This window comes from Aethalodelphis obliquidens, unplaced genomic scaffold (assembly GCF_003676395.1).
Source record: "Aethalodelphis obliquidens isolate GAN/ISIS:26980383/991018 unplaced genomic scaffold, ASM367639v1 scaffold102, whole genome shotgun sequence".
Classification (NCBI taxonomy): domain Eukaryota; kingdom Metazoa; phylum Chordata; class Mammalia; order Artiodactyla; family Delphinidae; genus Aethalodelphis; species Aethalodelphis obliquidens.
Genome location: NW_020838046.1, coordinates 2895179 through 2965072, shown reverse-complemented (window position 1 = coordinate 2965072; position 69894 = coordinate 2895179). Strand labels below are relative to the sequence as shown.

Genomic DNA, 69894 nt, shown 5'->3' with positions numbered 1-69894 from the left:
AGCAGCAACTAAGGAAGGGTTTGTCTTCTTTTGCCAAACTCCATGGCTCTGATCTTCATTCCAGCCTAGATCAAAATGTTCCTCTGTCCTAAATGGGAAAGAAACTTTTTGCCACCACCTCTTCCCAGCTATGCTGATGAATAAGCTGGTATATCCCTGCTGTGTCGTGACCACCACCTGCCTGCCATCAGGAGGGAGAAACCACTGCCCAGCATTCCAAATTCCTTGACCACAGTGGACAGTCATCACCTCATGCCCAAAGCAGTAATGTCCAGCAGCCCTCCACTGCCTTTGGGCTGGGCCCTAATCAACCCTAGCCTTGGTGTGCTCATGCTCTGACCCCAAACACATCCACTATCTCACATTCTCCACCAAAACACCTGACAGGCCCCAACCTCCTCCACCGGCCATATAATTTTAGTGTTTTAGATAACATTCAGAGGTTATCTACCCAGTTCAGCCCCACTTCTTGCAGACTGGAACACCAAAGCCCAGAGGAGCTGAGTGGCTCATCCAATGTGCACACAACCCCCTTGTGGCAGAGGCAGGTCAATGACAGCCCTCTGGATAGTGTGGTCAGTGCGTTTCAGTCCTGAGTTACATCTGTCCCCTTTCACACTCAAGTGTACCTTTTTTTTTTTGGCCGCGCAGCATGCAAGATCTTAGTTCCCCAACCAAGGATCAAACCTATACCCCCTGCAGTGGAAGCTCGGAGTCCTAACCACTGGACAACCAGGGAATTCCCTCAAGTGTCCCACTTTAGACCATACATGCATACATGACATAGAGTCACTGTATTAAGTGACATATAGTCACAATGTCTATTGTACCATGTTAGGTGCTGAGTAAGATGGAGTCAGGGAAGACCCCAAGGGTGACATTGGGCCAGCCCCACAATAAGTCAAATGAGCCTTGGGGAACTTGGGTGGTGGGATTAATTCAGACCTGGCTGGAGAGCTGGGGAACCAGAAAGGCCTTTGGTCAAAATTCCACATGAGCTGGGCCTCAAGCCACAGGCAGAAGTCTAACAGGTTAAGCAGGGGGGAAACTTGTGTCAAGAGTAGCACAAGTGAAAGCAAGTCTGTGGGCAGATGTTTGGTGGAGAGTGCCACATGCCAGGCCCTGAGAACACCAAGATCGGGCAGACACAGGCTTTGGCTAGAACTCATGCCAGATTTCAGAAAAGTGAAGCATGGGGACAGGAGGACTTGGAGGTGGGGGTCACGGGGGGCGGGGGCAGGAGAGGAACTGGGATTCCTGCTACCACCTCTCTAGCTTAAGGCCAGGGGCTGGTTCAGAGCTTCAGAGAGTATCCCCAGCTCAAATAACCTCCCAGAGCCCTCTTGATTGCATCCCTCTTTAGTTATCTATTTTTTTACTGTCCTGCATCACCCATTAGCTATGTGCACCCCCGTGCTCCTTACCTGGATGTCCCACCCACGGTATTATATTTTCTGGTCTTCCTAGCAAGCCCTACCACGGTGTTTTGCAATCTGAAAGATCCTGGTAAATATTTCTTAATAAACCACACATATTTTCGCCAGCCAGTGAAATGGTCCCCTGGTGTCCTTCGTTCAGGCTATGGCACAGGGTGGTAGTCTGGGGCTCAGGAGTGGTGGTAGGGAGAAGCCAGTGGGATTTCCCAAGAGGGGAAAATGGAAGGAGGGTGAGGAAGGGAAAGGGATAGGATACTAGCGAGGACAATAAAGAAGTGAGCTCTGAAGAGACAGGGCACACCACTGGCACAGAACGTCTGGTCTCAAATGACACCAGCCCCAGCAGACCTGGCCCAGCTTTCACACAGCTGATGGTTCCAGTGACATGCAGGGAGGCAAGAAGCCCCTGTCTGTGTCGGGACAGACAGGGTTCAACTCTGGAGTATGGACCCTAACCCGTACCCCACCATGCTCCCAGGCCCTGCTGCCCAGTGTCCAAGAGGTGAACCTCATAGTCCTGCAGGACTAACACAGTAAAGCCCACAGAGCTGGAGACCCAGATCTCACTTCGCCTGCTTTCTGGTGGTTGCTGCCCCCTGCCGACAGAGCAGGACCATGACAGCACTAGAAGCCCATCTCCCCTCCACGCACAAGGCAGAGTCAGGAAGACTTCCAAAATCATATCCAAAGAGGGAAACCCAGCCCTCAGCGGGGTCTTTATAAACAGCCTCCTTGTTTAGCACAAGATGGGACGAGGCCTCCTTTCATGAACTTCACTGCCTTCTGAAGCTTCAGAGAACTGCTAACATGCATCATTGTGGCTATCAACCTGGCATTGTGCTATGCACATGTAGATTTTCTCATCATACAGGTCATAAAATTGAAGCATAGAGAAACTTGGGAACTCCCCACTTGGAGACATAGAGTTCCTAGGACTGTGGATACAGATCTTATCTCCTAACTGCTGTACTAACAAAGTACAGATCTTCCTAGATTTACAATGGGGGTACATCCTGACAAACCCATTGTAAGTTGAAAATACCCTAAGTCAAAAATGCACTTAGGGGACTTCCCTGGTGGTCCAGTGGCTACAACTCCGTGCTCCCAATGCAGGGGGCCTGGGTTCAATCCCTGGTCACAGAACTAGATCCCACCTGCTGCAACTAAGAGTTCACATGCCGCAACTAAAGATCCTGCAAGCCGCAACAAAGATCCCGTGTGCCACAACTAAGACCCAGCGCGTCTAAATAAATATTTTTTTTAAATGCACTTAATACACCTAACCTACTGAACATCATAGCTTCGCCTAAACTACCTTAAATGTGCTCAGAACACTTACATTAACCTACTGTTGGGCAAAAACATCTAACACAAAGCTTGTTTTATAATAAAGTGTTGAATATCTCATAGTTTATTGAATACTGTACTGAAAACTGAAAAACAGAATGGCTGTATGAGTATAGAATGGTTCTAAGTGCATCAGTCGTTTACCCTCATGATCGTGTGGCTGACTGGGAGCTACAGCTTGCTGTCGCTGCTCAGCATCAGAGTATTGTACCTCATATCACTAGCCAAGGAAAAGATCAAAATTCAAAATGTGAAGTATGGTTTCTACTGAATGTGTACTGCTTTCTCATCATGGTAAAGTCAAAACATCAAGTCAAACTATCATAGGTCAGGGACAACCTATAATCTAGTATAGATTTGGATCGGCGCAGGGAGAAGGGAGATGCAAAAGCGTTTTCTGAGCATCTATTAGGTGCTGGGCGTGAGCTGGGTGCCAGGGAGACTGAGGCCCAGCTGCTCACTTGAGGGGGACATAGCTCAAAAGAAGTCATTACCACTAGGACATATGACATGGGGAGAAGAGACTCCACATCCCCCATAACTTGACCATCTCTTGCTTACTTTAAAATTCCTTGACCATCCTGTTATTTCTCAGCTCCCCTTCCCAGTAAAACTTCCTAAGAGCTGACTACACACACTCCCTCTACTTTCTCACCTCTAGCTCCTGTGAGGGGCTTCACTCAAGGGCTGAAGTGTTTAGACTCTAGAGTCCAACTGCCTCCATTATCTCCTACAAGGCTAAGGGCAGAATGGGCACCCCTACTATGCCTGTATTCTTACCTGGAAAAAAGCAACTGTGGTGCTACCTACCCCATAATATTGTTATGGGTACTAAATGGATCAATGCATATGCCTGGCATGTGAGATACACTGGGTGAGTGCAATCCACTATTGTTACGATAGGGCTAGGGGGCACATTTGCCATGGTTAGCCATTAGCGCCAACCCTCATGTTCTCTCTCCACTATTGCCTTTTCTGGTAGGTGATTCTGCATGGAGAAACTGGGTGGGCACAGCCTGCCCTTCTTTTCTAGGGTTCCTTTGCACCAGGAGCCTTACAGGTTCCACACTGCCACAGACTGGGTAGGGAAGTATGACCCTGGCGAATCATCTCAGAAAGGCCACTTACCCAAGGACACAGACCACACATACAGTCACAGCAGCTTTTCCAGTGATAAAGGAAGTATTTTGGCACCCATGTGCCTTATCACACTTTGCTTATTTCTCAATTAATAAGCCAGGTCAGGAAAGGCAGTCTCACACCTGGACAGTCTGGTCAAAGGGTACAAAGGCTCCTAATGGCCCATCTACCACCTGAGGTCACCAGGGTCACTCTTCTGCCCTCCTGTCCCTTCAACTCCTGGCCTTCACCTTGCCCCTTAAAGGTCTTCAGGACACCCTTTTCCCACCAGGTTTCCAGTGGGTCTCCCCCTCCTCCTCCCTGGCAGCACCTTCTCCATCCCTTAGCTGACTCCCTCCTCACCTGGCTATAAATATAGGTGCACCCCTGGTGAGGTTTGGTCGAGAGCCTTCACTCTCCACTTCCTCAGCTCCTGAAGTTCTCATCTCTTCCCCAACCTGATTCCACCAGATGTTTCACAGGCAGTGGGTCCAAATGTATTCAAACCCCTCCTGACCCACCAACAGGTCAAGCCCTGACTTGGGAGTCACCTTTTATCTATGTTAAATTTTAATTTCAGATAGATGACAAACAACTTAGTATCTAAGTATGTCCCTAACACTGCAGGGGCCAAAAACATCGTTTATCTGAAATTCAAGTTTAGCTGGGCATCCTGTATATTTGCTAAATCCCACAACGCCACTTGTCCCTCCCCTTTCTTCATGCTCACATCCAGGATTGGCACCATCATCTTGTCTGCACCACCAGTGGCTGACAACACCCACTCCACCCTGCAGAGCCCTCCTTGGTGGGGAAGCTGGAAGGGTAGGGGGTTGCAGGGCACCACCGACTTGGTGCGCGTTCACCCCAGCCCTGTGGCCATAAGCCTTCCCTCCTCTCATTGCCTGGGTTTGATCCATCTCAACCTTCACCTCCCAAGAGACCTCTGACTACCCCATCAAAAGAGCATCCCGCTTCACCCTGTTCCTTCCCACTCTCCATCCTCACCCCTTTCTCCTCTTCCCTCCTTGAAAGGGACAATAAACATTACTGTTACATAAACTATTTTATTTAAATAAAATCAGGGGCAGACCCTTTTCCCCCATACACACAGTCACATGCATGCACGCACGCACGCCCACGTCCTCCCCCTTCTTCCCTCCCCCCATGGCCACCTCAAACCTGGCAGTTCTCATCATGACCAAACTGCCTCAACCCTGGGACAGGGAGACACCTTCTATTCGAAGGCCTGCTCCTCCCCCAGTCAACGGCAGCAGCACACAGGCCTAGGCACAAGTTCTCCTGTCCAGAGTCCAGCTCTCAGCCCTCCTGGGGTGGGACAGGAGGATTGGTGCTCCCAAGGCACCTAGATCCAGTGTGGCTTCCCTACCTTTCCCCCGCCCCACGCAGCACAGGAGTACCACCAGACACCTGAAGCAGCTCCCTATAGAGGGCGGGTTCCCTCACCCCAGGCCAAACCTTCCCCATATCAGTGGAGGCTCTGCAGCCAAACCTGAGCACCCCCCAAGGGATCATGGACTAGGTACTGTTTGGTTTGGGGAAGAGCGAGGGAGAGCAATTGAGCACCAAGTTCCCCAACTCTACCCTGCAGGAGGATGCTGAGATTTGGTTCAGCATCCTCTACCCAGAAAAAGTAAATTAACCTAACTCCACAGCAGGAATGGCAAGGCCTTCAGCCATCAGGACCTCACTACATCTCCATCCCCCAACATGGACTCACTAGCACCTTGGCAATGTTAAGGACCCAGCCAAGCTGGGGAAACACCACACACACGGGAGTCTGTTTGGAGTTGGTGGTGCCCCCTTTATCAATGATGAGATTGGGTTTCACCTTCCCTGACACCAGTATCCCTCAAGTCCTGCTTTGAGGCACACATAGCAAAGTGGCTTAGGTCATGAGGAGGGAGCACTAAAGGGATGGGTGGTGTCTTCCAGAGTCACACAGTCCCACAGTGCATCTTACATGTTACACACAGGCAGGCTGGGACAGAGGACTGGGGCGCTGGGCTGCTAGGAGGGCTCGGCAGCATCCCTGCCACTCGGGACCACTCGGGAGATGGGTAGGTGGAAGGGGCACCCGTCCATTCACTCAAGCTTGGGGGGGCCAAGATGCCAGGACCCAGGTCCAGCACCCACCTTCTCTGATGGTGTCCCTGTGCCTTCTAGACAAATTTCCCTGAGGGGAAAAACCAGACAGATGGAAGAAGTCAAAAAGAGGGCAGCAAACAGTATCAGACTGTGAGGGGCCAGCAGGCGGAAGGGAGATGTGAGAGCCAAAGACAAGCCTTCTGAAAGGGTAAGGCAAAGAGAGCTGCCACCTGTCGGGGGCAGGGCAGGGTGAGGAAGACAGGACAGACTCAAGACACAGCCAACCTGACCTCTCTGGGGGAAGCGAGGGCCCGAGGAGAGGGAGCTAGGAGCCTGCAGGGCCCTCCATGGGCCAGTGGTGGTTAAGACTGCACCAGCCACCCTGAGCACAGGGCTACAGGCTGATACTGCGCTGGTGGCGGCCGCTACGACCCCCACTCCGGGGACCCAGCTCCTGGCCATCCAGACTGGCGTGGTCCGAGAGGCCCCGCAGGTGCTCCACGGAGTCGCACTTCTGCAGGTCTGAAGCCACAGTGCGCAGGCTCAGCAGGCTCAGCGTGTCCGTGTCGGGGGCAGGGCCAGGCCCCAGGCTGACACCCTCCTCCAGCCCCCCGCCCTCGGCCCCCTCGATGATCCCGCTGTCCCCATCCTCGCCACCATCAGGCCCGGCCTCGGCCCCCACTGGGGAAGAGCGCAGCTGGCCCGCGGGGTGAGGGAGCTGGCCCCGGCGCCGCGCATGAATCTGCTCGCTGATCTGCTCCAGGTTGCGCAGGGCGACTGAGTAGCGGGTCTTGGCCTGGGCTACCTGCTGCTCCAGCTCTGTCACCTTGGCCTTGTGCTCCTGCAGAGGGAGGGTCAGAGTCAGGTGACCCTCTGGGCAACTATCCGAGGCCCCTGGAGCTGCCAAGTCCTGTCAGGCCCCCTCAGCATTCTGCGCTGGGGTCTCCCGTCCCAGGCCCTCGGCTCTGCTCACCACCAACCACTAATCTGCAGTGCTCCACCCAGCCTCTCTCCACTCCTCCTCCTCCTGGGGTCCTCCTTCCCCAGCAACCTTCCCTGCTCCTGCCTGACCTTCCGGGGCCTTCCTCCCAGGTCTTCATTCCCACCCGCTCTTCCCCCTCTCCCCATTGTTCCCTTTCCCTATCTGGCCGATTCCTTTGCCCCATTCTCCCCGGTCTCCCCCAATTCTCACCTTTTCTCCTTCACCTCCCTTCTCTGCCAGCACTCACTTCCTAACCCCACCTCCCACTCCTGCGGGGTCATTCTGAGCACACTGGTTCCTCTGCACTGGCCTGGTGGATGGCCCAGAAAAGCAGATTGGTGTCCCCTCTACCTGCCCTCCCTTTCTATGCCTGCCCCCTCCCCCATCCTCCGTCCACTCACCCTCCCCCTCTCCCACTCAGCTACCTCCAGGATCTGGCTGAACTGGGCCTTGAGCTCGAAGTAGGGGCGGCTCTTGCCAATGGCCCGCCGGAGGGTCTTCTGCAGGGCCTGAACCCGAGCCTCAGCCTGCTGGCACAGCCGCGTCACCCGCTGGTGTTCCCGCTCACCACGAAGCCGCTCCTCCTCGGCCTCATTCACCTGGCCCAGGTGGGATGGAGGGCACACATCACTGAACTCGGTCCCACCCTCCTGCCCCTATAGCCTGCTCAGGCTGCCACTCCAAATGTTACCCTGGGGGAGATCCCCCACTGCAGAGCCTGGAGAGAGCATTGAGCTCCCAAGACACAAAAGAGAACAGTGAGTCCTTGTACCTGCCTATTGTTACCTGTACCAACCGCCTCTCAGGTTCGTTGCTACCAAGAGGTGCCGGGTTCCTCTGGACCACTTGTGAGCGTGTAGGGAATGTCCACCTGTGAGCACATCTGCCACAGCCATGGTCCTCAGAGAGCCCTCAGTGCTGGGGGCTAGGGCTGGGGGAAGGGAGGAGCCTCACTGTGGGGAGCCACAGCTCTGCACTGAGTTCTCCAGGTTTCTGTGCCTGAGCAGGTAGCAGGCAAGGGCTCCAGCCACCTCATCTACCAGGACCAAGGGGCTGACCCCGCCTACACACAGTTTCAACAACCCCTCCCTCGGTATCATGCTCTCCTCTGTGTGAGTTCCAGAGTGGAAGTGGAGCTCCTGCTCTGCGTGAGGCCATGGGCCTGGACTAAGGAGCACACAAAGAACCTCAAGACATGATTACTCCTCAGGAGCTGACACGTACTGCTACAGACTAAATGTTTCTACCCCCCCAAAATTCTTATGTTGAAATCCTAACCCTGAAGGTGGGCCCTCTGAGAGATGATTAGGTCAAGAGGTGGGAGCTCTCACAAATGGAATTAGTTTCCTTATAAAAGAGGCCTTGGAGAGCTCCCTAGCCCCTTCGGCCATGTGAGAACACAGTGAAAAGACAGCTGGCCATCTGGGAACCAGGAAGCAGGCCCGCTGCAGACACCAAATCTGCCTATGCCTTGATCTTGAACTTCCTAGCCTCCAGAACTGTGAAAAATAAACATCTGTTGTTTAAACCACCCAGTCTGTTATTTTATTGTAACAGCCCTAATAGACTAAGACACTTGCCCTTTACAAGGTGAAGGTGGCAGACTAGAGCTGATGCCAGGGGTCCTCCCACTCCCTGGTAGCCATAGAGTAGCTTGGAAATAATACACAAATCGTACTTCAAAAACCAAGGTACACTGGCAGAGCCCAAAAGCAAGAAAGGGAGAACATTCAGCAAATAGAAGCAAGGGGTCACAGCTAAACATAACAAAAGAGTGTTGAATCCAGAGCAATCGGCAGGAATGAACTATTTGGGTTAGTCCCACATCTGGAGGCAAAGGTTCAAGAAGAACCCAGAAAGACATTCTAAGTCAGAAGGAAGTGTATATGGGATACACTGGAGGCCAAACAGGGCAGAGAGCAAGGACCAGATTTTGCCTGAAACAGAATCAAAACGGAGGGAAGTCTGGAGTGCAGGAGAGAAAGGATTAAGGAAGGTGACAGGATGCAGGGAAAGGAAAGGAAGTACAGGAACTGGCAGGAGGGACCTACTGGCACTGCCTGGCTCACCTTGCAGGTGGCGTGGTTGAGCATCTCCTGCCACGTGGGGTCCAGCCGGTTCTTGTCAGCCATGACGCCCTGCTCAGCCACAAACACCATCTCCCGGGCAGCGTTGTGCATGCTCACAGCCCGCTCATACCGCAGTGCTGCCTTCTGTGTCTCCTGCTGGGCCTGGAGGGAAAGGACCATCAGGATAGGGAGCCTCAAAGGACCCCTGGCTGCCCATGGAGACCCGCCCTGGGCAAGGACAAGAGAAGGAGGAAGGCCCACTGCAATGTTGGCTTCACTTCCCAAACTGCACTAAGAATAAATGCTGAGGAAGTAAAATTCTATGAAGAATACGTTGCAAGGATATAGCTCAGAGAAGAAATATATGTAGAAAAAGAAGGATACTGCAGTGGAGGGTGAGTGTATAAATCCAGCGCTCTTGAAGGCTGCTGGCCTTCTGCCCTAGGGAGAACAAAGAAAAATCCACTACCTTTAGTGGGAAGGTGGTTAGTTGATGGTTGAGACCATCAACTCCAGTCCAGCAGGTAAACTGAATGAAATAACCAGACAAGTGCTTGGAGATATCATCACAACCATATTTACCAAACAAAAAACTGGAAACAAACCTAAGTTTTCAGTTACAGAGAACTGGTTAAACGAATAACAGTACATCTAATATAAAGAAATATTAAGAAGCCCTTAAAAATAATGGCAAGTATGGGTATTTCTTGACATGGAAACATGTCCTAATATAATAAAGGAATAAAAATTGTACATATGTGATCCCATATTGGCAGGATATATACAAAAACAATTTAAGGAATTATTTGTGCTATATTAATCACATTTTTTATTTTCTATGTTTTATGATGCTTTGATATCTTGGAGGCCTTGCTGGCTCTCCTAGGGCTGGCTAATTCCTACAGACACACTCCTAGGAATGTGAGCACACTCTTCATATGCAAATCAACCAATCCAAAGCCCATCTATCACACAGCAAGCCAGTATTTCCCCTGCCCTAAATCACTGAAGGGCCAGGACCAGAAAACTAGAGACCACCCCTATAGCCCAGAACCTGCCTCAATTATTCAAACTAGCCAATCTTAAATTGGCTCAAAGTTGCCTACCCTGCCCTACCCATTCCTTCCCATAAAAACCACAATAAAGGCTCTACAATAAAAGCTCTAAGCCAAGCTTTCCCCTCACATTTTCTGCCTCCTCACCCACTCAGGTACTTCCCCATGTAGCCCTGCATGATGTGGCAGGTCCTTTTCTCTTAGGAACTGTTAAGTCATAAATTCTTCTTTGAAGGCAGCTGTCTCTGTGTCTGTCACCTTACCATACTTGACTAAACAAATCCCAGGTACAAAAATCATGAAACATGCACATGGTTGGATTTGGGGAAATATCGGTTTTCTTCTCCTACCTTGTTTTATAGTTACAGGTTACAATTACAGCCTTCCAATAGTGAGCCCACATTATTTGTGCAAAGAAAAATTTAAAAAGAAGGAAATGGGTAATGGGGTGGAGGAGCAAACAACGAAAAGAGAGACATGAACCAAGGGGAACAGAAGAGGAAAAGAATGGTGATCTATCTCACACCCCATACAGAGACAGAAGAGTACAGGGCCAGGCTCTGCATGCGGCCCCTACCTCAGAATGTGGGTCATACCTCCTTAGCCAGCCGCCGAGCCTCATAGTAGGGCCGGGCCTTCTCGATGCAGCTCCCCAAGTGGGAGCCCTGCGTGTTGAGCTTCCTTGCTGACTCCTGCAGGATCCTCCGGTAGGTGGTCCTGGCTTCCTGGCAAAAGGATAGGGACATGGGCAGAGGGAGGCATGCGTGTGGGTCCCAGCCCCTCTTGTTTTCCATACATGCCTCTTCCCCTGCCACTGTACTGAAAGAGGAGGGAAAATGATGAAAACACCTTTGGAACCAGCCCAGGAGTGTGTGGAAAAGGAGCAACACTCACATCCAGCTGCAGCTCCACCTGGTTGATCTCCTCACTGGCCTGGTTCAGATGCTCCAGCTCCTCCTGCCAGAGAGGGGCAGAAAGTTAGAGCAGTGGAAGTAAGCAGCCTCACATGAACCAGGCAGGGCAGGAGCACAGTACACAGAGGGAAAGCCCAGCCAACTAGGGAAGTGAAGAAATGCAGCAGGAGGTCATTGTCAAATGCCTCCTGTCAGAGACAGAGTAATATATAGCCTCCTGTAATCCTCACAATTCCACCTCTAAACTCCCATTTTAAAGATGAGAAAATTGAGGTTCAGAGTATGGAAAACTCCTATGCACACAGCAAAGTGGCAACAAGCCTGTGCTCTCTCCATCAGACTGCACCACCTCCTCCTCGTACTCCAGCCAGAAGGAGTCTCCTTCAGGGCTAACGGTCTCTGTCCCAGAGAGAACACACCCGCTGGGCCATTCACTCAGCATACTTTTACTACACACTTATCACAGTTCAGCACCATGAGACCTGAGGATTCAGAACACAAAGAGGTGGCAGCTCCGGCCCAATAAGTAAGCAACAGGCCCTCAGTGGCGTGAGGAGCCACGTGAGGGGTGGGCATGGTAGGGGCTGGGAATCAAAAGGAGAGCAGGTGCCCAGGGAAGGCAGATTATTGGGAGAGAAGCCAGAGGAGCTGTGGCACAGGGACAGGATACTAGGGCTTCTCCCAATGGCAGGGGGAACCCCTCAGAGACTAATGCCACCTGGTGGTCTAGGAAGGCAGAGATGGGCAATGTAGGGAAAGCTTGGAGGGGCCAGGGAGACAAAAGTGGAGGCTGTCTGTAGTTCTCCAGGTGGGAGAGGAGAGGGCAGACCCCAAGGAAATATAGGATGCAAAATCATTAGGGCTTCGTGGACAATTAAGGTCAAGATTAGAGAAGAATGCATGGTTCAAGAGGCCTCTAGGCCTGCTTGGGCAGTGGTGACAGGACCCCAGGTAGATCCTGTGGGAGGGAGGGAGAGAGAGAGAGGCTCAGGAAGAAGTCACCAGACACGCTGGCTTGAACGCCTCACTGGTCCCAGGGCTGGCAAAAGAAGCAAGCCACCCAGGCCTTTCAGTGGCAGAGAGCAGGGAGGGTGCTGGCCTTGAGTATCCTCCCCTCCCCTTGGTCAAGTTCCTGGGGTCCAGTGAGCCAATGACACTCCTGAGGAGGAGCAATACCCAGAGAGATGCCTGATGCTCGGCTACAGGATCCTCCTCCAGGAGCCCTGCAGCCCCTGGACAGGCCAGCAGTAGCCAGCATGGTGTCTGCTTACTGCCCATGGCCCAGACACAACCTGCACTTGGTAGTGAGTGACACTGCCATCACTGCTCTCACACCTCATTTGGCCCTTCCAACAACCCAGTGTGTGATCCCCCTTTAGTCCATTTCTATACCCCATCTCCAGCCCTAAAAAACTTGAGTCAGCAAGTAAGAATCTAAGAAACCAAGTTGTGTGCTCTAATTACAGTGTAAGGTAGAACACAAAGAAAGAAACATATAACAAATCCAGGCATGTGAAAGGCTCTGGCTATTGGCCCACAGAAGCAGGCATGTCTTTCTATACAGAAACTCATATCCACGAAGCACCTCCAGCAATTTAAAAAAAGGCCTCCTGTTGACTCTGAGGTCTGCCCCACGGAGTCACAAAGCTCTTTCTAGCAGGACAAAGAGACTGGGGAGCAGAGCAGGCTGGAGGGCAAGGTGGGCAAGGGGGTGGGGGATGGGGGCAGCCCGGCTGAGGCAGACCCAGGGCAAAGCAGAGCAGGAAGCCAACAAGCAGCCAGGGCTCTGTTTTGGGCCGTTGGCAACACATTCCATTTGGCCTGCTCCACCAGGGGACTCCTGGCACCCGGCTGAAATGGAATTCAAGGAGGATGAAGTCTGAGTCAGCGTACGTCATCCATCAGTGAGCCTGCAGCCAGCAGGGAGGGCAGCCTCCTCAGAGCACACCGGGCGCATTCCAAAGATGCCAGGCCACTGAGTCAAAGGCACGGGCGCTTGGGCTACAGATGTTCCTGCCCAACTTGTGCAAGCCATTAAAACACTCAAGTCCAAAATGGAGTATAATCTCATAAACTGTGAATCACTATGTTGTACACCTGGAACTTACATAAGATTATAAATCAACTATATCTCAATTAAAAAGAAAAACACTCAAGCCCACAGTCATCAGCAGGGCCAGGGTGATACATGACCCAAAGACTCAGAAATAAGGTAAAAATGACTGCCCAGAGAAAGCTAAACCGACACATCAGACGACGCAGAGATTGCAGAGTCACTCTGAGGAGAAGCAGGTGAGTGCACACATCTACTTACCTGAGGAAAGAATGTGCCATCATAAAGGGGGCTAAGAAAAGTCATAGGAGAGGAGACCCAGGCCCATCCTAGTACAACCCTCCTTTATTCCTTCCTGCCACTGGGACTCTGTCTCTCTCAGAAAGCTGAGGACCAGCCTGGAGGCCTCAGAGAAGTATGCTGAGGTCAAGACACAGAGACACATCCAGTGGACTTCCCTGGGGGGCAGCACACTCCACGCAGGCCTAGAGCTGGCCTCTACCTGGCTTCCCTCCAACTTCCAGAAGGATCCCACCAGACAAGGAGGCACAAGCTGCCTGCCTGCCAAGACTCCCCACCCCCCACATCAGAAAGAGCCTTGCCCTAAGGGACCATTTCTGGTAGTTGAGAAAATACCTGAATAGGGTCTCCACCTTTGGGATATCCTTGGATCAGTGGACTCTCACAGGCCACAATTAGAAGCACTTCTCGCCCCACCCAGAAGGAGAATTCACATATCTGGGCACAGCTCAGGAATGGGTGCTTTTAAAGTTCCCTGGTAGGCTCTGATGGACTGAATGCACTGATCCATTCAAAGTGCTGAAATATAGTATCAGGATAACATGATCTTGTACACTGTCAACACTAAAAAGAAACTCAAAAGACACATACCCCAATGTCTTTCTCATCCAGAAGAGCCCAAACCCAGAAGGTCTGAATGCCACCGGCCTCCTCCATGAAAGGTACCCCTCACACCAAGCTGCCTCTCCCACGTGGCAAGAAGATGCTGAATGCCTGCTGAGGTCAGAGCACTGGCCCAGCTTCATCAGCGAGGGAGGCCTCTACAACATGACCTTGCCTCCCTACGTAGCCCACAACATTCCACAATGTGCCCTCCAGTTTAGCAAGAGAGACTAAGGTCCGCCTGCCCGTCTTGCTCCAGTAACACTGCAAGCTCACTGAAGGCAAGGTGAATCTTACTGCTGCTCAGTAGTCTCCAACCCTCACAGAGCTCATACAACAGAACCGTCTGTGATGATGGAAATGTTCTACATCTGCAACTGCCAACAGCACCTGGGGAACTGCATTTTTAATTTTTATTTATTCCTAGTTGATTTAAGTATCCACAAGCAACTAGTGGCTACTTTACTGGACAGCACAACATGAAAGCTGCCTTTTCATACTACCACCTTTGCCTGTGTAAGCAATGGAAAAATACACAGGAGCGACTGAGCAAAGAAACTGCAGTGGATTCTCCTCTGGAAGGGGGCAAGGAATGTTGCAGAGGGGTGTATGAAGGACGACAACCAGGCCCTCCTCCCTGACAAACAGACAGAGGTCTCTTTCTCAAAGCACAACCTATGAACTTTCATCAAAGACAGGCAAAAGAGTTTGTGAAAGAAAAGAATCATAGCACTATGTCAGAGCAGAGCAGAAATGAGTTGAGCAAATCGGCTAGACCAACCCTTCACTTTACAGATGAAGAAACTGAGGCTTGGAAAGGTTACATAACTTACATGAAAATCACAAATCATCCGGCCAGAGGCTGCTTGAATCTCAGCCCAATGCTTTTTTCACAACTTGTTTCCTCAGTGGACAACAAATCTATAAAGAACTAGCAGGAGAAATTGAGCTGTTCTCAATACAGTGCCCATGAAACACAGCAGAAATAAATTACTAACTCATGTCAGTAAACAAATGGCTCATTACTGCTCCACTATAAGCACAGACACGGTTTCTCCACACACATCCTGGGAAACCCCACCAAGAGAGAGCAGGAAGATGCTAGGATGAGCTTTGAAATCTCCGTGACTCACTGAAGTAATCTAATAAAGGTTTGTTGACAGAGAAGCCCAGGAATGAGAGCCCCGGGATGCTCTTGCTCACCTACAGAGGTGTGAGTCACCTCCACATCAGAATCCTGGAGATGTTACCATACCAAATGGCAGACTCAGGCCCCAAACACACAGGAGCACCCTGGCCCTCACCTGTCCAAACAGCTTCTCCAGGAAGCCCTTCCCTGCCACTGCCCAGAAACACTGAGATCCAGCCTCATTTGGCCATGCATCTACTACACATGGCGCCTGTCCTCCTCCCCCACTGCTCTGAGGTCTCCTTCACAAAGTTCTGCCCTTCTACCAAGTAGCCTGTAAATGCTCCAAGGCAACAAATCAGCTCTTCCATTCATTTGACTGACCCAGCATCCTCAGAGCCAGAAATCTGTATTATTAAGGACTGACCACAATTCATACAACGTTCTGAACACATCAGATTTCCTTACAGGCCTAAGCCTGATGCCACCTTTATAAGACATGAAAGGTCTCACCTCTCACAAATATGAATGTCCCTGGGAGGCACTGATGAGAGAGCAGGAGAGAGGAAAAGATTCAAAACTGCCTCCCGATCTCAAAGCCATCTTCTCTCACATCCCACTCATGCTACATCTCTGAGCCAACAGCCCCTTTGCTTATTTGGAAAAGAAACAACAGTTCTACTCTCTACTGACCTAAAGTGTGCTTCCCGCATCTATTGCCAATTTGTCACTTCACTTCATCAGTGAAGCCTTCAGCAACACACCCCAGGCACCCAGGCCGGGCCTTTCTCTGTACTCACACCGCACACAACTCTTTTCTCGCTTGTCACACTATACTGCAATGATTTGTTGACAAACTTGTTTTCCTTTCCTGCCCGTGCACTGGGAAAAGAGTAAGTCTAACCCCTCATTTATCTGACAGCTCTTCAGAAAAGCTGGAATCTAATCTCCCTATCTCTCCCCCAGCTCAGTCTTCTGACCTGTATTCTAGGATCCAGTTCTTCTTCTTCTCTTGGGGACAATTTGGCTTCACTGCTGTTGCTTCCACCTCCTCCAGGCTCCTCTGCAACTGGGCTCCGTGGGACTTCATCCTCTACAACCTCAGGCCGAAGCTCCCCCTGTGGGGTCTCCCGTCCCCCTGGAACCTGCCTGAGTTCAGCCATGCTGATGGGGAGAGGGCACAGCCCTATACAAAAAAGAGGACTGACATGCTGGGACCAGGGCCCCAGCTTGGGGCTTCCTGGGCTCTGGGTGGCAAGAAGGGTTTCTCTTCTCAAAGGGTGGAAAAAGAGGGCACAGGAAGAACCTCACACTCGGTTAGAGGCCGAGATTCAAGTTGCCGGTGGGGTCCCAAGAGCTATAGCCTTGTATGTGCAAAAGTCCTTCCCTCCCCGTCACGGGGAGTCCACCAGAAGAGACCCGGAGCAACAGCTCCGAGACAGGAGGCAAAGGGGGCCTGGATCCTGGGCCGAGGCCTGCGAGGAGGAGCACCATTCGGGAGGGTGGAGGCAGGCGCCTCCAGGCTGTGGTGGCAACTGGAGAGAAGGCTGGGCCTGAGCAGAGGCTGCTGGATGAGAGTCTCTGGGGAGTTGCTGGGGAAACAAAGGCCAAGTACATGGTCAGCATTCGAACGTCGGCCACCAGCCCCTTCCAACCCCTCAGCCTCCGAAGAACCCGGCCCCCTTCCTCCCACACCCCCACATTCCGACCAACCCCCTCAACTTCTTTCCCGCGTTCCAGGCTCTCGGCCCCAGCCCCTCCCCCACCAGCGCCTTCCAGACTTCCCTCCGCACTCTCATCCTCTCCACCGTCTCCTCCAACCCTCCCCGCTTCTGTTCTGGCCGCCCCATTCCACCCCCACCCAGCACTGCAAATCACCTTGTAACCCCCAGCCCCACCCCACCTCCTCTTCTCTCTCTAACCCTGTGGACAATCCGAGCCTCCCATCTCCAACCCCGCTCTTCCTAAATCCCAAGGACCCTAGCCCCAGACCTCCTACGCAGCCGGGCGCAAAGGCGCCCCTTTTCTCGGCATTACCTCAGTTTACCTTCCCTTGCGCGGACCTTCTCCACTGCGAACAATCTTCCCCCGCCCTCCCGCAACAAGCCTGTCCAACCAAGTACAACAAGGCCGCGAGGAAACGGAAATACATCATCCTGTAGCAACGCCCTCTTGCCCTCTCGCCCCTCCCCCTCACGCTCGCCCGCTAACCAGGCCACATCTGGATATCCCCAGCACTCATCCCCGCCCAGCCTTCAGTTTCCGTACGAAATGGTGCCTCACGGCGCTGACGCTCACCTTACGTTGCCTCCGGCCCATCCTCCACCACTGATAAATGACATTGAAATATGAGAGGGTTGTGCTGAGAAAAACTAGGGTGGGTAATGGAAGTCGAGAATCCCTGGTGAATAAGGAAGTGCTAGAAATAAAACGGAGATTGGACAATCGTCTCAAAGAGATTGCTGCCATCTTACTTTACGGCGCTGGGTTCTGGTTACACCCAAAGTCACTTCCGGCCTTGCCCCGGAAGTCGGAAGTGGGCTTGTGGGCCTGTGAGTTTCCGGCCGTATCAGTCATCGTCGTTCAAGGCAGGCGCGAGCGGACTCTGCTGCTGGGACGAGGGGTAGTTTTCCAGGAATGACTGTCCTCACTCAAGTGAAGTCAGCGGTGCCCTTAGTTCGTAACGGGGTCTAAACGGCAGCTCTGATAGGTAAATCTCTCCTGCCGGCGTCCCCCCCATGGCCCCAGCGCTGCACTTCGCCAGCCCCTTCCCGAGCCAGGCCCTGTCCCACTGAACGTCATTGCAGTGGGGTCACTGATTACCCCATGAACACTGTTTAGAAGTTTCGTTAGTCTGAACTCAGTGCTCTCGTGCACGCTGCTCAAAAGCCCGCGAGGAGGAGGAGTTTGTTTACATGGCTTTGTGTATCAATGAAAGGACCTGACCTAAAGTCATCACTTCTGAGTGTCGCCAGGAGAGGCCTAAGGGGAAGGCTTCAGGATGGATGTTTTATTTTTGCAAAAGACCTAACTTCCTCTGAGGTGAACAAGTCAAATGGACTGAATTTTTCCTTTTTCCCTTTGGAACTCCTCCCTACATCCCCTTGCCCCATGAATAACCACATCAGGGAAAAAAAACAAATTTTTTAAAGAAGTAGAGCCAAATATATTTTTTAATATATTATGATTTAAAAGATGTTTAATATATTATGATTTAAAAGATGTTTTTCAACAAAATTGGAAATTTTATTTTTTAAATTCCAGAAGTGATTTTTCTCCAGTGAATCAGCGAGACCCTAACAGTTCTAAGTAGACAGATCTGATGGATAATGATGCCTCAGACATATCACATTCCTTTTTGTTATTAAGGTGCCGTACAAAAACCATGAAAATTACATACAGAAATCAGAAACTACTTATTTGTTATCTACCAGTCTCATTAATTTTGCAAAACTGGAGTTTCACTGTAATGGTTCTATTTAACCTACCATCTTCTGTGTACCCTAACCTGAATTTTCTAAACCTTTCCTGTTCAGCACTACTACAATATCTATTATCCTTATATTTTGTCCCACAGCGTCTTTTGCCTGTGCATTCATTCCTTAGCAGGCATGAGCCTCAAGTTGTCACATATCTGTTGCATTTGGTGGGAAAACATCTTAAATACATGTAATGCCCAGACTGCTCCTAGATCACATCCTGAGGTTCAGTAGCCTCCCTGATGTCTCCACTGGCCTCCCCCAGGGTTAACTCTCACTCACCAAAAGCAAAAGTGATCTCATCATGTATAGACTGTAATATCCCCAGCGGTTTTTCTGCTGAGTTTGGATAATGTTTCAGGTAGCAAGAGGTTAGCTTCTGAGTCACCCTTGTCCTGGGTTTCCTCTTACTTCTCTGACCTGTTGGTTAATTCCTTCATACAGTGTGTTTACTGAGTGTCTGCTACATGCCAGGAACTAGCAGCATGTAACTTATAGTCTGTGGTGCTCATTTTATAAATTGGCGATATTCAAACTAATCACAACTCAGAAATATGTTTTACCTTGCAACCTAGTATACATATATGTATGTAAATATATTCATAACAGAAGTTTCAGGAAAAGATCTTTACTCAATATGCAAACCGTATTAATATCTGCTATACTATTATTTTTAATGCTGGTGGAGACCTATTCTGTTGATTTCATGAGCCACTCACAGTTTGAAAACCCTGCCCTAAATGTCAGTGCTTCCCAGGCCCTGATGCTAGCCTCTTACCTCATGCAGCCTAATTTCTCTGAAAGCCCTCTACCAAGTGCATGGCTCTGACTCCTACCCATGGCTACTGCTCCTTCCTTGGACCTCTGTCTCTACCCAGAATCCCCACAGATCACATTCTGAGATCCAGAAGCTTCTCAGACCACTGGCCAGTCCATGGCTGCCTCTCACTCATTGTGTACAAATCTGATTTCACCCCCTTTTCCCAAATCCTGCTGCTATATTTACTTTGTTGGTGAATGGTTCTAATCATCAACCTATTTACTCCAATGAGAAACCTAGAAGACATCCTAAATGAATCCCACTGTCTTCACTCTGCATCACATTAAGTATCTCAGAGAGATCCCTCCTCTCCATTTCATTGCCATTGCTTCAGCTTAGACCTTCCTCACCTCCCCTGTAGATAATATACCTCAAGAATCTTCTAAATTAGCTCTGTAGAATAGAACTTTGAGCAATGATGCTAATTTCTGTAACCACACTGTTCAATATGGTAGCCACTAGCCATGTGAGGGGTGCTTGAGAGCTTAAAATGTGGCTAGTGCAACTGAGGAACTAAAATTTTAAGTTAAGATAGCCATACATGGCTGGTGACTAATATATTGGACAGCACAATATCAATGTTCTCCCCACCACAGGTGTACCGCCTTCCAGTCCCTGACACAAATAAACAACCAACCAACCCCTGTTGACGAATGAATGAAATATAAAAATATGAAAGCCATATAAAGATGTTAGTAACATCACCAATTACTAGGTAGCATCACAACTCATCTCTTTTATTAGTAACTTAATTTCTTCATACAAAAACTCTGTTATCTTCATGTTTAAAAGCTACCTTTATTAGTTTGTTTTTTTCTACCAGTAGAAACTACCTTTTATGGGTTTTTTCCTACTATCAGTCAAATATTTAATAAATACCACCATCAGTTGCTCATTAAACATATTAGTTGACTAGTGTATAGTGATAGAAAGCAGATCAGTAGTTGCCTAGGGGAGTGGTAGGAGAGATTACAAAGTAGCACACAGAAACTTGTGGGATGTATTTTCTATCTTGATTGTTAGGAAGATTTGATTTGTGTATACATTTGTCAGAAGTTTTCAAACTTTACATTTCAATATCTGAAATTTTGTATGTCAGTTATACCTCAGTAAAGCTGTTTTTTAAAAAAATCTGATTGAATACTTGCTGCTCCCAGAAATAGAGTCTACCAATAAAGGTTGATAAAAGGGACAGCCTTTACTCAAATGCCAGAATTATTTCTAGCCTTGTTAAATCTACTGGGTTTTCCAGAAGTAAATTATTTTCCCTGACTTCTTCATGTCATTTGACAATAAAAAAAAGCAAACACTTATGCAGTGCTTATCTTGTACAGGCACTGTTCTGAGCAGTTTATATCTATTCATTTGATCCTCATGACAACAAACTGAGGTATATTGTACCTCCATTTTACAATTAAGGAACTAGAGGTTAAATAACTTGATCCAGTTTAGTGGAGAGTTGGAGAGAACAGACTGGAAAGGCAGGTTGGAACAGGTGAAAAAGGGACTTAATATCGTATCAGGAGAGTAAACTTCATTTAGTGGTTAATAAAAACCTTTGACAGTTTTTGAGCAGGAGTACGACACAGCCAGAGCTTATTTTAGGGAAATTCATATGGCAGTTCATAGCTGTATTCACCGATGCCTGGAACACTACCTGGCATATAGTAGGCCCTCCATAAGTATCTTGAATATTTATGGAACCATGTTGGGAGTTAGTTATTGATGTAGATTTGTGGAGAAAGACAACCATTGAGATCCAATATTTTCAAGTTGTCAAATATGCCCATAACTTTATTCTTGACCTTCTAACTTTCTCTCACTACACTCATTATTACTGTTCCAATTATCATTCCCCTCTATAATGACTCCCATAAGAAACAAAAATACACCTTCCTGTATTTTCTCTTCATGGTTTGAGTTCTCCCCTCCATAGCTACACAAAAGAAAGTTCTTTTGTGTAGCTCAAAAGAGCCCTCTTTCACATGTGTGTCAAACCTTGTGTACAGTCATCATGTACAAATTTCTCTTTTCCAGGTTAAATATTCTCAGCCCATTCAGTTATGTGATGTATCTATCACCATCCTAGTCACTCCTCTGGGACTGGCCAATGTCACTTAAATGCATGACATCAATACCGAACAGTGAGTCCAGAAATATCCGAATTAGTCCATTTATCTGGCTTGAAAAGCTTTGGAATTATCCTCAACCAGTCATCCTCTACACCAGGGGTCCCCAAACCCCGGGCCACGGACCGGTACTGGTCCGTGCCTGTTAGGAACTGGGCCAAATGGCAGGAGGTGAGTGTCAGGCAAGCAAGCAAAGCTTCATCTGTATTTACAGCCGCTCCCCATCGCTTGCATTACCACCTGAGCTCCGCCTTCTGTCAGATCAGCGGTAGCATTAGATTTTTATAGGACCGCGAACCCTACTGTGAACTGCGCATGTGAGGGATATAAGTTGCGTGCTCCTTATGAGAATCTAATGCCTGATGATCTGAGGTGGAGCTGAGGGAGTGATGCTAGCGCTGGGGGATGGCCGCAAATACAGATTATCATTAACAGAGAGGTTTGACTGCACAGAGACCATAATAAGTCAATTGCTTGCAGACTCATATCAAAACCCTATCAGTGAGTGGCAAGTGACAAGCTGCATCTGGTGGCAGGCTTTATAGTGGCAAGTGAGTTGATGTACTTCAATTGTACAGCTGCATCTGCTGGCAGACTTTAAGTCAGAATAGGACACATTTTAGTCCGCGCATGGCCCGCCCATTATTTTATTTACCACTTCCATCCGCGCCTCTTTCCCACACTGTACACTTGTCTCAGTCATGTTTTGGTAAGCCCACAAGCTAACCCTAGCCAAAATGAGTAAAAAACAAATGTCGCTGGAGTGCTTCTTTGAAAAGGGGGAAAGACCCAATGATGGGACAGCAGAAGACTCTAAGACGCCAACAAAAAGAAAGCTGCATTTAAAAGAAAATACCAGGAGTCCTGCTTAAATTATGGGTTCATTGCAACAGATGATTCACATTCTCTAAGCCCGCTTTGTATAATATGTGGCGACTGGCTATGCAGCGAAGCTATGAAACCTTCAAAACTGCTTTGCCAAATGAAGACCAAGCACCCTGCATTAAAAGACAAGCCTTTGGGGTTTTTCAAGAGAAAAAAATGTGAACACGAAGAACAGAAGCAATTATTGAAGGCCACCACTTCATCAAATGTGTCTACACTGAGAGCATCATTCTTGGTGGCTAACTGCATTGCTAAAGCTGAGAAGTCTTTTACTATCGATGAAGAGTTGATCCTGCCTGCTGCTAAGGACATTTGTTGTGAACTTTTAGGAGACCCTGCAGTTCGAAAGGTGGCACGTGTTCCTCTTTTGGCTAGCACCATAACTAGACGAATTGATGAAATAGCAGAGGATATTGAGGCACAATTGTTCGGGGTAATGAGTCACCGTGGTACCCAATCCAGGTTGACAGGTCTACTGATGTTGACAACAAGGCAATAATGCTTGTTTTTGTGCAATATATTTTTCAGGAGGATGTGCATCAGGATATGTTATGTGCACTTTTGTTGCTAACCAACACCACAGCTGCAGAACTATTCAAGTCTTTGAATGATTACATATCAGGAAAACTGAATTGGTCATTTTGTGTTGGTATATGCACGGACAGAGCAGCTGCCATGGCTGGATGGCTTTCTGGTTTCACTACCTGGGTCAAAGAGTTCACTTCTGAATGTGAGTCTACGCACTGTGTCATCCATAGAAAAATGCTGGCTAGCTGAAAAATGTCACCTGGACTTAACAACGTTTTTCAGGATGTGATTAAAATCATCAACCACATTAAAGTACATGCCCTTAACTCACGTCTCTTCATGTAGCTCTGTGAGGAGATGGACGCAGAGCACACACATCTTCTCTTATACACAGAAGTGAGATGGCTTCTAAAAGTAGATCACTGGCCAGAGTTTTTGAGTTATGAGAGCTGCTCCAGAGATTTTCAGAAAAACAGTCACCACTGGCAGCAAATTTCAGTGACACAGAATGGGTTGCAAAACTTGCTTACTTGTGTGACATATTCAACCTGCTCAGTGAACTCAATCTGTCACTTCAGGGTAGAACGACAACTGTGTTCAAGTCAGCAGATAAAGTGGCTGCATTCAAAGCCAAACTGGAATTAAGGGGGCAATGAGTGAACATTGGGATTTTTGACATTTAAACATCAGCAGAGATTTTTGAAAGAGGCTGTGCCAGGGCCTTCTTTCTCCCAGCTGGTGCATGATCACCTATCTCAGCTTTCAAAAGAGTTTGTGCATTACTTCCCAACCACAAAAGATCCCCGAACTGGGAAGGAATGGATCCTCGACCCATTTGTGAATAAGCCAGGTGAATCAACTTCATGCTAGAAGAGGATAAACTGCTTGAGATCGCAAATGACAGTGCCCTTAAAAGTATGTTTGAGACAACTTCAAATCTCCATACATTCTGGATTAAAGTCAAGGCCGAATATCCTGAGATTGCCACAAAAGCACTGAAAAGCCTGATTCCATTTCCAGCATCCTATCTTTGTGAAGCAGGGTTTTCTGCAGTGACAGCGACCAAAATGAGATTACGGAGTAGGCTGGACATAAGCAACACACTTCGGGTGTCACTGTCTCCCATTGCCCCCAGATGGGACCATCTAGTTGCAGGAAAACAAGCTCAGGGCTCCCACTGATTCTGCATTATGGTGAGTTGTATAATTATTTCATTATATATTACAATGTAATAATAATAGAAATAATGTGCACGATAAATGTAATGCTCTTTAATCACCCCGAAACTGTCCCCCACCCCCCACCCTGGTCTGTGGAAAAACTGTCTTCCACGAAACAGTTCCCTGGTGCCAAAAAGGTTGGGGACCACTGCTCTACACAATGCTACCTTAAAATGTATCTACATCTCCCACCTCCATTCCTTTCTGGTTCAGGCTGTCATCACCCTAGGCCTGCATCCTGTGTCTGTTTTCCACTTACTTGCCTCCTGCTGCCAGACTTGTACTCCTTACACCGTGATGCTATACATGGATCAGCAGACATTCATTGAGTATCTGTGATGAGCAGGTACTGTGCTCATGCTTCAGGGCATTGTTTATGAGTGGGGCAAAGCCCCTCCCTTAAACTATGGGGGAGAAAAGCACATTCTAGCATAGGCATCTCCAGGTTTATGGAGATGGCATTTGACTAAACTGTTAAGAATGTGTGGATTTCAAAGCAGGGTTCAATTGCATTCCAAAACCACCACAAGCTAGGAGGAGAGGCATGGATTAGATTCTTCCTCATATCCTTCCAAAAGAACCAACTCTGCTGACACTTGAGCTCAGACTTCTAGACTCCAGAACTGTGAGAAAATAAACTTCTGTTGCTTAAGTCACTCAGTTTGTAGTACTTTGTTACAACAGCCCTAGGAAACTAATACAAGCCCCAAACTAGAAACAACCCAAATGTCCATCAGCTGTATTTATTCAGTAAAACAGGTAAAGTATGGTATAGTCACACAATGGAATACTATACAGCAACAAAAATGAACTAACTACAACCACACTCAACAATATGAATAAACCTTACATATGTAAAGTTAAGCAAAAGTATCAGACTCAAAAAGAGTACATATAGTATGATTCCGTGTATATAAAGTCAAAACTATAAATTAGCCCAAACTAATTTATGGTGTCAGGATTATGGTTACCCTTTCTGTGGGAGTAGAGACAAGAAGTGCGCCGAAGGGTTTTCTGGGGTTCTGGAAATATTCCATTTCTTAATATGTGTGCTTATGCATGGGTTTGTTTAGTTTATAAAAAAGCAAGGGGAAGGTCTGAGGGATCTAAGTGTACACTGATTTAGGGAACCCCTGAGCAGAGAAGAGGGGTCGAAGCTCTGGATGAGTGGCAGGATGTGTGGTACTAAGTGACCTTGAAAGGAAGATTAGAAATGGTAAACAATGGTCCTGAGAGCCATCATCCAGAGTCTGATAGGCAGCCCTGAAGAGGGGATAGTCACATTCCCCAAAGCGTTTCCGGAAACCAACACTAACAGCACATCTCAGTGGAACACGACATTGCACAGAGAGCTCAGCCAGTAAGATCTTGTAGAGACAATTGGCAAGCAGGCCAGGAGTACCCCCAACCCTGGCAGTGCGACCCTGGATAGGTCATTAATTTGTGGGTGCCTCCTTGGCAGAGCTGTGGCGAGGATTAATATAATAGGTATGAAGTCTGGTCTCAATGTAAGAAGTCACTAACTTACTGCCGGGACTGTTCGGGCGGGTGGCCCCCAAGGCCACACAGAGCCGGGCACCCGTATCCCCGGCTGTAGCACCCGCGGGGACCCCCTTTGGCGACCCAGCGGGCGCCTGTGAGCCGCAGGAAGACCATACAGGGCATCTGGACCCAGCCACTGGATGCTGAGGCGGTGCACGTGGGTCAGCGCCTTTTCCTCTGATTGGGGTGGAAGAGACCCTGGGAGGGGACGTGGACAAAGGAGGAGGCAGGGACTGGTTAAGCCTGGGAAGAAGGCGGGGCCTCGACAAGGGAGGGAGGCGGGACCGGAGTCTCCCTAGGCTCCGCCTTTTAGCTCCGCCCCCTTACTGGGAATTCTGGCTTGGGCAGGCGAGGCTGAACCTTTAGTGGAGCCTTCTTACGTCTCCTAGTCCTCCCAGCAACCGGTGACGCGGCCCTCATGAGGCACACCACTGGCCAACCCGGGAGAGCGGGGCTGGAGCGTGACCCCCAATCCCGAGGCGCCTCCCAGCTCCCCCCACTCGGCGGCCCCGCGCTCCGCCAGCTCCTTCCCTCCCTTCCCCGCCCCAGTCCCGCAGTGCGGCAGGCTGGGGTCGGCGAGCCAGCTGAGTGCGAGCCGCGCGGTATCCGAGGATCCAGTCGGCGACCGGTGAGGGGACCGAAGGGCCGGGAGGGAGGGTTAGCGCCGGGCAGTGGTCCCCAACTTGCGCCCGGCTTCTTCCCTCCGCTCCGGGCGACTAGGGTTTGCAGCCGTCGAGAACGACGCCCCGGCAACGAGTGACGCGGCGCCGCAGCGGAGCAAGCGATTGGCCGGCGCACGCCCGCTGCTGCCTCGCGGCCTGCTCCTCCCAGGCCTTGCCCTCCGTATGTCCTCGCCAGTCCTCCCTTGGTGACCTTCGTGGCTGGCGGCCCCACGATGCGGACATCGCCAGGCTGAGTCAGTTTAAAAGGGCAGCGGCAGCCTCTGGGCTCGGTCGATGTTAAACGCCCCCTACTCTCCACTACGTTTTTGGTGCCCTGTCTTGCCCTTCGCGTGGGCTGGCGCCAAGTGTGAAGAGCTGGGGTGGGCCCGGGGTGGGAAGTTTCGTGCAGGGAGAATCTGACCAGTAACTCGTGACGAAAACTGACTGATGCACCCGGGATTGGCTGCGCTGCGGGAGGGCCAGGGAAGGCGACCTGCTCCTGTGGGGCGTTCCTCATTCCTCGAATAGTTGTGCTCAGCTCCCGTTAAGTACTAGGCACCAAGTCTTAAAATGAGTAACCAATGTCACTACTTACTCTCGACGCTGCCGGTGTGTGGGGAGGGTCTACGAAAGCCCCACACTGCTCTAATCCTGTTAAGTAGTGTTCTTTTGTGGGGGTGGGTCGGGGGGAAAAGACTTTAAAAAGGTCTTGCAGAACGTTTAGGATGCTTAGGTGGTAAGAGTCAGACCTCTTTTTCAGGGTTCCATAAAATTTACCTGGGGAGAGTAAATCCTAAAAACTCGGCAACTGCAGTTCTCAGACTTAACACCTTCCCTCTTTTCATAGGAAACATGATCGCAGCTTCCTTTACTGAGTTTTCTCAGGCAGGAGTGTTAGACACCCCACGTCCCCTGTCCAAGGTCACACAGCTGGTAATGGAAGACCCAGAATTTGGACACTTGCCTCTCCGGTCTCCTACACAGGTTGCAGTTAAGGACTTAGTAAACCAAGCCAGAGTATTTGCAGTATATGCAGTAAATAGGGCTGTGGAGGATAAGATGACTAGAGAGACACCCTCTCCTCCAGGAACCTAACGTTTGAAAGAATTGTATTCCAGATTAATACATCATTTAAAAAAAGTATTAGATGCCTTATGTGTGCCCAACTTCTTGCTAGGCCTATAGGAAGAGTGCAAAAGTACCATATAGTCCCTTCCTCATCCCAGTTCTGGGCTCCTCTGGCTCTTCTGGGCTGTAGTCTTGCCCATGTGTGAAAGGAACATAGAGAATAATCTATCCTACTATGTTCTCTCCCTGTTAACATACATACATTCTCCACACTTCCCAGATTTCACAGGAAAATCTTTGTGAAAAAACCTTGCAAAAGAATCTGTTTGGATCATGATCGGGCTTGGGTACTTGGAATGGGGAGGGAGCTGTCATTCCTGTTTCCACCAACTCCTTAAACATGTCAGACTGGATCCGAAGCCGGAAGGGGCAATGTCTTTTAAAGTACTGGACCTTGTTTCTGTTATGGGAAAAAGGGAAGTGAGCACTGGCCATTCTGGTGCTCTGGATTTCATACCCCATGCTCACCTAGAAAAGAGACCGAAACCTTTCCAGAGTAGATAGGGAATCACTGTTTTGGAGGAGTGAAGGTGCTCAGTAGGGCTTCTCTGAGGAGGGATTATTGGAGCAGAGCCCTGAATGAAGGAGGAGAACGGGCTTTCAGGTAGAAAGAACTACAAGTGGAAAGGCCCCAAAGCAGGCTCCAGAGGGTCAGGGAAACGATTCCATCCATCCAGTTCCTCCCCCCTCCTCCTCCCAACAGTGAGAAGTGGGTTATTTGCTTCTAGATGGATGTAAATTTCAGCAGCCTCTAGGGGTGTCTCAGAGTCCTGGAGACTACATTGTCATTAGGGCTGGGCAACAGACTTTAGGACTGGGACCAGGGTGGGGGTTAAGTATATATAGAGAGGCCAGCAGAAGAATCTTCTCTCCCGAATGCAGCTACTGCTCCCCAAACCACTTCTTAGGCTGACCGTTTCCTTTCCTCTACCAGGACCGCAAAGGAATCCACCGCAGAGTACACAGAGTGAGCCCCCGTCCCATGGTGGTCCCTGGGGCCGCCAGGGGCTTCCTGCTGCACTGCTGCCAGCTGGCCAGGGCCAGGAAGGGTTGGGGACTATCGGGGAGAGCCCGAGACGGGCCTCCCAGCCTGCCATCCCCTTCCTGTCCCTGGACCCACCTGCCGTCCTTGTGGCTCTGGATGAGCTTGCACCACAGGGGAACCTCAAGTCACACGGGGTAACCAGTAGTACCCACCTCAAAGGACTACTGGGAGGATGAAAGGGGTACATACACAGAAACATATGAGAGCCATTCCGTATTGATGCTAGTAATAACTGGAGAGCAGCAGTGATAGGCTTTGCATGAGTTATAACCCCAAGTCCCAACCAGGTCTCCTAGATGGCAGTACGGATATTCACTTTCCTGAAGAGCAGATGGGCCCTCTGGAGGGTATGGCCAGAGCCCCACATCTTAGGAGATGAGGAGAGTGGCTGTCTTCTGGTTACTGAGGCTCTAAGGGTCAGGGCAGTTGGTGACCTCTTCCCATGCAGTCCCCTTCAGGGACTGTGAGGTGGGTCAGCCTCCCTTTGTACATTGTTCCAGGGTTTGGAAAGGCCATTTGGCAAACACTATCTAATAGAACAGAAATGTGAGCCACATTTGTAATCATCACTTTTCTTAAAAACAGGTGAAATAAATTTTAAAACTATATTTCATTTAACCCAATATATATAAAATATTATTTCAATATATTGTCAACATTAAACATTATTAATGAGATATTTTGTATTCTTTTTTCATACTAAGTCTTTGAAGTTAGGAGTGTATTTGACCTATAGCACGTCTCACTTTGGACCAGCCACATTTCAAGTTTCAGTTGCCACATGTGGCTTGTGGACACTGTAGCAGACAGCACAGCTGAGACAGCCCTCAGACCCACTCCTGCAGCCCAGACCAGTTTTATCCAACTCTGGCTTCAAGATGGAGGAATTGTGAGTTGATCACTTGCCCCAGAAATGTTGGCCTGGCAGAAGAGATAACCAGGGAGGAAAATCTTTATACTGACTGAACAACACAACTCAGAAGAAAAAGAACTACATTTCTCTCACAGTAGATTGTTAGTAAATGTACTAAATCCTGATTAAGTCCAACACTCCTGTGAACAGTTAGATATGGCATGAAATGCCTGCAATATCTATTAAGAAAAAAGTTTCATGGTATACGAAACATTTATTGTGAATATTAATTTTTGCCATTAGCTTATCTTCTTAGTAATTGTCTTTTATTAATTATGCATAATAAGTTTGTAAGTATTAAATACTTGAAAGGTACTAAAATACTTTAAAGTATTGAACAATTAGAACTTTCATCAATTCACACGTAATTACCCCCTTCCCTCTTTCGAAGCCTCCCTTGTACTTATTTTTTTCCAAAAATCAAAGAAATTTGGTGGTATAGCAACTTCAGAACTCAATCAGGAAAATGATGGTTAGGACAGTCTAGAAATTGTTCTTCTTTTGGCACAGTAATATTTTTTTTTTCTTTCAGATTTCTTCCCAAGCATAGACCCTTTCCTTCCAGGGCAAGCTCCAGCATGGGGTGAGGTACAGAAGAGAGACTTGAAGGATACACCCTGGCACTCAAGCACAAAACCCGCACCCTTGACCAGGGCCTCTTATTCCATGTCTGTGATGGGGCAAAATGGTATCTTTGTTTATATGTCATTTATGTGTGTGTGTTTTCATTTGTGCATTTGTCTTTCCTTCCTTGGGCATGTGCCCTTGAAGGCAGTAGCCTGGCAGAGGGTGTAATCCCAGAAGCTTGGCCTGAGAGGTGCCAGGGTCTCCAGAGACACTCAGGTGAGGGGGAATACTCACTAGGACATAAGCATTGCTCTCTTTGCCATTTGGGATCAACCACTGACCCTTGAGAGAAGGTTGTATTCACACAAGGGCAAACATTCTTTTGAATTTGACCAGCTATAATTAGCAGCCCAAGCAAGTGCCTGGGCTGAAAACTGTCTCTGGAAGAACCAAGAAACTCCCTCTAAAGTCTGCTCTCAGGTCTGCAGAGGGGCTCTTGCCCCTGCTTGCAGATTTTGTTTAAAACTCATCCTCTTTGAATAAGATGTCTAGGATTTAAAATACTCCAGACACCCCCCCCCCAAAAAAAATAGTGTATGGGCTGGGGTAGGGTGGGGGGAGTGTCATAGATGAAACGAAATAGCAAAATGTAAATAGATGCTGAAGGTGAGTGAGTGATTTGTGGTACTATTCTTGTTAGTTTTTTATATTTGAAAATATCCATTTTAAAAATACTCTCTTCCAAGAAATGTTTCCTTCTTTCTCTTCTACCTGCATCTGTCCCCTTTGCTCAGTTTAAATTCACATTGTCCCTCTTATTTTATCCTTCCTGCAGGGCACAGCACATCCTGCTCCAGAGGCACAGGGAGAGAACATGCTATATCCACCAATCCTTCCCAAGAAGGAGGGGAACAGAAGCTTCAGAGCCCACCCCTGCAGGTCTGTAGTTTTAAAGGCTTTTTTCAATTGACCCTATTTGCGTCCAAAAGATGAGGACCCCATCTATGGGGTGTTTTAACCACAGCTCTGGGTATTTGAGTTTCCATCTGCTAATAAGAAAGTGACTGATGACTATTTTATTTGCTTACTCTCACTGATCTGTTGGGTGACATGGCCTATAACTTATAGTGACTATACCTGTCTCCCGTGTCCCACTGAACTGAACTGGGGACAGATCCATGGGTCTTGAGGGGAACAGTCAGTGGTGAGGCCAGTCAGGTGAGGAGAGCAGCCCAATTTGTGCTCTAAATAAAGGGCATAGGAGGTTCTGTGCACAAATGCTGACCCTGCTCACAGAGAGCCACCTGGACCAACTTGTCAGAAGGATTCAGGGATACCACTTGAGATAAAGAAAACAGCAGAGCAGATTCCATCCCCATGAAGGGGCTTCTTTGCTACTCCAGGTTCTCAGATCCCTGGAGCTGGGGCAATGAGGAGAGTCTGCAGAATGTTTGCAAACAACTTGAATGCCCTGAGAATTAGAAAGGATGTCCCTTCCTTCTCCCCAGCCTTCCCTAGAAATGGGAAGATCACTTCTTTGATAATGCCATCAACTTTTGATAATATTCTTTGTGAATTATCCATGCTTCCTTTTACCCCTTTCCTGGGTCCTGAGTTGCTTTCTCAAGGCTAGGCCACAGAACTTTGAGGCTGTGTACTGATGTGGTATGATTGTGTATCAGGTGCTGTCCAAAGCCAAGGAGCAATACTTTGGGTTTTCTCAGATACCTTCCCTTGCCCAGATCCCAGCCGTTCCTGAGCCTTTTGCCCAGGCTGCTGCTGGATAGGTTTATGCTTCACCGCTTCCAACCCAGGCCTGGCTGGGTTCACACTGGTTACTCAGGAAACCCTGGGTCTTCAGAGGAAGGTGTTGATGTGGTTTAGGCCCAGGGGACTTCTCATGACCCATCCCTCCTTGGTCGTTCCCTAGTGCATCTCCAGGCCTAGGTCCCTGGGCTAAGGTCATAAAACAAGCTGGACACCCTTCCTTCCCTCCCGAACAGTGTACTGGTGGAAGGCTCCCCTCTTGAGTCCCTACTGCCCTTCCTGGTGGCACAAGGACCCCTCCCCCCCCATATTTCTAGGACTCCCATGGCTTTGCCTCCTCTTGGAGAATGGAACTCCAGAGATGGTCTAGCTGGGGAAGGTACAGAAAACAGGGAGCCTGTGCTTGCCCCTCCATTCCCCAAGGTGTAGCTGTCATAGATGTTGCTGGGGCTCACAGTGACCTTCTCCCTGCAGGGCTCACGCACGGTACATGGTAAACCTAGCTGCAGCCCACCTCTGAAACAGCCACAGCACCTGCTGTGAGAGAAGGAACCCTGGAATCCGCGGACCAGTTTTCCGGGCCTCCCTCTCTTCCCTCTGCTACCGTTCCCTTTCTAGGCCTTAAGAAAACTGAAAATAACTCTCAGCTGGAGGAGGTGGACTCCAGAGTGTGAGTGGCACGCTGCACCCTGAGGGCGCCCGGCCTGGCCCTCATCATGCTCGCTGCTGCCGCAGAGGCAGCAGCCGGCAGGCCTTATGGGTGCAGTGAGTGTGGAAAGAGCTTCCGCTACAGTTCGGTGCTGCTGCGGCATGAGCGCGCCCATGGTGGCGACAGCCGCTTCCGCTGTCTAGAGTGCGGCGAGCGCTGCGCACAGGCCGCAGACCTCCGTGCGCACCGACGCGCTCATGCGGGCCAGACGCTCTACATCTGCAATGAGTGTGGCCAGAGCTTTCATCACAGCGGCCGCCTTGACCTACACCAGAGCGCGCACAGGCGGCGCAGCCGCTCCTGCCGCTGCCGAGCTTGCGGCCGCTGCTTCCCACACCTCCCGGCTCTGCTGCTGCACAGGCGCCACTGGCACCCTCCTGAGCTGCCGCGCCGCTGTCCGCTGTGCCCTCGTGCCTTCCGCCAGAGCGCACTGCGCTTCCACCAGGCACGGGCACACCCGTGGGGGACACCGGCCGTGCCCGCTGACACGCTCCATCGCTGCACTCAGTGCCCGCGGGCCTTCCGCAGCGGTGCGGGACTTCGGAGCCATTTACGTGTCCACACGGCCAGGAGCCCTGGTGACTCCACACTTCGGCAGCCAGGCACTTCGGACGCACACCAATGTAGTATGTGTGGCAAGAGCTTTGGCAAGAGCTCCACACTAACGCGACACCTGCAGACGCACTCGGGTGAGAAACCTTTCAAATGCCCAGAGTGTGGCAAGGGCTTCTTGGAGAGCGCCACCCTGGTGCGCCATCAGCGCACGCACACGGGCGAGAAGCCCTACGCTTGCAGCGACTGCGGGCGTCGCTTCAGTGAGAGCTCCACGCTGCTGCGCCATCGGCGCAGCCACCAGGGAGAGCGGCCACACGCATGCACCACGTGTGGCAAGGGCTTCGGGCAGCGCTCCGACCTTGTGGTGCACCAGCGCATCCACACAGGCGAGAGGCCCTTCCCCTGTACCGAGTGTGGCCGCTGCTTCAGCGACCGCTCGGACCTCACAAAGCACAGGCGCACACACACAGGCGAGAAGCCCTACCGCTGTGAGTTGTGCGGCAAGCACTTCACGTGCGTGTCCAACCTCAACGTGCACCGGCGCAACCATGCCGGCCACAAGCCCCACAAGTGCCCTGAGTGTGGCAAAGCCTTCAGTGTGGGCTCCAAGCTGGCACTGCACCGCAAAACGCACCTGGGCGAGCGGCCGGCGGAATGTGCGGAGTGTGGCAAGTGTTTCAGCCACAGCCGCTCCCTGTCGCAACACCAGCGGGCCCACACACGGGCTCGCGCCGCCGCAGCTACAGCTGCCGCTGCCACTGAGGCCAAGGCGGGCACTGCCCTCATCTTTGCTGGGCAAGCAGGACAGGAAAAGCCAGGGCTTTTTGTGTCTCAGTTGAGAAAGACTTGCTGAGAGTCTTCTCCGGAGTGGGCTTGATAAGCACCTTCATAGTGCCATAGGGATGGGTGGGACAACTCGCAGATGGAGTTCTGTGGAAAGACAGCGTGGCATATTACCTTTCTCCATCTCTGTTGGTAGCACTTCACCTGGCCTCTCGCTGCACCCCTACACCTGCTTCCTCTGTCAGCTCTTTGCCTGTTCTCTGTCCGTCCTTCTCCCCCTCTGAGGTGTAGGTGCAGGGGGAACCTCCCAGACCCCACACGTGGGAGACCGCCCAAGTATTGGTGTGTCCCATCCCTGCTGCTGTGCTCTCAGGTGTTTCCTGTTTTCCCATCAGCATCCTGTCTTCTCTTGTCCCATCTCCTTTTTCCAGCCTGAGTGTCCTCTACCTCTTCTTTCTAGATACTTTTGGTGTACTGCCTCTTCAGTTAATGACCACAGATGTGGCTGGAGTCACAGGCCCTGTGGTTTTCTTGCCTCTTCCTTTCACTTGACTGTTAGTCTCTCTGCTGCTTTCTCCCTCAGCTTCTGAGAGATGGGAAATTTGCAGAGAGATAGTGGGAAAGCTCACTTCACTGAAAGATATCTCCACGCCAGAAGCACCCGGAGAAGTGCTTCACACCATGTAAAGGTGGGCAGGAACTCTCAGCGTGGCTGCCCACCTGTCCCATGGGACAGACCTGTTGGTGTACAGATCAAGGTGCCTCTCAGGACAGTGTTCTCCAGGTGGGGGACATCAACCCTGGGACCTGAGTCAAGACCACATGGGTCCACAAAGCTGGGCACTGCCAAGTGCAGTAAGAACGCTATACACAAATTAAGCTTGCAGCCATGAGGAAACTGAGCTCCACAGAGGCCACAGTGCAGGGATGAAAATTCCCTGTAATTGGCCAGCGATTTTATTGCTTGCAGGTGGTGAAATAAAGAATTATTTGAGTTCCAGATGCCAAGAGCTCCCTTTGTCAAACCTGAGGCTGCTGTATTTGCAGACTTCAGGAGTCACGCAAGAGACAGGCCCTTTCAAAATTCCAAGGTCTCTGGTCCCTTCCCAAGCTAGCTCAGCAATCTCGCACATATAGGCCCCTCATTTTTGCACTGGAAGGCAAGACTCTTTAGGGGCCCCCATACATTTGGTTCTCTTGGTTAGTGGAGAGTACAGATGTGGCCCAGGAACACATACCTCTAATCCTACTCCAGCCCAACCCTCTGGAATTACCTAGTGCCTTGCTTGAATGCAAGAGTGGAAGGAGTGCCAAAGCGAATTGGGAAAGAAAGCTGGGTCTTCAGGGTGGGTGCAGGTGGGGGTCTGCAGAGAGAAGAATAAGGCCTGCACTCAGGGTGCACTCAGGCACATTCCAGGAGAGCCTGCTTCCAAAGGAATCAAGATTCCTATACCTCAGGTGCCAAAACACTCGCTCTGCTGCTCTGCTCACACACGTCCATGTAAAATACTGGGTTTATTCTGTCCTTTAGGAAGACTAAAGTAGCCTGGCTCCCCTAGAGCACAGTCTTGCCCCTGCCCTGCACTCCCCATCACCCTAGTCCCCAGGGACCAGTCATCTGGCCCTTCTTGCTCCTTTCCAGTCCCTGGCTCCCCAAATTCTGGGGAGTGCTCACTGCTAAGGGAGCAGTGTGGGAGGCTGAGGAGCCAGAGAGGGCCTGGATCCCTCGTCGGTCCCCAGGGATGCAGGGGCAGAGATGCTGGAACAGGACTCCAATGGACCAGCTAATTCTTGTGGGGCCAGGAGCAAGGCGGGGTGGCTTTTGCTGCGGTGAGCTGTGACACTGTCTGGCTTCTCGAAGCGCTTGCCGCAGAACTCACAGGGGAATCGCAAGGCAGCCACCGTCTCTGCATGCTTGCGCCGATGCCAATTCAGGGACGCCTTCTGGCGGCAGGTGAACCCGCAGATCTCACACCTGAGCCAGGGACAGCAGGGGGAAGAAATGGGCCTCAGCCCATCTTGACTTCCCCAGGGGTTCCTCCTGGTCCCAACTGCCCAGATGTCCTGCCAGCACCTCCCCATTTCCCCCCACCCCGGGCTCTCTTCCCCACACTCACTGCAGGGGTTTCTCTCCAGTGTGGATGCGCCGGTGGATGACCAAGTTGCTGCTGGTGCGGAAAGACCGGGCGCAGAACTCACAAATGTAGTCTCGGGTATCTGTGGGCACATGGGGGACAGCCCAGCATCCATCCCCAAGCTGAGGCCCTTCCTTGGTCCACCCCCACTGTCCCCCAAAGGAGTACTGTCCCTATTCAGCCTGCATATCTCACTCCTCCCACCACCCCCCAACAGTGCCGTGTGACCTGTCAGACGCCCTGTGGGTGTCAAGAGCCAATCCCCTCTCCTTTCTCCCTGAACCTGCCCCCCTGCCAGCTCTAACAGCACCTGCCCATCGCCCGTCTCCAGCAGTTCTCACAGGCCTGCTGTGGTTTTTCTCTTACACCTCCTGCAGCAGAGGAGGTAGCCTTGCTTTTCATGGCATCCTGTAGACCTCTGAACCACTGCTGCTCTGTATACCCTGCCATCAGACCACGCACACACCCCTACAGCCTTCATCCCCATCACGCTCCCGCACTCCACACAGCTCTGGCTCCAGGCCCCCTCCTCAGCCATCACCACTGCTGTCACTTTGTTTTCTACATGTCCAGCACTCCCCTCCCCTGTTCCCTGACCTTCACTGACCTGGCCGCCCCCCACAGCCCTTCTCAGCCACCATTCCCAGGTCATGCCCCATCACTGCACCACCTTGAAATCACAATTTCAGACATCCCAGTTCCAGCCAGGGCCCCCTACCTTGTCCTGTTACAGTTATCCCACAGTTCCAGGCTGCCGGTCCAGCAGCCCACTGCCTTCCCACTGTCCCCCTCCCCTCTCTTTGCCCAGTTCATTTCCAGGGCATCTTTGTAGCCTTCCTCCACTCACACTACCAACTCACCTGTCCCTCTCTTCCTCAGCTGTGCCTGCTCGGTTAAAGCCCAACTCAGGACAAATACAACCCTTGGCCTGATCCAGGCCGGCACACGTACGCCAAGGGGGGCGGAAACACAACCTACAACACCCCACCCTCACCCCACTTTGAGCTCTACTTCCACACACAACTACAAGTGTCAAGCCTCACCCCCGCCGCACACACACAATGCCTCTGCATCTCCTTGGTCAGTTCACTCTCCCACTTTCTAGAGTTCAGAAGGGCATTTTCCACACGACCTCCTCTTTCTACCAACCTCACTCAGCAGTGACCTCGTTTTATAAGTCACCAAGAAGAAGAGCCAGGAGAGAATGCCCACATCCTCCCCCCACCTAATCCACCAGCCAACTTGCTTCTGTGCCCATATATGTGAATAGTCCCTGCTTCCCTGTGGCTGCCCTCCAACTGTGCTCAGATACACCCCTCCTCAACGACTTAAGGTTGCTCAACCCACCCTGGCATCAGCAAGCCTTTCCTCTCTGTGGGATCATTCCCATCTCTGTGCTCAGGCTCACAGCCCTCCAACTTACACCTATTTCTCTGCTTGTCTTCACAGTAGAACTCCGAAGAGTTGTCCATACTTGCTGTCTACACTTCCTTAGCTCGTCTCTGCTCTGAACCCAGTCCATTCTGGCTGTCATCTCCCTTGTCACATGCCATTTTGTCATCTGGTCAAGGATGGCTTCCCATCGCCCTGCCTGGTGGCCTGTTCGCATCCTCATCTCACTCAGCTCTGCAGCACCGGCACATCTCACCCCTCCCTCCTCCCTGGAGCACTTTCTCCACTTGGCTCCTCAGATACTGCTCTCTTCACCTGCTTCAACAGCACCTCTGTAGCTGCCCTTCCTACCTGCCCTGCTCAGACCTCTTCTCTACCTATGTTCACTCTCTCCCTGTAGGAACACTCCACCCATGGCTCTAAACACCATATGCTCATGATGAACACTTTTTTCTTGCCCAACATCTCCCCTGAACACGAGATTCACGTTTTCTGGGATACCTAAGTAGCATGTCCCAAATAAAATGTCATGTGCCTTTCCTGAGGCCTGCTTCTCCCTCACTTTCAGGAAGCCACATCACCTTCTGCCCAGTTGGCTCAGGCTGGAACCCTCCAAGTCACCCCTGACTCCACAGTCCTACCCATGGACAATCTGTTCTTCCCACAGTAGCCCTGGCTCCATCTTCACTCTCTTGTCAGTCTCCAGCCACTTCTCATCAACTTGACTGTGTAGGTCACTATCACTGTGCACTGCACATTCCTGCTATCCCCTATTCTCCACATGGCAGCCACAATGCTCCTTTTAAAATCAGTTCTGTCCCTCCCTCCACCGCACTGGTGCCCATCACATTTGCCAACCGACGGTGGTCTTGAAGGCCCCTACCACCTATCTGACCTCTCTTCCTTCCTTTCTAATCTCCTGGCCTCCTCTCCATTCCTGGAACAGGCCTGCAGATGCCAGTTTAGGGTCCTCTCATGTGCTGCCTCTCATGTGGATGTGGCAAAGCCTCCATTCCTCCCTTCACTTAGGTCTTTGCTCAAAGCACCTTTCACAGCTCTTTGTAGCCCTTCACTAGAGTGGACATCTTAGGTGAGTACTGCCTGCTTTATTCACTGCTGTAGCCCAGCACCTAGAACAGTTTCAAGCAGGGAGGATCTAAACACACAGAGAGTGCAGGATGAGTGTGTGAGTCAGAGTTATCCCAGAGCAGTGTGACAAGACCTGCAGATAGGAGATGATTGGCCTCATGGGGGAGGTGAAGGGACTCACAGAGGGAGGGGAAGGGACCCACAGAGTGAGGGGAAGGGACCCACAGGGGGAGGGGAAGGGACCCACAGGGGGAGGTGAGGAGGCATTTCCACCACTCACCACTGTGCAGCTTCACATGCTCCTTCAGGTGTTTCTTAAAGTTGAAGGACTTCCCACAGGCCGGCTCTGGGCAGGAGAAGGACTTTTGGTGGATGTGCTGGTACTTCTTGTGGTGCTAGGGGAGGAAGCACATGGTTTCCTCAGGGCAACCACCAGAGCTGACCCAGCAGCAGGCTCTTCTGCCCTCTCCCACAACAGTTCTCCTTGTCACCGCCAGCTCATATCATCCTGGCCAGTCCTCACCTATACATGAGCACCCCAATCCCATCCCTTCCTGACCCCAAACTCTGCCCTCACCCTATCCTGCCCTCAAGTTCCATTATCTCACCTCTTTGTCACAACCTCACCTTGCAATGCCCAGGTCCCTGAAAAAAGTGCACTTCTGGTAACACTCTTGGTTCCCTAACTATGGATTTGCCATCTGCCAGGGATAGGAACACATTTTTTGGTGGGTGTGATTTTTCTCCTTGATATCAATATCAATGTACAACAATATCACTGAGATGGCCTACTTTTTAGTAATAGCTCACCATGGGATTATATCATTTTCTCCTAAATCTGCTTTGGAAGCGTGCGCGCGCGCACACACACACACACACACACACAGACACACACACACACACACTCCTTCTCAACCTGGAACACTTTTAAGGATAGTGTGTTCTTCAACCTTAACTCCCCAAGTATTTCTGGGAAATATTTCTCTTTTTATCTGGTCTAATTTCACATCCTGGCTCACTAAGTTGCATGCGCTTTCCCTTTCTCCATAATCCTATTTTCCCATAATTAAACTGCTGCTGGGGGCTACTTCAGTCTCCTCCATTAATAGACTCAAGTATGTCTGACCAGCCCTGCTGAATGTTCTTCTCAGAAGCCCAGAGCTTCACCACCACTTGGGGACCTTCCCCCCTCCCAAATCCCATCCACCCAGGCTTCACCATCCCTCGGGTCTGGGTCCTCTCCCGGCCTCAGAGCCCTGTGAGAGCTCTGGCTGAGTGTGGGACTGGGACTCTTCTCTCTCTGTGCCTCAAACCTCTCCTGCAGTGAGGCTGGGGACAGGTCTGTCCCCTAATCCTCCTGGAGTGAGGACCACCCACATGAGACAGCAGGGCGAGGCAGCCCGATGGAGTGAGGAACCGAGCACCATGACACACTAGCTGAGAAGCCTTGGGCAACGCTTGACATTTCTGTTTTCCTTGGTTTCCTCATCTGCAAAGCAGGAGTAGTACCAGCACCCACTTCATAGGAATGCCGAGAAGATCAAAAGACTTGACACATATCAAGTGCTTAGAATAGTCACTAGCACCCCAAAAGCCTGAGGAATGCCACCATCATCTCCACGTGGTCATCAGAGGGCCTGTGTAACAAGCAGTAGTGGGCAGCAGCTGCGCACCTGGGGCTTGGTTTTCTGCCTTATCTACCGGTCATCTGGATTAGTGATTATTAACTATAGGCAAGCTCTGCACGTCCATCCCAACTCTTCTCTCCCTGGCTCTGAACTCCCCCCACACCCTAGGCTTCTTTGCCTCAGCTTTTCCTTCAGCCCTTCTCCTCCACCCATGAGGCTACACAGAACCCAACCTGAACCCCTCACATCCTCACATTCAAATACTGCCGGTTTGAGAAGATCCTTCCGCAGCCAGGGAAGTCACAGGGCAGCAGCTCTCTTTTGGCAGCTTTCCTGGGGGAGGAGAATAGGAAGCATGAGGACTTGTGCAGGCTCTCCTCCACCTCGCTCCGCTCCCTTCCCCACCCAGAGCCACTTCCCCCAGTCCTACCTAATTCTCTTGGGGCCGATCTGAGCAGTGTCCTCATCCCATGCCGAGGCCAGAGCAGACTGAGCCTGACTCCCAGGGCTACGGGCAGCAAAGAGGGAGCAGAGGGCCTCGAGGGAGGGCCATGTCCCAGGATGCCCCTGCCCTCTGTCTCAGCCATCAGGTTACCTGGCCAGGGGCTCAGTCTGCTGGTCTGCTTGAGGGGTCCCACTGAGCTCTGGCTGTATCCTGACTTCCACAGGCAGAGGAGCTCCAGAACCCAATGAGGATGCTGATGAGGATGGCGAAGCAAGAGGAGTTGGGACAGCTGCAGGGGCCGGGGGTATCTCCCCATCCTTAAGTGCATGGGTGACAGGGGAAGGGGGTGGTCTGGGAGCATCTGGCTCACTGCTGAAAGGAGAATGAAGAAGAGGAAGGCATTATCTCCCTGGATTCTCAGCCAGCCCCAGCCCAACCCCAACCCCTAAACTGCAAAGATCCCAAACTCAGAACAACCCTACCCCTACCACAGGCTCCCTGTTCATACCTACTTTCAGCTTTCATTTTCCCCCAGAGCCTAACTTCCTTTCCACCCAATCCAAAGCCTCTAGTTCTTTCTGCCTTTTCCAAAGCCTACCCTGCCCTCTCCACCAACAAGCCCCTCCCTCAAGTCTGCAGAGCTCTGGGTTCCCCAGCCAGTCACCCCCTCCCTCCTCCTGCTCTGCTCAGCACCCTCCCTCAGCCCCAACTTGCTCATCTGGGGAGGAGCTGTAGGTCCATGGGCTGGCATCACTGAGCATCTCCTCTTCATCCTCATCTTCCTCTTCCCCGTCTTCTTCTCCTAGGGATGGGAAGGCCTCTGGCGGGGGTCCCACCTCTCTGCAGGTCCAAGGAAGGCAAGCAGGAGGTCGTGCTCCCTCACTCCCATTGTCCACCCAGGTCTATCTTGTCCCCCCCAACCCCAAACTCACCTGGGCAACCTGGCCTCCTCAGTCCTCTCATCATGCTTAGATTCCAAACCTGTTGGCATAGGTAGGGTCAAAGGGGAAGGAACCCTGTATTGGAGGGATGAGGACAGGTGGAGTTCTAAGGTCTGAAGTGGTAGGAAGACTCTTAGGAAGGAGGAAGAGGGGGCAGAGGCTACTGGAGTGGGAGGGGCTGTTTTATTTTAGAGATGGTACATTCACATGGTTCAAAAAACAGGGTTTTTTCTTTGAACCATGTGAAAAGTCTCCTTTCCAATACTATACCCCAGCCACCTCATTCCTCCTACAGGTAACCTGGTTTCCTACATGCCCTTCCAGAAATATCCTATACATTCATAAGTACATACAAATATTTTCCTTTCTCCTCTTATTTTTCCACCAATGGTAATATACCATACATCCAATTCTGTATTTTGCTTTTCATACCTAAAAGTATATTTGAGGATGTATTTCCTTGTCACCATAGAGTTTTTCCACGGAGAAAGGATCATTTTTAAAGAATGGGGTTCTGAGCTACAGGGACAAGAACACTTTTCCCTCCTTTTTCTCCATAACTCTTCTTTCCCCCAGCCTACCTGCGGGCTCTGGCCCACTCCTGGCTTCTGGGCACCAGCTTCTCTGGCCAGTACTTGCAAGGGGGACCGGATTGGGCTCCTCTGGAGATGTGGGGCCTGAAGAGGGGCCCCAGGAGAAGGTGTGGCCGGCTGAGCACTCCCACACAAGCCCCCCATCTCGGCCCCCAGGTCCCCGCAGCCCAGGCACCAGGCTGCACTCTCGACTGTGAGCATGAGACAGGAGCACCAGATACTGCAGACCCTTGGGGGCCACAGGCTCAGGACCTAGAGCAGTGAAGGCAACAGTCAGGGTGAGCTGGGAGGTCCTCTCCTCTCATCCTGGAGATCCACACTCAGACAGCCCTGTACCCCTACCCCCTGGGCCACCCTGGTCCCTAATCCAGTTTACCATTCTTCAGAGCCCAAACCCCAGTGTTCTGAGATACTGCTCCCTTCTCCACAGGCTGCCTCCTTGGGCTCCCCAACTCCCCCATCTCTTCCCAAACTCACTCAAGGCTCCCTCTTATCCAATCCCCTTAGGGAGGGTGTTTCTGGGTCACACAACTCCTTGTTGCCCCTATTCTCTCTCTGGCTCCTAATCCTCTACCCCTAGCCATTCCCTACCCACCTGCACAAAGCACGCAGCCTGAAGAAGTGTACCTGCCAGGGGGACAAGAGGCAGGTCAGGTGGGGGCCCATGTGGCCAACTGCCCTCAGCTCTGGGCATTCACACACTTACGGGGTCCCCTATTCTCCTGGACCAAGAGGTGGGGGGAGACCCTGGGAGGCCACAAATCACACTGGCCTTACTGCTGAAGTGATAAATCTGCCAGTGGGAAGGAGCAGCAGGCCAGCACTTGATGTGGGGGAAAGGGGGCGGGTAGGGTGCTGGGTGTTGCAGCCTGGGTGCCCTCCGCCAGAACCCTTGACCCGGCCCCTAACCGGTCCAACAGGAACTTGGCCAGCTGCGAGTGCAGGGAGAAGCCCAGCTGCTCCTTGAGGAGGCACCACTGTTCCATGTGGCCGCCCAGGCGGATGCGGCACTTGCTGCGGCGCGCGTCCAGCTGCCGCCGCTTCTCTCGCCGCCTGAGGGATGCGTCCGCAGGGGAGGCAGCCATGAGTACCAGGGCCTGCGGGGTCGGGGAGACACGCGTGTGGGCCGACCTGATCCGAGGCCAGAGGCCCCGGTTCCACCCACCGCTGGGGCCTCAGTTTCCTCAACGGTGAATTGGGGCAGAACTAAACCACTGCAATAGCATTCGCTGCCACTGGGTCCAAACCACCTCTGCTTCCATTACAGGGCGTGTAAATTAGCGCTATGGGGTGGGTATCTTGGGGGTGGGAGGCAGGGGTACTGCATCAAAGTCAGAATGGCCTGATCCTGGGCCCACTGACGTGAAGAACTGGAGCTATGGGTAAGGAAATTTCGACTAGGAAGGGGCAGAGGGTAAGGTAACAGTTTCATCTTCAAAAGGGCATGGGTCTTCACTGGTTGATGAGGGAAGGAGAGGTCGTGTGCATTGGGAGAGCTCCTCATAGTTGGGTCGTTGTGGGTGGAGCCGGGACAGGAGGGCGGGGAAGGGGGGGTCTGGAAGGCGCCCCCCACTCCGTCTCGGGCCGCCCCACTGAACACTCACACTGCGTCGGATGGGCCAATTCCTAAGGCAGCTCCCAGGCCGCCCAGAGCTCCCGCCGCGGCCCACTCCCACCCCGGCCTTACCTGAGCGCCCCCACCCGCCCTCATCCCGACTGCGCCTGCGCCTCCCCAGCGTCGCGCGCAGGCCCGGAGAGCGGCGGGAGGACAGGGGCCCACCTAGCGCGCGCCGCCTCCGTTTCTCTTTTAAGAGGAACCCGTCCCCCTTCGCGTCGGTGGCTCCAGCTTGGAACTGGGGCCGGGGCTTGCCGGGGAGGGGAGAGTCGGAGGCTGGCTGCGCGCGCCTGCGCACTAACCGCCCAGCGCAACGCCTGCTGGGAGCCTTGATTCCCACACAAAGTGTTCAGCTTCGTCGCTGAGCCCTGCGGGGGCTGTGGACGGGTCGCTTCCGCGGCAACCGCCTGTGCTTGGTGACCAAAGTTATGGGGAAATGGAATAAGTAGGGCGAAGCCCTCCTCCCGTGCGCCGACCCCAGCCCCTTCAACCTGCCCAGGGACGTGGCTTCTGCAGTTGTTCCTACTTTGTACTTCACCTTCGTTTCCCCCGCCCCCACCCAATTGCCACCAAGAAGCAAACACGTGCTGCAGAATCAACCACTTTTACCAGGGAAGCCCCAGAATCAGATACCTTTAAAACCAATTAGAGCCCTCTCCAGACCCCCAAGGCAACCACCACCTACGGCCCATTCCCTCTGTTTCCCGTCAAAAGTCATCCGAAAAGTTGCCTAGATTTGCAGCGGACTATTCCGCATTTCATTCCCTCTTCAGTTGACTCGCATGGAGCTTTTCTCTCCACCGAGCCACTGGAATGGCGCTTGTCAAGGCCACTTGGGATAGCCACTTTGCTAAAGGCAGCGGTCAGTTCTCTGCCTCTCTACCCCTAGAGCAACATCTGACAATGTAGATATTTCCCTCCATGCAACGCCCCAACCTCCACTACAGGTTGGCTTCTGTCACTTCACACACTCCTGGTTTTCCTCCCTCCTCATCAGCTCCTCCTTTCCTTTGCTGGATCTTTATCCACTGTCTAGGCAAAACAGATTGAGTGTCCTCTGGTTTGGGCTTTGGCCCTGGACAAAGTCCTCTCTTATATTTCTTCTTGTTTGATGTATTTGGCCCCATGGCTTTAAATACAGTACACTGATGACTCCCAGTTTATATTTCCAGCCTAGCCTTCTTTCAGCTCCAGACTCATATCTAACTGCCCACTTTACACTGATAATTGAGTTAAGAACTAGAACAGTGCCTGGCACATAGAGAGCAGTGACAAAAGCTAATTGATATTTTCTCAAACATGAGTGTGGCTAACACATAACACTTAACAATCCTTGCCCCTCTCCTATCTCAGTAATCCACCCACTTGTTCAGAACAAAAACCTGGGAATGATCCTTGACTCTTCTGTAATACCAACACCATATATTGATACATCAGCTAGTCCTGCTGATACTATCTGTAAAAATATATCTTGAATCCAATCACTTCTGGCCCTCTACACTGCTAAAACCTTACTCCAAGTCACCTGTATTAGTTTTCTGTGGTTGCTGTAACATCACCACAAACTTGGTGGCTAAAAACAGCAGACATTTTTTCACTCATAGTTATGGAGGCCGGAAGTTCGTATCAAGCTGTCATCCGGGCCATATTTCCGGCAAAGGTTCTAGGGGAAAATCCTTTCCTTGCCTCTTGTAGCTTCTAATGATGACCTGGCATTATCAGGCCTGTGGCCACATCACTCCAATCTCTGTCTCCCTGGTCACATTGCTACCTCCTCTTTTGTCTGTATCAAATCTCCCTCTGCTTCTCTTTTATAGGGACATTTGTGAAGGTATTTGGACTGACCTAGATAATCCAAATAATCTCTCCAACTCAATATCCTAAAATAATCACATCTGCAAAGTGTTTGCCAGATTGATCTGCTTCTTTCCACTCTCACCCTCACAAAGCAGGAAGGAGCAAATCTCCTGCTTAAAACCTTTCATGTTTACCAGTACAATCCCAAACCCTTATTATGGCCTCAAGGCCTGTGTGGTCTGGCCCTTGGCTGCTTCTCGGCCACCCCACCTTTCCTCACTTTGTCCACTCCGTCCTACTATTCCCACTTTTTTGCTATTTCTCAAATGTACCAAGCATGCTGGAGGGAGTTCCTTCTCTCCGGATCATCCACTCCCCAGCTCTTCATGGTGTTGTTTCCTTCTTACGTAAATCTCAGCTCCAAGATCACCTACTCAGATCCTTTTTGTCATTCTCTGCCCCACTGTGTCTTCTTCCTTCTCCGTCATAGCACTCATAGTTCTCTGAAATCAGTTTAGGAACTTATTTGCTTGTGTGTTTGTTGTTCGTATATGATGATTGTCGGCTATCCCAAGCTTCTCCTCTGTGGCCTAAACAGCCCAAATGACATGCTGTCCGATCATAAGCTATCCTTTAGGATGAAGCCACTATGTCCTGCCGATATCATACTCTTGCATTGTGGTACCAATGACTCAACATGATATTTGTCTGCCCAGTATAAGTTTGGAAGAAAGATCACCCACCTTATTCCAGATACTTTACTAATTAATGACGATCTTTCATTAATCAAAAGAACAGGACTCCACAGGGGACAAACAGAAAAAAAGACTTTATTCTTTCCCTTCATGGTCCCTTACTAGACATCTGCAAAATCCTGATTTCTCTGTCCCATGGATGAAATCACAAGCGAGTTCCATAACTCTTGGTTACTCTTAGATAATAAAAAGTCCTTTATTGATTTGAGACCCAAGAACACTCTTGGTTCTGTCAGTCTGATACTGTTCAAAATAATAAAGCTCTAAACTCCTTAATCCTCCAGTAACCCTCTCCAAAGAAATCCTCTTTTTTTCTCTCAGCCTCTCTTCCATTTCTTACATCATTGAAGGAAGGGATGAGCCAAGCCTCATCCTTTGTAATAAATCCTGAAGAGAAGCACTAACTTCTTTGGCATGGAGGGGAAGGGGGGATTCTCTATATTTGTTCTCTGCCTTTAGTGATACCTTAGCCCAATCTGAGACTTTAAGAGTTCCATTCTTTCACCCCATTGCAAAGGTTAAGATTAAATTTGAGCTTTTTGTAGCTTTAGCCCTGTTGAGTTACACAGAGTTTACAGTCTCTTGAAACTGCCAATTTTTTTTTCACGGGAAGTTCGTAAGTCTCCCTATGAAGAACTTGTGAGCTAGGTGACGGGATCCATGGGGGGCATTACATTTATCCTCATGACATTTATTTTTCCTGGACTCCAGATGGTAACCTAGCTTCCTCCTTATCCCCTGCCTTGGGAAAAGCCATATCTAATAATACTGCTGTATCCTCTTAGTTCTCAGTATCTTCTCTCTAAATAGAAAAACCACCTTCCACTCCCCTGATCCAAGAAGAGCCAAACTGCTACAGCGTTGTAACAAACCGGTGATCCGAAATCCTGAGAAGGCTCATTTGAAGTGGAGAAGGAGCACTCCACAGGCAGTTTATGCCCCAGATTTCATGAGACCCACAGACAGTATTAGACCTTTTCAGGCCCCAAGTCTATGCACGAGTCCTTCCTCCCACCCTTTGTCTCCCCCTCATCCAATCAACGTCCGGCATCTGTTTTCTCCAGCCAATTAGCATCTCGAGGAGCCCTGTCCCGTTTGTCTTCGCCCCCTGACCATCAGTGGGCGGTGCCTGCGTTCTGAGGACAATCACACCCGAGTATGGCCCGGTATTGCTCTCCTTGACGCCATGCGGGCGAGGCGGGACTGTAGATAAGAGTCGCGGGCCGCCTCTGCTCTTGGCAGGATAGCTCGCCCGCCTTGCGTCTGGAGACCCAAGTCCCAGCCCGGGAGGGCGGAGGACATGAAGGAGAAGGAGGCCGGCTCCCGGGAGACTTCGCCGTCGGGAATGTTGCAGCAGCAGGGGTGCTTTCGGCCGCTGCGGCAGGGGGCGCGGCGGAGCACAGGACGCCGGTCGCAGGGAGACATTGTGTTCCAGGTGCTGAAGCAGCAGCTGTCCAGCGACGCCGTGGTCGTACTGCACGTGGTGGAACAGGGCCTCCTCAACCAGATAGCGCGCGAGGTGACCCGGCTCAGGCGGGAGGGCGCGGACCTACGAGACGAGCGTCGGGCCACTGGGACTGCTGAGATCCGTGCCGCCCTCCGGTCGCTCTTGTCCGCGAGAGCTGCGTTTCGTGCCCGCACGTCCTCCTTCCTGGCATGTGGCCGGAGGGTGTTCCGCGCGCTGCCCGCTCTAGTCCGGAGGAGCGGGCTCCGCCTGGGGTCTCCCTGGGACAGGCCCTGCTGCCGAATGCTTGCGGAAAATCGCAGATTTACAGATACAACTAGGTTATCATCCAGGCTGTAGCAGAGATACGTGCACCTGGGCCTTTGGTGTGTTGGGGAAGAAATGAAGGTGTTTGCAGAGTAAATACCCAGAAAAGGAAGAAACATTTAAAATCAGGCAGGGATGTCATGGGCTCCGGTAAAGGTCCAAGCAAACGTGGGAGGTTAGAATCCAGGCACCTGGACCACTCCTTATGCCTCACCCCCTGGTGAAGATGGAAATAAAGGGAAATCTGATTTGCTCTCAGTAGAACCTGGCTTCTTAATGTGCTGCTTTGTGGGGTGTATGTGATGGGTGAGGAAAGCTCAGACAAAGATAGGGCTCCTCCAGTAGAGGAAGTGTCCTGTCTCCTCCCCTCCATCCCTAGTTCAGTATTTCTCCTCTTAGTCATCTTCATCCCCTGTACCAGGTCTTTGCACTGTCTTGCTTGTGTATTCAAATGTAGATGAGAGGTGAAGAAGCCAGAAGGGCAAGTAGAGAGTGCTGACAAAACACTAGCCACCCAAACCAAGCTTACTAGGGGAAGAGGAGCCTGAAATGAGGACTGAAGGGTAAGGAAGAGTCCTTCCCGTTCCCACACAGGCCCCCTACATTTTTCTCCTATTTCCTGTCAAGCTAGGACTCCCCACCTAGAACTCCCTGCTGCTTACCTCTCATCCTGCTCCACTTCCTGGGTTTATTCCTTCCCTTTCATTTCTGTTCTCTCTTATTCCTGTTTTAGTCTCTCCATCTACTGTCATTTCTTCTGTTTTACTTCTGACTACCCCTTTTTCCTCCTTTCTGGCCCTCAATGCATATTCTTGCCTCCCTTTTCTTTCTGTCTTCTCCCCTTTTCCTTGCCTGTCTTTCATCTATTTTTCTCTGTACCTAGAAAGTTTTACATTTGGGCCAAAAATGGATCCAACCAATCCTCTACTGCCATCTCCCAGCATCAGGCTTCTAATACAGAAGAATTTGTGAGTTACCAGCATTCTGAAGTCCTTTCTTCTAGTTCTGTTCTTATTGCATTCCCCTCCTGGTCTGTTCAGTCCACTCACCAGGCCATATGTGGATGGTTCCCAAATGAACCATCTCTCCTTGCTTCCACCCTCCCCAGGACCTGGTGAGTCTTGTCCTCCACAGACTGTCCATTCAACTGGTGAGAAATGAAGCCACTTCCACCAGTGAGAACTGGGAAACATGGTTGGAATTCCCTCATTGTCAATCTTCAGTTTACTTTCTCCAGGAGTATCTAAAACAGCTGTGGCTAAACTTCCCGTCGGGAGTCCTGAGCAGAGACTGCAGTCTGCTGGATTAGACTGTTGGTCTTCATGCCTCATTAGCCTTGACACCCTTTAGGCTTTCTCTGAAATTCATGCAGAGGCTAACCACACCACCCCTCTTTTCCTAGCCCAAAACCCTAATGAAAATGCTCTACCTTGAGAGCTAAATAGGACTTGATCAGAAAGCAACTCTTAAGAATCCTAGAAGCCTGCTGTAGCTATGTGTAAAAATGCTCCCCATCAGTGTCCTTCCCATAGCCCTGTTTATCTAGAAGACCTGGAAAAGGAGGAAAGGAGGTAACCTGCTAACAGCCCCAGCAGTAAAATAAGGTGAGAAGCATGTTTAGTAGGTGAGGACATGTGTTGGGAAAAACTTTTGTTGCAAGGCCTGCTTCTGATTATGCCAACCCTCTCCCTGGGTTGTAAAGACACCCAATATGATGCCTAAAACAAGATGCTTACCCCTCAGCCCTCTCCACCAAGAAAACCCAAGTCTGGCTATTGCATCTGTTGAGATGACTGTTTCAAGTTTATTAAATGAAGTCTTGATATTCTGAAGGCAGTAATTTCAGACTAGAAAGCAAAGCTGAGCTCTTGGTGGACATCGGGAAAAGGAGATGGGATCTGAAAGTTGCTTGGTAGCAAGAAGTGGATGGTGTTCAAGGGGCATACAAGAAAATTGTTGGAGACAAGTGAGGTGATTCACATCTCCACTGAGACTTGAAAATAAGTCTGTATTTTCTTGGAGCACTTTAAGGTCATGACAACAGAATGAACAATGATATGGGGGTGGTCATGGGGAATGGCTTGCAGGAAACATTTTCTCCCTTACCATGTGCACCACTGAAGTCCAACACTGAGAGAGGAGGAGAGTTGGCAGAGCACTGTGGGAGGCTTTTTAGAAGCTATTATAAGACCCTCTTTGTAACCCGAGCATCTAGACCTACTGAGTCACCTACTCCCTGCCAGCACCATATATTGGAGCCTAGGAGACAGCAGATGTGATGCTGGTTAAGTCCTCCAGGATCTCCAAAGCCATTACTAGCTGAGGGTCTAGGCCTTGCTCATCTACTAAAGCTCAGTTTATCTTGAAGGTATCTTGTCTTGGGGGTGGGCAGGACAGGGGAGAGGAAATGTCGAAGGAGATCAGAGAAACAACTGGGAAGCTTGGGGGAAGGACTCTGAGGCACTAAGGAGACAAAGTTCCAAGAGCAGGAAGAAAAGACTCCTCTAAATCAGATGACCCTGACTCTTCATTATTGTTCCATCCTCCACCCCATCACTCCTACCCTGCCCTAGCCTGGCACTACCTCCTCCTCAGCCTGCCCCCAATTCTTGCTCTGCCCATCATCTCCACTTCACCCAGCTCCCTACAGCAAGGTAAGAAGACACCTTAAGTCCCAGGACATTGTTATCTTGTACATGTGCATCTACTTCCAGGAGGTGAAACAGCAAAAAGGCAGCCGAGTGGAGTTAGAACCAGAGTCAGGGGCATTGCCTGTAAAGAGTTTAAATACAAAATAAAAGCAAATAAGTCAGTGCTTTTTAATTACCATCATACCCTATCAATCATAAACCATGTTAGTGATAAAACACTTGGCCCAGGTAAAATCTCCTAGTGGTCTAAATTCTAAACAACTGTAGAATTACAGTTCAGTTAGTCTATCTCAAGATCCTTATGCTTCAAGTAGCACATTCTTGTTTGTCCTTTAATAAACATTATATTCTACATGGAAGTTCATTTGGAGAACTCCCATTGCTGGGTTGGCCCACTCGGCTACACATGCTCACTTCCAAAGTAAGTTCCTAACAGTTTGGTTTGGAAGCATTTGAGCTCACTTTGGGCACATATAGCATCTCCATGGCTTAAGGTACCACACATACCTGCATTTAAATAGTGGATTCAAAATAAACCGTAGCACAGTGGTTGTAAAGATGGAGATTCAGCTTGAGTTAAACAATTCTGTCATTCTACATAGCCACTTGCCTGGAAGCTAAAGTGGCGAAACGGTGTAAACTACAAAGTGTAATATGTTTGGTGAGCACAGATTTTAGTTTATGCATGAAATAGTTCATGGAATTTGAACATTTTTTAAAATTGATAAAGCTAGAATAAATGAATCTAGAAAAGAAAATATCACATCAGGAGTAGAATTTAGCCAAATAGCTTTAAAGCTTTCCTCAGTCCTGCCCAGCAGTCCTAAAAGCTGCATCTTCTTGCTACATGACATTTCAGTTCCTCTCAAAAGGTATTCTAGGTATTTCAAGTATCTTGCTCTAACACCACCTTTCTTTCTAGTCCACTCCTTCTGGTCCACTCCTTTTTTTTTTTTTCTTTTTACATCTTTATTGGAGTATAATTGCTTTACACTGGTGTGTTAGTTTCTGCTGTATAACAAAGTGAATCAGCTATACATATACATACATCCCCATATCTCTTCTGTCTTGCGGCTCCCTCCCACCCACCCTATCGCAACCCTCTATGTGGACACAAAGTACCGAGCTCATCTCCCTGTGCTATGTGGCTGCTTCCCACTAGCTACTTTACATTTGGTAGTGTATATATGTCCATGCCACTCTCTCACTTTGTCCCAGCTTACCCTTCCCCCTCCCGGTGTCCTGAAGTCCATTCTTTGTGTCTCAGTCTTTATTCCTGTCCTGCCCCTAGGTTCTTCAGAACCATTTTTTTTTTTTTTTTTTTAGATTCCATATATATGTGTTAGCACATGGCATTTGTTTTTCTCTTTCTGACTTAATTCACTCTGTATGACAGTCTCTAGGTCCATCCACCTCACTACAAATGACTCAATTTCATTTCCTTTTATGGCTGAGTAATATTCCATTGTATATATGTGCCACATCTTCTTTATCCATTCATCTGTCGATGGACACTTAGGTTGCTTCTATGTCCTGGCTATTGTAAATAGTGCTGCAATGAACATTGTGGTACATGACTCTTTTTGAATTATGGTTTTCTCATGGTATATGCCCAGTAGTGGGATTGCTGGGTCATATGGTAGTTCCATTTTTTTGTTTTTTGAAGAAACTCCATACTGTTCTCCATAGCGGCTGTATCAATTTACATTCCCACCAACAGTGTAAGAGGGTTCCCTTTCCTCCACACCCTCTCCAGCATTTATTGTTTGTACATTTTTTGATGATGGCCATTCTGACAGGTGTGAGGTGATACCTCATTGTAGTTTTGATTTGCATTTCTCTAATGATTAGTGATGTTGAGCATCCTTTCATGTGTTTGTTGGCAATCTGTATATCTTCTTTGGAGAAATGTCTATTTAGGTCTTCTGCCCATTTTTGGATTGGGTTGTTTGTTTTTCTGATATTGAGCTGCATGAGCTGCTTGTAAATTTTGGAGATTAATTCTTTGTCAGTTGCTTCGTTTGCAAATATTTTCTCCCATTCTGAGGGTTGTCTTTTCGCCTTGTTTATGGTTTCCTTTGCTGTGCAAAAGCTTCTAAGTTTCATTAGGTCCCATTCGTTTATTTTTGTTTTTATTTCCATTTCTCTAGGAGGTGGGTCAAAAAAGATCTTGCAGTGATTTATGTCATGGAGTGTTCTACCTATGTTTTCCTCTAAGAGTTTTATAGTGTCTGGCCTTACATTTAGGTCTTTAATCCATTTTGAGTTTATTTTTGTATATGGTGTTAGGAAGTGTTCTAATTTCACTCTTTTACATATAGCTGTCCAGTTTGCCCAGCACCACTTATTGAAGAAGCTGTCTATTCTCCATTATATATTCTGGCCTCCTTTATCAAAGATAAGGAGACAATATATGCGTGGGTTTATCTCTGGGCTTTCTATCCTGTTCCATTTATCTATATTTCTGTTTTTATGCCAGTACCATACTGTCTTGCTTACTGTAGGTTTAGTATAGTCTGAAGTCCAGGAGCCTGATTCCTCCAGCTCCATTTTTCTTTCTCAAGGGGTCTTTTGAGTTTCCATACAAATTGTGGGTCTTTTGAGTTTCCATACAAATTGTGAAATTTTTTGATCTAGTTCTGTGAAAAATTCCACTGGTAGTTTGACAGGGATTCCATTGAATCTGTAGATTGCTTTGGGTCTTTTGAGTTTCCATACAAATTGTGAACTTTTTTGATCTAGTTCTGTGAAAAATTCCACTGGTAGTTTGATAGGAATTGCATTGAATCTGTAGATTGCTTTGGGTAGTATAGTCATTTTCACAATGTTGATTCTTCCCATCCAAGATCATGGTATATCTCTCCATCTGTTTGTATCATCCTTAATTTCTTTCATCAGTGTCTTATAGCTTTCTGCATACAGGTCTTCTGTCTCCTTAGGTGGGTTTATTCCTAAGTATTTTATTCTTTTTGTTGCAGTGGTAAATGGGAGTGTTTCCTTAATTTCTCTTTCAGATTTTTTACCATCAGTGTGTAGGAATGCAAGACATTTCTGTGCATTAATTTTGTATCCTGCTACTCTACCAAATTCATTGATAGCTCTAGTAGTTTTATAGTAGCATCTATAGGATTCTCTATGTATAGTATCATGTCATCTGCAAACAGTGACAGCTTTACTTCTTCTTTTCCGATTTGGATTCCTTTTATTTCTTTTTCTTCTCTGATTGCTGTGGATAAAACTTCCAAAACTATGTTGAATAATAGTGGTGAGAGTGGGCAACCTTGTCTTGTTCTTGATCTTAGTGGAAATGGTTTCAGTTTTTCACCATTGAGAACGATGTTGGCTGTGGGTTTGTCATATATGGCCTTTATTATGTTGAGGTAAGTTCCCTGTATGGCTACTTTCTGGAGGGTTTTTATCATAAATGGGTGTTGAATTTTGTTGAAAGCTTTTTCTGCATCTATTGAGATGATCATATGGTTTTCTCTTCAGTTTGTTAATATGGTGTATCACATTGATTGATTTGTGTATATTGAAGAATCCTTGCGTTCCTGGGATAAATCCCACTTGATCATGATGTATGATCCTTTTAATGTGCTGTTGGATTCTGTTTGCTAGTATTTTGTTGAGGATTTTTGCATCTATATTCATCAGTGATACTGGCCTGTAGTTTTCTTTTTTTGTGACATCTTTTCTTTTTTTGTGACATCTGGTTTTGGTATCAGGATGATGGTGGCCTCGTAGAATGATTTTGGGAGTGTTCTTCCCTTTGCTATGTTTTGATAGAGTTTGAGAAGGATAGGTGTTAGCTCTTCTCTAAATGTTTGATAGAGTTTGCCTGTGAAGCCATCTGGTCCTGGGCTTTTGTTTGTTGGAAGATTTTTAATCACAGTTTCAATTTCAGTGCTTGTGATTGGTCTGTTCATATTTTCTCTTTCTGCCTGGTTCTGTCTCAGAAGGTTGTGCTTTTATAAGAATTTGTCCATTTCTTCCAGGTTTTCCATTTTATTGGCATATAGTTGCTTGTAGTAATCTCTCATGATCCTTTGTATTTCTGCAGTGTCTGTTGCTACTTCTCTTTTTTCATTTCTAATTCTGTTGATTTGAGTCTTCTCCCTTTTTTTCTTGATGAGTCTGGCTAATGGTTTATCAATGTTGTTTGTCTTCTCAAAGAACCAGCTTTTAGTTTTATTGACCTTTGCTATCGTTTCCTTCATTTCTTTTTCATTTATTTCTGATCTGAACTTTTTGATAGCTTTCCTTCTGCTAACTTTGGGGTTTTTTGTTCTTCTTTCTCTAATTACTTTAGGTGTAAGTTTAGATTGTTTATTTGAGATGTTTCTTGTTTCTTGAGGTAGGATTGTATTGCTATAAACTTCCCTCTCAGAACTGCTTTTGCTGTGTCCCATAACTTTTCGGTTATCGTGTTTTCATTGTCATTTGTTTCTAGGTATTTTTTGATTTCCTCTTTGATTTCTTTAGTGATCTCTTGATTATTTAGTAGTGTATTTTTTAGCCTCTATGTGTTTGTATTTTTTACAGATTTTTTCCTGAAATTGATATCTAGTCTCATAGTGTTGTGGTAGGAAAAGATACTTGATATGATTTCAATTTTCTTAAATTTACCAATGCTTGATTAGTGACCCAAGATATGACCTATCCTGGAGAATGTCCCATGAGCACTTGACAAGAAAGTGTAATCTGATGTTTTTGGATGGAATGTCTTATAAATATCAATTAAGTCCATCTTGTTTAATGTATCATTCAAAGCTTGTGTTTCCTTATTTATTTTCACTTTGGATTATCTGTCCATTGGTGAAAGTGGGGTGTTAAAGTCCCCTACTATGATTGTGTTACTGTCAATTTCCCCTTTCATGGCTCTTAGCATTTGCCTTATGTATTGCGGTGCTCCTATGTTGGGTGCATAAATGTTTACAATTGTTATATCTTCTTCTTGGTTTGATCCCTTGATCATTATGTAGTGTCCTTCTTTGTCTCTTTTAATAGTCTTTATTTTAAAGTCTATTTAGTATCATATGAGAATTGCTACTCCAGCTTTCTTTTGATTTCCATTTGCATGGAATATCTTTTTCCATCCCCTCACTTTCAGTCTGTATGTGTCCCTAGGTCTGAATGGGTCTCTTGTAGACAGCATATGTACCGGTCTTGTTTGTGTGTCCATTCAGCCAGTCTATGTCTTTTGCTTGGAGCCTTTAATATATTTACATTTAAAACAGTTATTGATATGTATGTTCCTATTCCCATTTTCTTAATTGTTTTGCGTTTGTTATTGTTAAGTCTTTTCCTTCTCTTGTGTTTCCTGTCTAGAGAAGTTCCTTTAACCTTTGTTGTAGAGCTGGTTTGGTGCTGCTGAATTTTCTTAGCTTTTGCTTCTCTGTAAAGGTTTTAGTTTTGAATCTGAATGATATCCTTGCTGGGTAGAGTAATCTTGGTTGTAGGTTTTTCCCTTTCATCACTTTATGTATGTTCTGCCATTCCCTTCTGGCTTGCAGAGTTTCTGCTGAACGATCAGCTGTTAACCTTATGGAGATTCCCTTTTGTATAAATTGTTGCTTTTCCCTTGCTGCTTTTAATATTTTTTCTTTGTATTTAATTTTTGACAGTTTTTTTAATATGTGTCTGGGCATGTTTCTCCTTGGATTTATCCTGTATGGGACTCTCTGCGCTTCCTGGACTTGATTGACTATTTCCTTACCCATATTAGGGAAATTTTCAACTATAATCTCTTCAAGTATTTTCTCAGTCCCTTTTGTTTTCTCTTCTTCCTCTTGGACCCCTATAATTCGAATGCTGGTGTGTTTAATATTGTCCCAGAGGTCTGTGAGACTGTCCTCAATTCTTTTCATTCTTTTTTCTTTATTCTGCTCTGCGGTAGTTATTTCCATTGTTTTATCTTCCAGGTCACTCATTCATTCTTCTCCCTCAGTTATTCTGCTATTGATCCCATCTAGAGTCTTTTTCATTTCATTTATTGTGTTGTTCATCATTGTTTGTTTCATCTTTAGTTCTTCTAGGTCCTTGTTAAATGTTTCTTGCATTTTGTCCATTCTATTTCCAAGATTTTGGATCATCTTTACTATCATTACTCTGAATTCTTTTTCAGTTAGACTGCCTATTTCTTCTTCATTTGTCTGCTCTGGTGGGTTTTTACCTTGCTTCTTCATCTGCTGTTTTTTTTCTGTCTTCTCATTTTGCTTAACTTACTGTGTTTGGGATCTCTGTTTCGCAGGCTGCAGGTTTGTAGTCCTCGTTGTTTTTGGTGTCTGCCCCCAGTGGCTAAGGTTGGTTCAGTGGGTTGTGTAGGCTTCCTGGTGGAGGGGACTAGTGCCTGTGTTCTGGTGCATGAGGCTGGATCTTGTCTTTCTGGTAGGCAGGACCACGTCCAGTGGTGTGTTTTGGGGTGTCTGTAAACTTATTTTGATTTTAGGCAGGCTCTCTGCTAATGGGTGGTGTTGTGTTCCTGTCTTGCTAGTTGTTTGGCATAGGGTGTCCAGCACTGTAGCTTGCTGGTCGTTGAGTGGAGCTGGGTCTTAGCGTTGAGATGGGGATCTCTGGGAGAGCTTTTGCTCTTTGATATTACATGGGGCCAGGAGGTCCCTGGTGGTCCAATGTCCTGAACTCGGCTCTCCCACCTCAGAGGCTCAGGCCTGACATCTGGCCAGAGCACCAAGACCCTGTCAGCCACATGGCCATGGCTGGAGATGGGTGGGAGGCACGGGCTGCAGGCACTTGGGCTCCCCGGGGATGGGCACAGCCAGTGGCACAAGTTTGCAGGTCTGGCGGGCACATGCGTGGGCAGGTGGGCTGCGCTGGGCTGCTCTGGTCCACTCTTGACCCCACTGGAACTCCAGGCTGCCACCTTGTTACTGACCCACTCCACCTCTGTCCGCCCTCCTCACTTTGCCCAGCTTCCAGTCCGGGTTCTACCATTGTAGTCACTCCCCTGGTGCTCACCCTTATGTCCTTGCCCCCTCTCCTTGTGTCTTAATCCCTTGGCAAGAAATCTTTGCTACTGTCCCTGTAACATTTATGTGGAAATCTGAGGCCAATACTTTCCTGGGCACAACAGCTTGCTGCTTCCCCACACCTCCATCCCAATCATGTCCGTCTTTTCTATCACCAATTTTCTCCCAACTTGAGAGGTTCTTAACTTGGGATTCCAGTGGGTAGAATTCAGGGGCCCATGAATTTGGATGGGAAACAATTTACATCTTTATCTTCACTAAACTCTAGCTAAAATTGAGCATCTCTTTCCATTAACAATGGAGACAACAAACTACAGTAGTATTAGCAGGACCTACTGTCACAAATAAAAATCATAGATATTTTCATACCATGTTACAGTTGTTGCAGATATTTCAGAATGTCATTTATATTTATCACTAACTCAAAATGCTACTATATCTCGTTATTTAATGTGTTAATAAATAAGCACACATATTACTATAGCACAAATTAATTTTAGTATTTTGATAACAATTTCAACATAATTAGTTTCCTTTGTAACTCTATGCATTTTGTCTTATGTATTTAAAAACGTTGTGAGGGGGACTTCCCTGGTGGTGCAGTAATTAAGAATCTGCCTGCCAATGCAGGGGACACTGGTTGGATCCCTGATATGGGAAGATCCCACATGTGGCGGAACAACTAAGCCCGTGTACCACAACTACTGAGCCTGCACTCTAGAGCCCATGAGCCACAAAATACTGAGCCTGTGTGCTGCAACTACTGAAGCGTGTGTGCCTAGAACCTGTGCTCTGCGACAAGAGAAGCCACCGCAATGAGAAGCCCATGCACTGCAACGGAGAGTAGCCCCTCACTCGCCGCAACTAGAGAAAGCCCACGTGTAGCAATGAAGACCCAACACAGCCAGAAGAAGAAAAATAAAATATAAAAGCATTGTGAGGGAACTTCCGTGACATGATAAAGGGCATGTATGAAAACGCCACAGCTAACAGCATAGCCAATGGGGAAAGACTGAAAGTTTTCCCTCTAAGATCAGAAACAAGACAAAATGTCCACTTTCACCACTGTTATTCAATATTGTGCTAAGAAATTCTTGCCAAAGCAATTAGGCAAGACAAAGAAAGAGAAGGCATCAAAATTGGAAAGGAAGAAGTAAAACTTTCTGTCATCACAGATGACATGATCCTATATATTAAAAATCCCAATGAATACACACACACACACACACACTATTAGAACTAACAAACAAGTTTAGTTTGGCAAAATTGTAGAGTACAAGATCGAAACACAAAATTCAGTTGTGTTTCTATACACCAGCAATTCCATTTACAATAGAAATTCCATTTACAATAGCCCCCAAAGAATAAAATACTTATGCATAAATTTTTTTTTTTTTTTTTTTTTTTTGCGGTACTCGGGCCTCTCACTGTTGTGGCCTCTTCCGTTGCAGAGCACAGGCTCCGGACCTGCAGACTCAGCGGCCATGGCTCACGGGCCCAGCCGCTCCGCGGCATGTGGGATCTTCACGGACCGGGGCACGAACCCGTGTCCCCTGCATCGGCAGGTGGACTCTCAACCACTGCGCCACCAGGGAAGCCCCCTATGCATAAATTTAACCAGAAAGGTGAAAGATTTCTACATTGAAAACTAAAAAAACATTACTGAAATAAATTAAAGACATAAATAAATGGAAATATACCCCATATTCATTGCCTGGAACACAATATTGTTAAGAGTCAAAACTACCCAAAGTGATGTAATCTGTAACAAAATTCCAATAGCTTTTTTTTTTCAGAAATGGAAAAGCCAATATTCAAATGCATCTATAATTACAAGGGCCCTCAAATAGCCTCAACAATCTTGAAGAAAAGAACAAAATTGGAGGACTCACACTTCCTGATTTCAAAACTTATTACAAAACTATAAAAAAGTTATCAAGACAGTGTGGTACTAGAATAAAGATAGACATATAGACCACTGGAATGGATTTGAGAGCCCAGAAATAAGCCCATATATCTAGGGTCAATGGATTTTGAATGATGAGGAAAGAATAGTCTCTTAAACAAATGGTGTTAAGACAGCTGGATATCCACATGCAGAGAATGAAGTTGGACCCCTACCTCATACCACACACAAAAATTAACTCAAAATAGATCAACAGCATCAATATAAGAGATAAAATAATAAAACTATTAGGAAAAATAGGGATAAATCTTTATGACCTCCAATTTGGCAATGGATTCTTAGGGTACCAAAAGCATGAGCAACAAAAGGAAACTAGATAAATTACACGTAATCAAAATTTTAAAAATTTGTGCATCAAGGACATTATGAAGAATGAAAATACAACCTACAGAATGGAAAAAAATATTTGCAAGTCATATAGCTAATAAAGGTCTAGTATCCAGAATATACAAAGAGCTCTTACAACTGAATAACAAAAAGACAAACACCCCAAGTTTTTAAATGGACAAAGAAATAGCCATTTCTCCAAGGAATACATACAAATGGCCAAGAAACACATGAAAATATATTAGTCTTTAGGGAAATGCAAATTAAAACCACAGTGAGTCACCACTTCATACCCAGGAGGGTGGCTATAATCAAAAAAAAAAAAAAAAAAAAAAAAAAAACAGCTGGGGAGAGAATAGGAGAAATTGGAATCCTCATACATGGCCAGTGGGAATGTAAATTGTTCAACAACTGTGGAAAATAGATTCTAATGACCCAAAATAGAATTACCAATAACCCAGCAATTCTATTCCTAGGTATTTACCCAAAGAATTGAAAACAGGTACTTAAATACATGTACACATCAGTTTATAGGAGCACTATTCATAATAGCTAAAATTGCCCAAATGTCTATCAATGGACAAATTGTGATATACCCATACAATGAAATATTATTCAGCCATGAAAAGGAATGAAGTAATGATACATGCTACAATATGGATGCACACTTACTTGGTGTGTGAGCTAAGTGAAAGAAGCCCTGCACAAAAGATTGTATATAATATTCCATTTATATGAAATGTCCAGAATAGGTATATTCACAGAGATATAAAGCAGATTGGTGGTTGCCAGGGGCTAGAGGAAGGGAGGAATGGGGAGTGCTGGCCACTGAATTATGCCACCCCAAATTTGCATGTTGAAGCCCTACTCCCCAATGTGATGGTATTTTAAGATGGGGACTTTGGGAGCTAAGTAGGTTAAGACAAGTTCATGAGGGTGGGGCCCTCAGAACCAGGAGAACATAAATTTTTATTAAGCCATCCAGTCTATGGCATCTTATTACAGGAGCCCAAGCTGACTAAGACAGGGAGTAACTGCTTAACAGGTACAAGGTATGCTTTTGTGATAATGAAAATATTTTGGAGATAGTGGTTGTACAACATAGTGAATGTACTAAATGCTACTTTGAATAGTTAATTTTATGTTATATCAATTTCTCCTCAGTTTTTTTTTTTAATAAATGTATTTATTTATTTTTGGCTGTGTTCGGTCTTTGTTGCTGTGCGTGGGCTCTCTCTAGTTGCGGCGAGTGGGGACTACTCTTCGTTGCGGAGTGCAGGCTTTTCATTGCAGTGGCTTCTCTTCTTGCGGAGCTCGGGCTCTAGGTGCATGGGCTTCAGTAGTTGTGGCTCGTGGGCTCTAGAGCACAGGCTCAGGGGCTTAGTTGCTCCGCTGCATGTGGGATCTTCCCAGACCAGGGCTTGAACCCATGTACCCTGCATTGGTAGGTGGATTCTTAACCACTGTGCCACCAGGGAAGTCCCTCCTCAGTTTTTTTTTTTAAACAAACAAAAACCATGAGAAGTAGTCTTCACCACACGGCCAGACGGGTCCAGAGAATGCTAAGAAGTATAACAACACAGGGTCATTGCCATCAATACAACACATCATGTAATGTCTGTTTTCAAACAAACCCAAACCTTGATTCTGTGGTCTCCTGCAGCTAGCATTCCGTATTGCTGATGCCATTTAGGGCAGAACACCTCCCAAAGGACATCAATATGTACTGTCATCACCTCCAGTCTGTCCTCCAAGCTCACCAGAACCCTGCTCCACTGGGTTCTCAAGTTACTCTCCTCAGCAGCATTGGACGGTTGATCACTTTTCTTTTCCTCTACCCTCTTTCTCCACATGGTTTCTACAACACCACAGTCTTCTCTTCTTCTTTCTTTCCCACTGGCCATTCTTTCTCAGCCTTCTATGCTGCTTCCTCCTCTTTCTCAACTTATTGGAATGTCCCAGGGCTCAGTCTTTGGCCTCTATACCCACTTTCTAGGTGAGCTCATCCTGTTTTATGCCTTTTTTTTTTTTTGCCCCAGGCGGCACGCGGGACCTTATTTCCCCGACCAGGGATCGAAGCGGTGTCCCCTGAAGTGGGAGCGTGGTGTCCTAACCACTGGACTGCCAGCGAATTCCCTGTTTTATGGCAGGGATACAAGTAAATACAATTTATTGGCCAATGACCTTCCACTTCATATCTCCCACTGTACTCCAGATGCTTGTATCTATCTGCTACTTGACTCCTCTAACAGGCATTTAAAATTTTTTTTAATTTAATTTTATTTATTTTTTTATATAGCAGGTTTTTATTAGTTATCCATTTTATGCATATTAGTGTATATATGTCAATCCCAATCTCCCAGTTCATCACACCATCTGCCCACCCCCTGCCACTTTCCCCCCTTGGTGTTCATACATTTGTTCTCTACATCTGTGTCCCTATTTCTGCCCTGCAAACCAGTTCATCTGCACCATTTTTCTAGGTTCCACATATATGCATTAATATATGATATTTGTTTTTCTCTTTCTGACTTACTTCACTCTGTATGACACTCTCTAGATCCATCCATGTCTCTACAAATGACCCAATTTCGTTCCTTTCTATGGCTGAGTAATATTCCATTGTATATATGTACCACATCTTCTTTATCCATCTGTCTGTCGATGGACACTTAGGTTGCTTCCATGTCCTGGCTATTGTAAATAGTGCTGCAATGAACATTGGGGTGCATGGGTCTTTTTGAATTATGGTTTTCTCAGGGTATATGTCCAGTAGTGGGATTGCTGGGTCATATGGTAGATCTATTTTTAGATTTTTAAGGAACCTCCATACTGTTCTCCATAGTGGCTGTATCAATTTACATTCCCACCAACAGTGCAAGAGGGTTCCCTTTTCTCCACACCCTCTCCAGCATTTGTTGTTTGTAGATTTTCTGATGATGCCCATTCTAACTGGTGTGAGGTGATACCTCATTGTAGTTTTGATTTGCATTTCTCTAATGATTAGTGATGACTAACAGGCATCTTAAACTTGAAGATCAAAATCAATACTCTCCCTCCTCCACAGTCTGCCTCCTCCCTGCTTTCCCTATTAGCCAATTGCTCAGGTCCAAATTCCTCTAGGTACACGCCACTTCTTTACTTCTTGTGCATCAACAAATCTTATTGGCTCCATCTTAGAAATATATCCAGAATTCAACTATCTCTCACCACCTGGCCTGCTGTTCCCCTCGTCCATCCAAGGGAGCTTGCACTAGCTTCTCAACTCTTCTCCCTGCTTCATTCATGCACTCTGCAGTCCACTCTCCATAGAGCAGGCAGAGGATCCTTGGAAAGCCGGCCATATCTTACCAAACCTCAGCTCTCCTCTTCACTCAGCCTGGCACCAGGCCCTCTCATTCAGTTCCAGCCACATTGTCTGTTTCGCACTCCTTTCTCGACTTTGCATCTGTTCTCTCTCTCCACAGATATTCTATCTGGTTGCTCCCTGACTCTCTTCAAATGTCTGCTCAAAAGCCACATCCTGAGAGCCCTTCTGAACCACTTACATCTCTCTCTACCCTTCTTTCTCTATTTTTCTTCACAGTACTTATCACTCCCCACATATAATGATTTTGTTTATTTTCCACCTTTCTTTGCTGGAATGTGAGCTTCTTGAGCGCAGACATTTTGTTTTCTTCTCTGGTGTATCCCTGGTCCTTGCCCTCCAGAGTCTCAGAGGATTTTCTGGGTGAGCTAGAAGGAATGAAGGCAGATCAAGCATGTTGAGGAAGAAGCAGCTAGCTCACTGGGGTACATGGGATACTGTGAGGTAAGGTCAGGCTGGTCAGACGTTCCTGAAGGCCAAGTAGGCCACCAGAGAAATTAGGATATTATTGTCAGGGGAGGGAAAATATCCCTCCCCTTCTCTCAATGCTTATGTCCTCCCTTCAGTTAAGGCTCCAATGTGAAAGAAATGATTATCCAAAACTTGAAAGTAGAAAAGAGATTATTAGTGTGACAAAAGTTCCCTCTTTGACCAAAATTTAGTCAGGCTCCTCTGAGCCCTCTTTTCAACTAGGCCTTGATCTTGCGCTTCCATGTCCTGCCTTGTAGAGTCTAATTTTAATAAGAATCCTGCTAGTTAGTCTAGTGAGGATCCCCCCACCTTTAATACCTAATCACCCTCCACAGCTAATCAAATTCCTCATCCCCACCATTCTCCAGGTGATATCTGATGACCCAGGCCTGCAGGAATCCTATTAAATCAGTTTAGCAAGAATCTCTCTACTCTTGATGTCTCTTCTTAGCCATTTTCCATCCAGAGACCCCACTGTGCTCCTTAGCCAGAAATCCCCACTTTTCCTTGCTGTATTTGGAATTGAGCCCAGTTCTATTATATAAGGTCTCTTTTCCCCTATTGCAATAGTTCCTGGATAAAATATGTTTTTAATGCTTTAACTGTTATTCAGCTCTGATTCTCTTGGACACTAGGTGTCCTTACAGCTTAGCATTGTCTAGCAGATCTTTTGGGGATTATCTGATTCCATGTGCACCTTTGATTGGCTTCTACTGACTTTATTTCACAATTCCATATGGGTAGAAATTAACTTGTAGAAAACCGACAGTAATGCAAATGGTTTCTGTCTGAGTGCAAGGCCAAAGATTCCTATTTATAGCAATACAAATAAAATTTGTCAAGAGATGCACCTGATTTATCTCTGGTGGAAAAAAACAACCCCAAAGTAGTGACCATACCTTAAACATCACAGTTTATTATACCCTTAATATATTAACCTATCTTCCATCTGTTAGCAATCTCTTTTCAACATTCCTTTGGCTGACTATTAAAAGAATAATGGGGGACTTCCCTGGTGGCACAGTGGTTGGGAGTCTGCCTGCCAATATGAGGGGACACGAGTTCGAGCACTGGTCTGGGAGGATCCCACATGCCGCGGAGCAACTAGGCCGTGCACCACAACTGCTGAGCCTGCGCTCTGGAACCCATGAGCCACAGCTACTGAGCCCACGAGCCACAACTGCTGAAGCCCACACGCCTAGAGCCCGTGCTCCCCAACGGGAGAGGTCACTGCAATTAGAGGCCCGCGCAACGCAACGAAGAGTAGCCCCTGCTCGCTGCAACTAGAGGAAGCCTGCATGCAGCAACGAAGACCCAACGCAGCCATAAAAAAAATTTAAAAAAATGATGTCTTCAAAATCTCCTTTGAATTGGTTATAACATCTTACAGAGCCCCTCATTAATGAGTTGAGTAAAATCTTGATACATGGGCATCATTCATATATTTGCATGGGAGTCATGTGTTTTACTTTTCGAAAATTATTTTTAGAAAAAGTCACTGCAGTGAGGTCTTACTTGATCAAGCCGGTCTAAAAATAGACCTCCACCATCTCATTGCCCTGCTTTTGTTTTGTCCTTACAGCCTGTATGTTTGTTTGTGCTGACTGTGCCCTTCACCAGCAGTCAGCTTGCCAGGGCAGGGACTTTGTTCACTGCTATATCAATAACGACTCAATGAACAAATAAATGAATGAGTGAGTGAATGGTATGTGGTCTGGAGCATAGGAGTGGCGTCTTTCCATTTGATGCTAAAGTACTCTTGCTATCTTTGCACTCTTTTGTTAACAGCTCCCCTGAATTCTTTTTAAACTAGGCCTGTCTTTCGGGCTTCCATGTTTCTCTCTACAATGTCCATTTTTAGCAAGAATCCTGTTAAATATGTTTAACCAGAATGCCCCATCCTTGATATATGATCACCCTGAATATATAATGGGGCTCCTTGTCCTCTACCATCTGCCAGGTGATATCTGATATTCTGGCCTACCTTCAGCAAGAACCCTGTTAGATCGGTTTGTACAGAATCCCCCCCTTAGTAATTTTCCATCCAATGACGCCCTCCCAACCTCTCTCTTTGGCTATAAATTTCCACTCTCTCTTGTTGTACTCAGAGCTGAGTCTAATCTCTCCTCCCCCACCGCAAGACCCTGGTGCAGTGGTACCTACACATATCTTGATAACTCCCCCCTTGAATAAAGTCTTCCTTACAGTGCTTTGACAAGTGTCATGAATGAATTTTTCTTCTTGAACACTGATCTCCCCATTATCTCTAACCACGGCTGGGGGACTTGGCAGAGGAGGAGGGGTGCACCTTAAGAGGATGGGTATGCCAGGGACAATAAGGCAGAAAGCCCTAATAATTTTGAAATAACAACAGTAATCACTGTCGCTTACTCTGTGGCAAGCGTACATTCCAGTGCTTTCCTTGTATTCACTCGTCTAGCCAGTTTTCGAACCTAGGACCAGGAATGTGCGGCGGGAACCCGGGATCTGGCAGTGGCGGGTAGCCCGGGTGGGCTGCATCCTGGCGCTTTCTCTTTGCCTTTGCTGCTATAGTTTCCCTCCTTTGCTGGGCCGGGTGGTCACTAACCCCTCTGGTTTTCTCGAGGGATTGTCCTTGCTTCTGGAGATCCGGCTCGATTTCTGGCTTCGCCCGGGAGAGCGAGGTTGGGCACTCCGGAGTGCCCGGTATCCTCCAAGAGCTCCGCGGCTGGCGGCCGGCGCCCAGCGGGCGGTTCTCCTTCGCCCTGGCCGGGCGGATCCAGCAACAGCCCGCCCGGACCGTGAGGCGGAGCCGCGCAGCAGACTGCTGCAGGAAGCAGGCTCTCTACGAGTAAACAGCTCACAGCGTGTCAGGATGGCCGAGTGGTCTAAGGCGCCAGACTCAAGGTGTGCACCTTCCCTGTGGGCATTCTGGTCTCCGAATGGAGGCGTGGGTTCGAATCCCACTTCTGACAGGCGATTTTTACCACTTTCGGCTAAGCTGGCTAACATACGTAAGCGCATTTACCCCGTGCTAGTGGCGTGGTTTTTTTTTTTTTTTTTCTCCCTGTTTTCTGAGAAGGCGGCCATATTCAGACTTTACCGTTCCTGCTGTTCTCCACTGCCTGTTTTCTCGGATTTACAGTGGCCGAGAGACTGTCTAGGTGGACGAGGGAGGCGGTGTAAGTACCCGAGGTTCATGTAATCATATTCACGAACCCAGTTTACGTCACACCTTTTACACTTAGTCTAGCTCGATGTAGAAGCTGCTCTCATGTGCTCCCTGGTGGTCTAGTGGTTAGGATTCGGCGCTCTCACCGCCGCGGCCCGGGTTCGATTCCCGGTCAGGGAAGGCTCTATTTTTGTTTCAACTAAACCTCAAAGATACAGTATTTGCTTTCTTTTTGGGAGAAAGGAATTACTAGAGGTGAGAGTTACTCTGGTTAACGGGTGCTAGCTGTGTGTGAATCATTGTCCTATACCTACGATACCTTAATTAGGAAGGGAAGAACATTGTGGACAGCACTAAATGATCCCAAAAGAAAACCCTGGTGCTGCCACAAGTGCCAGTCTTCCAATGCCCAGGGTTAAAAAAAAATCTCCCCGAATGCCCAAACTACCATTAGAATGGCAGATGTCACCTAGAGGGGGACTCAGGAAGGTCTTAGCTCCTCACAGTGGCTCAGACAAGTTTTGCTATGAAAAGAAGTCAGGAGATTCTCTCCCACCCCAACATCTACCTTTTTATTTTGAAAGTAAATTGAAATAATTAAAACAATGACCCAACGAACACCGGTGTTCTTTCTACCTACATACGACATAGGTTAATATTTTGCCACATTTTCTCTTTCTCTCTAGACAGATAGAGCTTCCCCAGCCTCCCACCCATTTGAAAGTTGCAGACAGTATTACACTACTCCATGTCACACCTGAGAAAATTAACGTTAACTTGTCATCATCAGATACCAGTGCACGTGCAAATTTCCCCTAATTGTTCCCAAAATATCTTTTATAGCTGCTTTTTAAACGTTTTTATTCTAGAAATTTTCACTGCCCATTTTTCTATTGTGACACCTGCGGAAAATAATCTATTTTAATAATAAAAACACTGGTCACACTTAAGTTCTATCTTAATAGTTGTATAATATTTTGACCCTCTATGCTTAATTTGTTGTTTTTCAAAGTATTCATTTCTCCCTGGGTACCTTTTTTAGCCCTCCAGGCCAGAGCTGTTAGGATATATTCTACCTCCATATTAGTTACAAGCGGGCTTGCCAAACGACCCCAGGCCTTGGACAAATAATTTTGCCTCTGCTTTTCTGTGTGCTAGCAGTTGGCTTTTTTTGTAATCTAGCCTTGTGTGGAGTATAGCATGGTGAATGATGGCTGGTGGTCAGGTTGAGCTGAGTTCAAGTTCTGACTGGACTTTTCAGAAGGCAAGATGTCTATCCTCTCTAAGCTTTAGTTTTCTCATCTATAAAACTGGCCAATCAAAGGATGAAGACGAAAGAGAATGAAAATCCATCTAGCCTTTAAGTTTCATTTTGAAATCTTCCCTCATCTTCAAAAGGAATTGGAAGGAATCTAGAAATAAAAAACAAAGGATTTTTTAAAAGCTGGGAAGACATACATCTAAATGTAACTGATTTTCTGTACGTGGTAGGATTATGAAAAATTTAAATTTTCTTTGCTGTAATGTCATGCATTTGCTGATTTTTCTGCCATGAGTATATAAAACTTATTATTAGAAGAATAATACAACTTATTTGAAAAATTGCTCACACCTTACACAAAAATCAACTCAAAATGAGCCATAGATTTAAATGTAACACATAAAACTATAAAAACTTTATAAGAAAACAGGAGAAAACGTTTAGGACCTAGGGCTTAGTGAAGAGTTCTTAGAAATGACAATAAAAACATGATCCACAAAAGAAAATATTAAATTGGACCTCATCAAAATGAAAAACTTATTCTGCAAAAGACCTTGTTAAGAGGATGTAAAGACAAGCCACAAACAGGAAAAAAAATTTGCCAACGACATATCTGACAAAGGGCTTATATCTAGGATATAATAGAGAACTCTCAAAACTCAATGGTAAAAAAGCAAACAGTCCAATTAGAAAATGAGCCAATGACATGACAAGACATTTATGTTCAACGTTATTGAAGTGCAAATTAAAATCACAATGAGATATCACCACAAACTTTTCAGAATAGCTAAAATAAAAAGCAGTGATAACACCAAGTGCTAGCGAGGATGAAGAGAAAGTAGGTCACTTATTCATTGTTAGTGGGAATGTAAATGGTATAGCCATTTAGGAAGGAGTCTGACAATATTTTACAAAACTAAACATGAACTTACCATATGACCCAACAATTACATACTTAGGCCTTTATCCCAGAGCAGTGAAAGCTGATATTCACAGAAAAACCTGTACACAAATGTTCTTGGCACCCTTATTTGTAACAGCCAAAAAACAGGGAAACAGGAAACAACTGAAATGCCCTTCAATAGGTGAATGGTTAAACAAATGGTGGTACCACCATACCACAGAATGCTACTCAGCACTAACAACAAATAAACTATCGATGCAGGATACAACTTGGATATACCTCAGGGAATTACGTAGAGTGAAAAAGTCAATCTCAAAAGGTCACATACTGCATGATTCTATTTATATAAGATTCCATAAATGATAAAATTATAGTGACTGAAAACAGATTAGTTGTTGCTAGGGATTGTGTTTATTGGGGGGTAGGGAGTGGGGTGGAGGTGACTACAGAGGCATAGCAAGAGGGAGATCTTTGTGTTGATGAAATAGCTCTGTATCTTGATTGTTACATGCTCCCTACATAATGGATGACATCAGCCTTCAGCAGATATAATCCAGGAAGAAGCCCACCTCTGGCATCCCAAGGTTTTTCCTATTTTATGTCCGACAAACACCATCATCTGTCACTTGTCACACTTATTTGAACATGTGTCATAGTTCCTGCTATGGACTGAACGTTTTTGTTGCCCCCCCAAATTCTTATGTTGAAACCTAATCCCCAATATGATGGTAGTCAGAGGTGGCGATTTGGGAGGTGATTAGTTCATGAGGGTTGAGCCCTCATGAATGTCATTAGTGCCCT

The 69894-nt window shown here is 47.9% G+C and overlaps 3 protein-coding genes and 2 non-coding genes across 14 annotated transcripts; 3 read left to right on the top strand and 2 right to left on the bottom strand.

Annotated features, from left to right (window-relative positions):
- Window positions 1-4953: 4953 nt before the first annotated feature.
- SH3BP5L (SH3 binding domain protein 5 like) lies at window positions 4954-17560 on the bottom strand. 3 transcript variants are annotated; one of them, XM_027096443.1, is made up of 7 exons: window positions 17415-17560; window positions 16097-16708; window positions 11012-11074; window positions 10714-10842; window positions 9063-9224; window positions 7419-7592; window positions 4954-6852 (listed from the first exon to the last, which is right to left on the bottom strand). In XM_027096443.1, exons 2-7 carry the CDS (start codon window positions 16277-16279, stop codon window positions 6406-6408), a joined length of 1158 nt encoding a protein of 385 aa, XP_026952244.1. In that variant the 5' UTR covers window positions 16280-16708; window positions 17415-17560; the 3' UTR covers window positions 4954-6405. The 3 variants fall into 3 exon arrangements, with proteins under 3 accessions (XP_026952244.1, XP_026952243.1, XP_026952245.1); XM_027096442.1 differs by lacking the exon at window positions 17415-17560 and adding an exon at window positions 17154-17269; XM_027096444.1 differs by lacking the exon at window positions 17415-17560 and adding an exon at window positions 17164-17204.
- Window positions 17561-25918: 8358 nt separating this feature from the next.
- Window positions 25919-34846, top strand: ZNF672 (zinc finger protein 672). Of its 4 annotated transcripts, none has more exons than XM_027096358.1 (4): window positions 25919-26347; window positions 30000-30155; window positions 30870-30973; window positions 32276-34846. In XM_027096358.1, the coding sequence occupies exon 4, from the start codon at window positions 32518-32520 to the stop codon at window positions 33916-33918; it is 1401 nt and encodes a 466-aa protein (XP_026952159.1). In that variant the 5' UTR covers window positions 25919-26347; window positions 30000-30155; window positions 30870-30973; window positions 32276-32517; the 3' UTR covers window positions 33919-34846. The 4 variants fall into 4 exon arrangements, with proteins under 4 accessions (XP_026952159.1, XP_026952161.1, XP_026952162.1 ...); XM_027096360.1 differs by lacking the exon at window positions 25919-26347 and adding an exon at window positions 26355-29568; XM_027096361.1 differs by lacking the exon at window positions 25919-26347 and having other exon boundaries at window positions 26355-30310.
- A 498-nt stretch (window positions 34847-35344) lies between these two features.
- ZNF692 (zinc finger protein 692) lies at window positions 35345-43955 on the bottom strand. 5 transcript variants are annotated; one of them, XM_027096352.1, is made up of 12 exons: window positions 43852-43955; window positions 42981-43168; window positions 42667-42698; window positions 42060-42323; window positions 41470-41518; window positions 41252-41377; window positions 40688-40909; window positions 40523-40600; window positions 40347-40425; window positions 38745-38859; window positions 35966-36065; window positions 35345-35823 (listed from the first exon to the last, which is right to left on the bottom strand). In XM_027096352.1, the coding sequence occupies exons 2-12, from the start codon at window positions 43154-43156 to the stop codon at window positions 35526-35528; spliced, it is 1539 nt and encodes a 512-aa protein (XP_026952153.1). In that variant the 5' UTR covers window positions 43157-43168; window positions 43852-43955; the 3' UTR covers window positions 35345-35525. The 5 variants fall into 5 exon arrangements, with proteins under 5 accessions (XP_026952153.1, XP_026952154.1, XP_026952158.1 ...); XM_027096353.1 differs by having other exon boundaries at window positions 40688-40906; XM_027096357.1 differs by having other exon boundaries at window positions 43676-43944.
- A 22670-nt stretch (window positions 43956-66625) lies between these two features.
- Window positions 66626-66731, top strand: TRNAL-CAA (transfer RNA leucine (anticodon CAA)). Its single transcript has 2 exons — window positions 66626-66663; window positions 66686-66731. It is a non-coding gene; the product is annotated as a tRNA-Leu (tRNA).
- Window positions 66732-67036: 305 nt separating this feature from the next.
- TRNAE-CUC (transfer RNA glutamic acid (anticodon CUC)) lies at window positions 67037-67108 on the top strand. The gene has a single exon. It is a non-coding gene; the product is annotated as a tRNA-Glu (tRNA).
- The last annotated feature ends 2786 nt before the right edge of the window (window positions 67109-69894 follow it).

Coding starts and splice junctions, on each gene's coding strand:
- ZNF672 (XM_027096358.1), top strand. CDS start 32,518: ATGCTCGCTGCTGCCGCAGAGGCAGCAGCCGGCAGGCCTTATGGGTGC.
- SH3BP5L (XM_027096443.1), bottom strand. CDS start 16,279: ATGGCTGAACTCAGGCAGGTTCCAGGGGGACGGGAGACCCCACAGGGG. Junction 10,843..11,011: donor AGGTGGAGCTGCAGCTGGAT/GTGAGTGTTGCT, acceptor TCCTTTTGCCAG/GAAGCCAGGACCACCTACCG. Junction 9,225..10,713: donor CTCGGCGGCTGGCTAAGGAG/GTATGACCCACA, acceptor CTTTCCCTCCAG/GCCCAGCAGGAGACACAGAA.
- ZNF692 (XM_027096352.1), bottom strand. CDS start 43,156: ATGGCTGCCTCCCCTGCGGACGCATCCCTCAGGCGGCGAGAGAAGCGG. Junction 40,601..40,687: donor CAGACTGAGCCCCTGGCCAG/GTAACCTGATGG, acceptor TGCTGCCCGTAG/CCCTGGGAGTCAGGCTCAGT. Junction 36,066..38,744: donor GCATGTGAAGCTGCACAGTG/GTGAGTGGTGGA, acceptor ATGTGCCCACAG/ATACCCGAGACTACATTTGT.